Below are 72,089 nucleotides of genomic sequence, written 5' to 3'. Positions count from 1 at the left end.
AATTTCTCCATGGGCCATGAGAGTTGTTGCTAAGGCTGGTTGTGTCAGGAGCTTACCGCGAGTTGCCGTCATTCTGGTCACCGGCTGTGACGTTGGTGTTGCCGGAATCCACCACTGGTGCAGCCGCTACTTGGTTCCCTTGAGTTCGGTAAGCGTTTTGTTTGGAAGAGTCCTTTAATCGCTGCTTTATTATCATACACTAACGTTTTGCGGCGTTAATTGCTATACGATTGAGTTTCGGTTGTTGTATGTTGCGATTAGAGTTGTTGAGACTGTTATGAAAGTGGCTTGGAGCTGAGGTTTTGGTTGCCGGTGATTTCGAGTCGAGGCGAAAAGGATTATGTGACGCGTTTTGGCTATGGAATTGCGTTTTGAGGTAGGGGCGCTTTCCGAAAACTATAGTTTATTATTGGAATTATTACATATGGATACTGATGTGAGATAATGTATTTGATGATTGTATAATCCTTATGTGTTGTTGATTGTCCTGGATGAATGTAATTATTATTTGGTTTTGGTGAATGGATCGTGGTGTGGATTTGTAAAATGAAATGCTTTTGGAGTTGATTCTTTTGAAGCTTTGATATATGAGTTTAATCCGCTGAGGATTGATTTGAATTGAGTTAATTATTTTGATGATATGAAAAGTCGAATGCACTTTTGAATTCAGCATGGTTTACTTTAAATGACTTGGTCTTAGACAAATGATTTGTTATTGAGCCGTTTCTTTAAAATTTTGGAAACGAGTTAAATCGGTTGATATTGAGTTGATTTTGAAATGGTTTCCTTGAGATATGCCACTGAGACGACTGTTGGATTTAGCTTGTTTTTGAATTGATTTCTGGTTTTGAGCTGTTGAAAATGAATGAGAAACGGTTTAGTTGGGACCCGAACCGGGTGGCGAAAGTCCAAGTTTTAGGAGAGGTGCTGCCGAAATTTCTACAAAATCCTAGTCTTGTTTGAAAAGTTATTTAAAAAGGGTTGGATTTGAGAAGTTGTATTATTTGAGTTATTAAGAGAATATTTATGTTTTCAAGCTTAATTTATTTAGTGAACTTTATGCCTTGAGTTCGACTTATTTAGAAATGAACTATTTTTACCGTTTAAATTACTGAAGGAAAGAATGATGCTCTAATATTGATTTCAATATAAAAAGGAGCTTTTAGTGATTTCAAAGGAATCTAGACTTTTGATTGAGTAATTAAGTTTGAGGCATTTTGGAAGAGTTAGAAAAATGGGTTCCAAAAAGAAACCTGAAAGTGGATTGATTCAAATGAACCGGTTCCGTTTCAAATGAGTTGATTTTTAGACCGGGTTGTAACTTGTGATTTTGTATGGTTCGGTTTCATAATAAATTCAGCTTTATTTACTTGAGCCGAGAATCTATGATTTTAAGAGTTTCAATAAATCTTAAAGAATTGTATAGATTGACCTTCCTTAAAGACTTGGAACTTTATCGGAAAACTTTTGTTATAAAATCCCATTGTTGAATGGGTGATTTTGAATACTTTGAAATAAATCCTTAACTTGCCATGGTTTTGGAAGTTTTGGAAAGAGAATGCCGAGAGTGACTTTGTTTTAAAAAGAGAACTCACTTTGAGTAAATTTGGCTTATGAGCCTGAGATGATTCGAGAAATGAGATCTTTAAAGCCAAGGCTGAAAAGAGTTAAAATTTGATTTCAAAGTGATATGGCTTGAGAAAAGTGAGTTATGGCTTAAATGCCGGTTTTATGAATTTGATGATGTTGAATGATGGAAGTACTGTTTTTGTTATGAGCCAGAATGGCTGTGTGTGATATTGATTTATGGCTGATTGCCGAATGAGTTATAAGCCGTATGGCTGGTTATGAATTATGAATTTAAGCCGAAGGGCTGTATTTATTGATAAATTGGTTAGTTCTGGATTGAACCGTGAGCCGGGTGGCTGAGATGGATGGTGATCCATGATTGAATATAAATGCATGTATGCAATTGAATGATTTGTGAATTTAAGCCGAATGGCTGAGATGAAAGTTGTAAGCGAGTATGCTTGTGTTTTCTCTCTGGTTGTAAGGGTGACAGGGCACCGATACCCTCTAATGGCGACAGGGCGCAGATACCCTCTAATGGCGACAGGATGCAGATACCCTCTAATGATATTAATGTGCAACAGAGAGACTGTGCCCGAGTTAGCTACCGGACACGTCAGGTTGGCTTGATAACCGACAGATGATATCATCAGCCACTAGAGACAGGCATGCATCATATGCATCTATGTGACATTGTTTGGGTGTGCATATTGTACTTGGTTTGCCTATGTGATTACTTGAGATTACCTGCTAATTGTTCCACTTGCTGTAATTGTTTGTTTGTGCTTGAACTCCCTATCTGTGTTTGCAACTGGGACTCTGTTGGATTGTGGTGATTTGGTTGATGGTTGGATTACTTGGGCCTAGGGCCGTGGTTGGATTGAGATGGACCGACGGTTGGTTTCGGTTTTGTGTTTCTGGTTTGGAAAAATATGAAAGGCTATTTTGGTTCAGTATAGATAAACCTTTTGAAATGCTTTTGATGTTTTTGAGAATTGAACGGTTCCTCTTTTAGGAAAGATTTTCGACTTTACTTTTATTGTAAACTGTTGTTTTTTAAAAGAGGCATAAGACGGTTATTAATCACTGGTACGGTTTATTTTCATGTATCCTATTACAGTAATTCCCAAAAACCCTCTACTGAGAACCCTTTCGAGGATGATGTTCTCACCCCCTACATTTTTCCCCTTTCAGGATATGGGCGCAGAAATCACGAAGAGTTTATTTATTTGTTATTGAGATGCTCAGTATTGCTTTAGATTATTATTTTTGTACCCTCGCCTTTATCTTGATATATTTTGTAAGAGGGATAGGGATTGTATTGGGTAATGATTGTAATATTATTTATATATATGTATGTATATATATATGGATGTACTCTTTATGAGTTTCTGTAAGTTGTATGGTATGTATGGATGTACGTTGTATAGCAAAAGTATTTTTGAGATGCGGTTTTGCGGTTTAAAGTTTTAAACAGGCTCATATTTTAGTATTAAATAGTATAAGTGTCGTCGTAATGTCCGAGCTATCAGAGTCGCGCAGCCGGAAGCGTGAGCTTTAGTAGTTAGGGTGTTACAATAATAATAATAATAATAATAATAATAATAATAATAATAATAATAATAATAATAATAATAATAATAATAATAATAATAATAATAATAATAATAATAATAATAATAGAAATAAATGATTAAAATAATATTCAAAAGTAATTCATTTCGCTAATAAAAATATCTCAAAAAATATGAATGGCATATAAGTTTTTAAAAAAATTTAAAAAATAAAATAAAAATAACAAGATGTTAAATATACATTCTCAAAAAATATTTTAAAGATCATATTGGGATGTAATTTTTTTTTGTAAATATTATTAAAAATTAAGAACTTTTTTATCCTTAAAATTTAGTGATTTTACGACAAATAAAAGATTAGAGAAGAAAACGGTTTACGGTAGAGGAGGAAGAAGAATCCTTGAGATCAATGGCGAAGCCAGATACGACAAGTGGGTATTAGTACATGAAGCAGCTAGAGGCAGAGGACGGCGACGGCAGCTGCAAATCGTGGTGGTGGAAGCTTCAGTGGGTGGCGGAGGGGGTAAGTTTGCGGTGGGGCCAGGCAGGGTAGGGGGATTAGCAGTTTCGGTGAAAGATGGCGGAGAACGAGGGAGACACGTATCGATTGAACGATATTGTCCACGTTGCGGGATTTATCGACGAAGAGATCAATTATCAAATTTGTTTATAATCTATATAGTTGATGTAATTATCTTAATATAATCTATATAGTTTGTAAATTAGTTATTTGTTAATATTTTAGGCTTAAAATGCTTAAGAATGTTGTGGTTGTTGTAGGGTTATGGGTGGATTTTACTTTTAATATATGTTTTTGCTGTTATTATGCATTGTTAAGTTTGCAATTGTATGTTCTTGTTTTATCAGCCAACTCGATGTATTAGGAGCATTCGTAGGCAACAGAAGATGATAATGCATGACCATATAATATCGTACTTGAATAGTGCCGGATTACTACATATTGCAAGGCTGAATGATTATTGGTTTAAGCTTAATGAGCCACTGATTAGTGCATTTGTGGAGCAATGGCGTCTCGAGACCGACATGTTTCACATGTCTTTTGGGGAGTGCACGATAACTTTACAGGATGTGGCATATCAGTTCGGCCTCCCTGTTGATGGATTTCCAATTATTGGATGTCTCAATGACTTTGAGCAGTTGATGGAGGGAGGAAGCTTGGGTGTGGTTCGAAGAGTTGTTTGGTGAACTTCCACCTGATGATTATATCGATGAGTTCATTGTGACACTTTTCTAGTTTCAGAAGAAGTTCAAAGTCATGCCAGCTAATGCATAAGAGGGCAGAGGCCACGGTATAGGTTTATATGCGTGGCTACATTATGATTTTGTTGTCCATGATGTTTTTCGGGGACAAGTCTGGTGCTAGAGTTCATTTACGGTGGCTTTCCTATGTTGCGGACCTCAACGGACTCGGCTAATATATATAGTTAAGGTTCGGCCACTTTGTTCCCGTTGTATAGGTGTCTCTGTAGAGTTGCTAACCGGAATGTTAAGAACCTAGTTGGGTCACTAGAATTGCCGCAGTCATGCATATTTTGACGTTTCCCTATATTTAGGCCAGAGGGTTTGACACCATTCTCTGGCTGCTTGCATCTAGGTGATACGTTTCATGAATGAGGTTTATAGTGCACTAGTCATATACCTTTTTTTCTAAGTTTAATACTTATTATTATGAATCTTCCAAGTGGGGTAGGTACCTGCCATCGTCAGACGAGAAAGGTCCTCGGTTCATCGCTACTCGACATAGACTATATAGGTTGAGTGTAGATGACGTAAGCATAAGCTTCCATAACTTACTTTGAATTATACTGGTTCCTTGTTTATGTTTATGCCACAATACTTGAATTTGATTAATTGTCATGTTGCAGTTTATTTGGATGTCGTACAACGCTCTTAAGGTTATCCAAGTAGTGCATCCTGATATCCTCAGGCCTGAGCACATACTATCATGGAAGTCGACGACTGCGTTAGATTTACTTTGCGTCAATCGAGTGGTATCAGGTTGATAGACTTCTATCTCATCTTAGAGGAGTTTAGCATATCCCCTGATCTAGCCATCAACATTGATTTCTTGTTGTTGAAGGATGGTCGATGACCGACCTGATGGTTCCCTGAAGTGTTTGCCACATGGTATGAGTAATGGGACCAGAGACATCAGAGCGTGCTCAAATTTTAGTTGGTGCTAGATCCTTGACCTTCCGCTGAGTATCTTGAGTGGTGGTATAGGATAGCCCTTAGATTTCTTTCACATGATCGGGACCTAGTTGACCCTCACCAAGCTAGGATTCCTGCAGATGCTCCTGCTCAGGGTCATATTATTGTTCCAGCTAGACAACAGGGACCAAATGTCTCAAAAAATCGACGTAGGGCTATTCGTGAGCTTGTTGGCACCCGATACAACCAGTTTATGGCAAGGGGGTTGGATGAGGAATAGGACATGGATGATGATGACAATGGGAGAAGTCAGAGTCATTGAAAAGATTGGAGACACGGTGGAGGTGGGTTTTGTTGGGGTTGGGGTGGTGGTGGCTCTGGTTTGGGAGGTGGTGCGGGTGGCCTTAGGTGGGGATTAGGGAGGGGTGGAGGAGCTAGTGGTTCTCGAGGTTCTAGAGGTGGAGGAGTTAGGGACTTTGGAGGGCAGAGTGGTGGTAAAGGGGTTAAGGGTTTTGGTGTTGCTGGTGGGGATGGGGGTAGAGGTGGAGTGGTTGAGGCTTCCACGCTATTTTTGGACTTTGGTAGCTCGAACTAGATGGAGCAGGTGTTTGGTGTTGGCAGTGATTTTTTTTTGCTGAGATTGAACAATTTGCCAACCTAGGTGGTGATTGTAGGGCACATCTTGAGGGAGGTGTAGTGGACCTTAACGTGGATCTGAATGAAATGTCGACTGGTCATCCGGGAGGTCCATTTGCGATAGGTGGCACTCCAGCATCTACCTTTGGTGGACATACACATATACCATATGTTGGTAAGCCAGAACAGGTTTCAACACCTGTGGTTCAAGCACCAGATCCATATGTACCAGTCACTCAGAGGAAGAAGCGCATCATTAAGCCAGCGAAGTGTGACACTGGGTCACATATGTGTTAGTTATTGGGTTTGGATATGTGATGCAGGTTAAATACAGGTTTAGAAATTTGCAAATTTAAAACACAAGATTTGTCATAAATATAGTCTTAAACCAGCAAATGACCCTATCAAAGGTTAATAGATTGTCAAAATTCAAATCAAATACTGCGAGTTTTAATTTCCGAGTCATTCTCCCACGGAATTGCAATCGGGTGTGTGTATCACTGGCTATGAATCGGGGGGTTTTAAAGTGCAATTATGAAAATTAAAGAGACAAGAAACTAAGGAGTAAGCAATAATTATATTTCAAGAAACTAGAATCAATGGACAACTAAATGATAAGCTAAGAAAGCATGAATAAAGAGCAACAATTAAACTAATAATTATACTAAAAGACAACTAATTCAAACTAGAAATGATTAAGGAATTGAAAGTCAAATGCTTAAAGGGGTCTTAGATAGGGTTGAGAGTCAAGAGTTTCTATCCTTGTCATTAACTACAAATAGGATAATTGTGAAGAATTAATCCCACTTAGTCAATTCCTAAATATTGGATAAAGTCAAATAGGCATAATTGATCTTAATCCACAAATCCTAACCAACTCACTAATTAGGCTTAGTGAAAGGATATTGTTAGTGGAAATAAAATCAACTAACAACTCTAAATTATCACTCAATATTGGACATTAATAGCTCAAGGTTACCTAATTCCTCAACCACAATCCAAGAGATAGTAATTCTACTCCATAATCAAAGTAAATATTTCATCAAACACTTGTTGTGCAAAAAGACAAAACATGATAAATTGCAAAAATTAATAAAAACTATAGCTAACCGAGGCAAGAAATTAATATCAACAACTTAAACAAGCATGTATAAAACTCAAGGTTTAGAAAACCGGACCGGTCATCAAACCGGGTCCAACCGGTTTAACCGATGGTTCAACCGGAAAAACCGTTTTAAAATAAAATAATAAATAAATTATAAATAAACATCCTAAAATATAATTATAGTATAATATAAATATTAAAATAATTTTCAAATTTAAAAAACTACCTTAAATGTCATCAATCAAATTCATATACTCTTATTAATATACAAACTCAAGTTAAATAATATAAAAAAATATCAAATATTAAATGTCGACATAAAGATTTATCAATCAGAGAAGTGGTTAATGGAAATACAAAACAATCAGAGAAGTGGTTAATGAAAATACAAAACAATCAAAATAATGCATGCTTTTTTCTCAAGGTGTGATAGAATCTTATGGCATGGGAGAGACCTTCACCAATTATCTTACGTTCGTGGGGAGTCAAGATTCTCTTATCAAGTGATCATAGACCTGTGTATAGCATATTCTCAGCAGAAGTTGATCAAAGAAGCTCTAGTGACCAAAATATTTCAGCAAAACCAGCATTCAACATTCCAAAACCAGCAAAACCAGCAACTATAAATGACCATAAGTCTCTTTACCCAAGTCAAAATAAACAACTATATCTGAACTCAACAATCAGCCTTCAGCACCAAACATTACAAAACATTAACCAATAATCACACTAAACCTGCAACCTGCAATTACAAAACAGCAACTACAAAACAGCAACAAACATTAACAATAAAAATCAACCATGTTCTTAACCTAAAGCAAGAGTCAAACACAATGGAAACTAACAGCATATTCTTAACCACAACACAAGACCATATCTGCCTCAGGCATTCAGCCATTCAACACAAGGTAATTCTGCCTACAGCCTACAGCATTCAGCCATTCAAGTATTCAAATACAAAGCAGAATTCAGCCATTCAAATACAAGTATTCATCAACATTCTAACAAATTAGGAGTTCTTGAATCATTGAATCAGAATTCAAATACAAGTATTTATCAACATTAGGCGTTCTGGAATCACTGAATCAGAATTCAGAACCATACATTCTAACAAATTATCAAATACAAAGCATTCAGCCATTCAACAAATTAACAAATACAAAGCAGCAAAACACAAAAACATCAACATTAGGCATTCTGGAATCACTGAATCAAAACCATACAATCTACGAGAGGCCAGCAAAAAAATTAGGAGCCATCCGCAACTAGTAAGCCAGATAACAAACTAACAGAGCCATCAGTAAACTAACAGAGCAATCGAGCCATTGAGCAATTAGAAAACATTCACACTAAAACAGAGTAACAAACTAACAGAGGGAACGAGCCATCAGTAAAGAAGAAGAAGACCAAAAATTGAAAACAGTCACACTAAAAATGGAACAAAAATTGAAGAAGAAGACTGAAGAAGAACACCAAAGAATAACAATTTCAGAACTTCAAAGTTCAAACCAAGAAGAAGACCGAACAATCAGTGAAAAAAATAGTAAAATACCTAGAAGAACAGAGCTGGCAACGGAGGCATGAACAGAACTGGCGACGGAGGCAGGAACAGAGCTTGCGACGGAGGAGCAAAGTTTGCGACGGAGGAACAGAGCTACACGACAGAGGCAGGAGGCAAGCCCGGCGACTGTGCTTCCACTGCTGAGAGTCTGAGACATTAGCTGAGTGAGGGACCGAGTGAGCTTCGAAGCTCCAACCGGTGACAGCGTCAGGAGCAGTTCGGCGGCTGAACGAAAGGGAGGGATTGAGCTCGCCGGTGTTGAGAGGAACCGCCAGCTCGAGGGTAATGGGAGGGACGAGAGAGGTAGTGTGCTGCGCCGTTGGAGAATTAGAGGGAGTTAGGGTTGGTAGGGCTGGGGACTGGGGTGTTCGATTGAATGCTAAACGCCTGCGTTTTGGCGTTTTTGGGCAAAATAAGAAGACAGGCTGGGTTCCGGTTCGGTTCGACCGACCGGTTTTCGACCGGTTCAGCGGTTTGAAAACGGTTTTGATTCTGCCGGTTTTTTGTGTTGAACCAAACCGTAAAGACTACTGGTTCGCGGTTAAACCGATCGGACCGGCCGGTCCGGTCCGGTTTTCAGAACCTTGATAAAACTTAAAACATCAACTTCATTAATGAAAATCTAAAATGCATAGGTTCATAAACCAACAAAACAAACAAGATAACTACCACTAAATTCTAAGAGAATTAGGATGCAAGAACACAAAATCAAATATCAAAACTATAATTAAACAAAACTAAAACCTAAAATAAAAAGAAAATTGAGTAAACCCTAGGTATTCTAGAGAGAAATTGGAGCTTCTCTCTCTAGAATTTCACTAAAACCTAAGGAAAAATTGTAAAAATGGTTAGTGTATGAGTGTATGTTAATCCCCTTCAATATTTTCTTTCAAAATGACTTTTAGTGATTTGAAACAGGCCAAAAAAAATTCCAAAATCGCGAGTCATGTGCTTTTTTAAATGAGGCACGCAATCAGATCTTTGCGTGCGCATAAATGTGTGCTGATGACACGTCATCTTATTTTTTAGTTCTTTTTTATTTTTCTTAAATTTTAATCAAATTTTTTATGTTTTCTAATGGAATTTTATAAATAATCAACTATTTGGAGTTGGGATAGTGTTTTTATATTTTCAGAAGTTTTTGGCTAAAAAACAATTAAGAATTAAAGCTTTTTCATAAGAAAAATACAAGTACAGAAAAAATGTAGCCTAAGGAAGAAAAGCGTGCCCAAAGGGAAGGAAACTGGAGCCCAAATCACATATGCTTGGTATACATGTCCACCAGGCCCGGCATGCAAGTTTTCAGCCCTGACCTCTTCACACTCTAGCGGTCATAACTTGAGTTATCGAGATCCAAATGAAGTGGTTCCAATTGTGTTAGAAAGATAATATTCAGAGTTTCAAAACAATATACGTATATCTATAGTGGACATTTAGTTTGAGCCGAGCACTACTATCATCTTGTTGACACAAAAAAACAGCGTCTCTCCACCTTCAACATGCAGGCCCAGCGTACACACATGGACGCTCGACGGACAAGACCTACGCCTGGCGGTTGATTTCACACCTGACGGCCTCCCCAGCTTGCACCTCACCCCCAGTAGCCTCCCTTCGTGCCCAGCTGGCCTGGCTTCTTCCATTCATCCGCCGGCCATTCTCCTGTATGCAAAAACACAGCCCGCGCGTGTGACATCACTAGGAGATGGATTTTTTGGGCCTCTTGCCCAATTTTCTCTAAAACAAAGCCTGCTTAAGTGCAATTACAACTTTTGAATTCAATAATTAAGGTCGAAGCTTAATTATTCACATTATTAGAAGCCTTAATCACATCTAAAATATTGAAGGCTCTAGAAGATTAGTTATTGATTCTTTCTAGAAACATAAGAGATTCAATTGTTAGATTTAAATTTAAATTATTGTTTTGAATCTAAAATTAAAGTTAGTAAGTAGTTATCTTATCTTTTTCTCCAAAAGATATGATTAGGATGGTTTGAATTTGAATTCTATAATTTAGGATATAAATAAGTGAACCTAGTTTATAGAGAATGACATCCCGGAGGAGGATCTTCAAATCCAAAACCAGACATCCAGTCCTCCGTTCAATTTCTTCTCCTTATTTTCTTACTTTTTCATGGGTAACTAAATCTTTTTCAAAGAGTTAGGAGCTATGTTTGTGTTTTTTATGGCTTATTAATCTAAGTTTATTTTATTTTAAAGTTTTGCATTGATCTGTTTCATGATTGAGTTATTCGTCTTCATTCGAATTAGTGGTATCGAAAGGTATGCTAATCTCTTTTTGAAATTCTTTTATTCAACTTCAACCATTACAATGGAGGGAGTACGTTAAACAATTGAATTGTTTGGATGGTACAAACTAGATTACTAACTCCGATTTTTATAGTTTGAAAACTCTTTCACGTGATTCTTTGAATTCAGCTAGGAATAGTTGTTCGATTAGTGTGCGACACATACATATTTTTCAATCACTCTAATTTTGAATAAGTGTCATATAATTTGGATTAAAACAACTTTTAATAATTGTATTTTCTTTTAAGATTTAACTGGACATGACTAGCTTGAATACATGACATATAATTTGACCTAAGGACTACTTTTTTAATCTTATTTGAATCTAAATCAATTTTTATACTTAATCTCTTGATTAGTTAATTGACAACTAATTATTGCTTGAGAAACTGAGGAACTAAGGAATTGGAAATCAGTTACTAAGGATTTGTCGTGAAAGATCTTACAAATTTTAAGATAAGTAAACAAGGTTTGATTTCTCTAAAAGCATAAACATCTCCAAAGCCCTTGACTATCACCATCATTGTATTTTCTCAAACCAACATTCAAGTTCTCCGTCCGTAAGCATTCAAGCATTCAAGATTCTTAAGCTCTCAGTAAGACATAATCTTGCCCTTTTTAAATCCAGGTTTTATTAATCTAATTAGGAATTTAATCTGATATTTGCTCACTTAATCCTTTAATTCTCGTGAAAATGATATCCACTCACCGCGGTATTACTTGAGCGATCTAGTGTACTTGTTGATATCGATAAACTTTAATTTTCACTCATCAAATTTTTGGCATTATTGACAAAAATTAATTGAAATTAACAACATACATCCAGTTAAATCCTAACTAATTAATGCTTGAGAAACTGAGGAACCAAAGAATTGAAAATCATTTACTAAAGATTTGTCGTGAAAGATCTTGCAAACTTCAAAATAGGTAAACCAAGGAATTGGAAATCAGAAATGTTTATTGTCAAATGACCGTATCAGCGGCCGCCATCCCGATATTGGGTCCGTAACTCTAATTCGATCCTGTTGCACCAATCAACCATTTTCGGGTCTTCCTACCTCAAGATATCCATGTAATATTGATATCTTGTTTTGTCTTCACATATGCTACATTCACAAGAATCTTTCATGCATCCTTAGATTTAAAGTTTAGCGTGAAATTAGTAGCTATGTGTCTTGCACAAAATACACGATGTGTGGCCGGCGGGAGCCACCCATCATCTTTGGCAACCAAGGTAGTCTTGATTGCGTTGTGGTGGTCAAAGATAACTAGAATGTTGGATTGAGGAGTCACGTGCTGACAAAGGTGACTCAGGAAAAACTTCCACGAATCTGTGTTCTCGCCTGCAACTAACCCAAATGCAACTAGGAGAATGTTTGAGTTTCCATCTTGTGCAATCACCATTAGTAAAATACCTCGATAATTGCCATATAAATGAGTACCATCGACAGATATCAATGGCTTGAAATACTTGAAGGCCTCAACACACGGAGAAAACATCCAAAACAATTGATGAAAAAATACCCTCGTTCCATTGACCGTATTACCAGCCCTAACAGGTGAAGTATGCAACTAAACCTCGATGATCCACTTTAGAATCAAGCTATAAGACGTCTTCTAATCTCTATATATCTTTGCAATTGCCTTCTGCTTAGCCATCCACACCTTCCTGTAACTGGGTTTGAAACCAAATTTTGATGAGACCGCATTCTACAATACTTTTACGGAGATTGATGCATCTGCCATGACCGACGATAGAATTGACGCATTGATGACATGATAATCGAGCCGTCTATGATCGGTGAATATCTTTGTTGCAAGACATGTGCGGCCCATTGTACTTTCTAACTTCCCATTAGCCTTTCCTCTGCCGCATAGTCACACGTATTAGCCAATTACATCCATTTCTAAACCACATACGCTTTCCATGATACTTCAATTGATCATAGACAAACACTTTATACTCAATACCCCGATAATATTATAACTCTTCACTGTCAATACAGATTCTTCTTTGCTTTGGAACCGCTAGCCGATTTGAAACTCGTCTATGCCAAGCATACCAGGCCCGTCTTCATGAATAGCAGGGAGCTGTTGATTTGAAAATACAGATTGATTCATTGCCTCAAGATTACAGAAGTGTGGAGGGTACTGTTGTGTCTAAGAGCTTGATTGAGCTTGCGATCTTTTAACACATGTTGTGTCTTCCTCGCCGTCGGTATTGTCATCAATAATGGATGGTTCCAAATTCGACCCATCATTGCATATAGTCTTGGCAAGTGGATCTCTATCTCTGACCTCCGTAAATGTCGGTGCACCATCTAATACAGGTGCCACTCTCATTGTAGCTGCAAGCTCCCTGAAGGTATGCTCATCACCCAAGTCATCTGCATTATCTTCCTGAACAGGCAAATCTACTGCAATGATGGAGACAAAACATGGGCAGTAATCTCATAACCAGTTAGAATGGCATTAGAACTCCCATCTATCACGTCGGTTGGCAGATTCGGAGCAGTTTCACCAGAGCTACCCTCTACATGAACCATTATCACAAAAATTCCATAGCGCTGAAATCTGAAAATCTAGCTTGACTGTGAAATATAACTCGCATGTCATTGTCGCCTAGACTCTTATATTTTTCAAACTTAACATAACCTTGCCTGAGTGAGTAAGAATCCGAAAAAATACTTGCTTTACACTTTTTTGTCGCACTTTTCTAACTTTTGTAATATACTATTTTTTAATTCCACCAAACTCATTGATGGATTTACAAATACACCAATCTGCTTTTTACTAGAGATCGTAACATCCTACTTGTGTTTTCATCAATTTTTTTCGATGATGAACTAGCAAAAAGACACTCTCAGCCATCCCTCCCAAAACTATCAATTCATGTATAGCTCGTTATGCACCAAACTCGTTTATTGATAGGCTCATTGTCTTTATAATAAATCATCCTAGGGTCTTGAGTTTTATGTATCCGCGCATAAATCGTCATAGAGTCTTGACGGTTAGCCTCTAATGTGTAAATCGTCATAGAGTATTGTGGTTTAAGTTTGAACGTAAATTGTCTCAGGGTACTGTAGGTTAAGAGAAAAAAGCGTAAATCCTCACAAGCTAGGACGATTTACGTTCATTTTAGGAAGTTCCGTACCTGGAACGATTCATCTACATTTTTTTGAAGACTTCCATGCATAAATTATTCTAAGGTGTAGTGTTTAATATATTATTTAATACACACAATTCTGAAACGATTTATATATTAATAGGAATAAGAAATTCACGTTTTAAAAATTAGTTTAAGAAAATATGGTAATATTGTATTCTCCTTATTTTATTTAAATAAAAAACTCTCGATTTAATTAGTCATTCAACTTTTAGAACCATGCAAAAAACTATACAAATATTGCAGGTCATTTACTTTTTTCACTTATGTGTAGTAATTAATTGGAAAATATTGCTTTGAGTGGAACTAAATTTATATATGATCGAATGAAAAAGTCTACTATCTCTCTTTAAATAAATATTGAGAGTTTGAATATTATTTTAGTATGATAAAATTATAAATTTACTATTTTTATGTCCTTTTTTATGCTTAGATTTAGGGATTGCAACACAATCTAAATTTGTAAGTATCTACCTCGTTTTTATTCGATTAGGACAGATAGTTATTTGTCTCAGTATGGAGCGAATTTTTAGTTGAGTAGGGTTGGATGTAGGAAATACCCTTTCATACTGTTTCGATATATCTGTGTATAAAAAAAACTAACAAAATAATTATTTATATCATTTAATAATATTGTATTATTCTTATATTTTTAGTTTAATTTATGTTAATGTATGTGATCATAATTATATAAATTTTAAATTTAATTATATTTATTGAATTTTAATAATTATATATAAGATGAATAGAAATCTGATGGATAGAATTTAATCTTTTACTATTTGTTGATAGAAACAAAACTAATTTTATACAGATTATTGTAAAATAGAATTAGATCGAATAGGACAAAATTCATCCATTACTATCTCTACTTAGACTATTTCAAGTAGAAGAGTTGTATGATTGAAGAGTGTGAGTAAAAAAAATGGTCTTCTTTTAAATAAATATTAAGAGTTTAAATATTATTTTGGTATGATAAATTTTAAATTTCTGACTTTGCTATTTTATGTCCTTTTTTTTAGGCTTTTTAGGTGAAAGAGTTATATAATTGGAGAATTTGATTAAGTGAAAATTTTTGTCCTTTTTAAAATAAATATTAAGAGTTTGAATGCTATTTTGATATAAAAAAATTTTAAAATTCTAAGTTTACTATTTTATTATCTAATTATATTAGATATACACTAAAAATTAATCACTAAAATAATTATTTATATAAAATATAAAATATAAAATATATATTAAAAATTAAATCACTTAAACAATATATATATATATGTATATATTCATACATAAATATATAATAACTGATCGAGTAAATTAGTGGTCAAAATGTTTACAAGTGAATAAAAATTTAGTCATTATAATTGACTATGGATAATAAAATAAAAGAGTTGTATTTATTTTATAAATTTAATCAAGCACTCATAACAAATTATATAAACTTTACGTTTTTAATATAATTATTATATATTTATTAAAGAAAATTAAATTTTTTCTCTAATACTAATTTTAATAACAATCATATTATATGTATATAAAAAATCAATTATTATATCAATCAATATAAAATATAAATTAAAAATAAATTAAATAATACATATATCTATACACAATACATACATAATAATTAATTAATGATAATTAATTTTTAATATATATATATATATAATATTTTTATTTTAATAATATGTATTATTGTGGCTTAAAAACATATATTAACTAAATTATTATTTTATTTTATATGTTAGATGTCGGCAACTAGAGTCTACACTATGCAGTAGAAAATAATTAACTACTAGCTAGTGTTTTTTTTGTCAAGTATTTAATATGACCCTTACGGTGGCCAAGAGAACTTGCGAAAGCGGATAGCCGCACAAGGGGGCATGAAGATCCGCGAAATTTCCATCAAGATAGATAGAGACTTACTCAGCAAATAAATGGGGATGACGTCATGCTCCATGAGAATTTGTTAAATTTCTGTGAAGATAAATTTATTATTAAAATGTTCTTATTTATTAAGAAAAATTATATTATATTATATGTAAAAGTTATTTTTGTTTTATTATCTTTAATGTATGTTATATTAATTATATTAAAATTGTATTTGTATTGTGTTAGATTATATTAAATTATATTGAACTATACTATAGTTTTGTTTTGATTTTTTTATAAAATTTTTTAAAAGTAATATCCATGGCTATGCGCAAACATTCGTCATCTCTGCAAAAATAATAATTAAATAGAGACCTACAATAATAAAGATAAAACGAGAATAATAGACATTTTTTAATAAAAATTAAAAATTCAGATACAGTCAATTTTATATAAAATTATTAATTAAAAATCGATAAAATTTTAATCAAATTATTTAAATCACTTAATAATTTTTAATTATTAATTTTATTTAAAATTGACTACACCTAAAGTTTCACTTTATAAAAAGAGTACGGTCATTCTTCTGCCTCCAATACTCATTGTCATCTCTCTTGATATATCCGTTGTGATATTATAACTGGAACGTAACCAATATATATAGCTCAGTAAAGTATACACTATAACTCGATTATCGTAAATATTACATTACCAGATCATTCAAATCGAAGAGAACATATTTATTCATATTATTAACATACTCATAACTGCTAAATGATAACAAGACATGCACCGCTTATAAAATAACAAAGATATAAAGAATAAAGGTATAAAAAAGTATTCATTCTTCGTTATTATTTCATAAACGTTGAAATGTCTTATATGGTAAAAACTCAGGTGAAGTCGACTTTATTTGAAGTTGATATGAGAACTGTTAAATAAAAATTTAGTCATATCAATCAAATCATCTAACAACTCTCTAATATCAACTTTATTTGAAGTTGATATGAGAACTGTTAAATAAAAATTTAGTCATATCAATCAAATCATCTAACAACTCTCTAATATCAACTTCACGTAAATTCAGCTGCACTCTGAGTTTCCACCGTCTTATATATGTAAGTATTTACCATTTTTGTTTTATTACAACCGAGGTACAACTAGTTCCATCTGAAGAGGATCACTATACCCGATCGGTTAAGCCGATCCGAACCAGACACCTGTTATTATTTTGTTTTTGGATCATTCAATTGACCTACCAAGAAAATAAGAAATAGGTAAAATTTAAAAAATATAGCGAAGGCAGTTGTGGCATATTCGTGGCTAGCTACGGGCCGTGGACAATTTATTATGATACCTGAAACTTGTTCTGAAAAATCAAACAAGATTAAGACACTTTGTCTTTGCTTTATTTAGGAGTCTTTTCAATCATTGCGTTATTGTAGGTCGGTGTTTCAACTTGCATGCATTTACATTTTGGTAGACATTTTTTATTTTTTAAAAGCATTATTTTTAATATTTAAAATAATTAATTAAAATAAATGCTATAACAATAACAATAAATATAGATATTTATTAATATATAAAATTGTTCTTAGATGAATAACCTGGATGCAACTCGGTCCCTTACAGTCGATGTCGAGCTATTATCCTTCGCACCGAACTTTATGCTTGGAATCCTAACTTTTCGTCTGAAAATGTTTCACGTTGCAGTGAGAACAAAAAGAGGAGAGTGTACCTGCAAAAAATATTCCGACGTTTAAGTTAATATTGTGAATTTTTTGTCTCTTTCAAAAATATCTTACCTTCTTTATGTAAAGAGAGGTGTCTGACGGTTTCATTGGTCATAATTATTCGTGTTGAAAGGCAATCATGTTGTATTCGGCCGTTATGATGCTCGGCCAGACGTTTTGCTCTGAGCTGTACCGTTTGGACGAGTTATGACTCATTAAGCCGAATTATAACGTACAATGCCGAGTTATATCCTCGGATTGTAACAACCATGCATATAAAGAGGTAAACTTATGATCGGCAAACTGGCGACCATTATTAGTGATAATGTGCCAATGTATGCCGAATCTGTAAATAATAGTCTTCCATACGAAGGAGATCATTTGTTCTGATGTTATTTTTGCTAGAGGTTGTGCTTCTATCTATTTGGAAAAGTATTCAATTGCAGCTATAAAAAAATTTACCTGCCCCCTTGCTAATGGGAAAAGGCCGAGAATATCGAGCCCCCATTGATTAAATGGCCAACTTATCTCAGAATTGTCAAGGACGTTGGCTGGGAGGTGTGTGATTGGGCTGAACTTCTGACAATTGTCACAATATTTTACCTTTATGCGACAGTCTTGTTGCAGTGTTGGCCAAAAGAAACCAGCCCGTAGTATTTTGGACAATAAGCTACGAGCGCCGATGTGAGTTGTGCATATACCTTTGTGTGCTTTAGCGAGTGCAAGATCGGCCTCCGATCTGGAAAGACATTTAAGCAGGGGATGAGAAAAACCTCGTATATACAGAGAATTGTTATATATGGTAAAGAAAGATGCCTGTCGGCAAAATCGCTGTACATTATCAATGTTATCTGGAATCACTCCAGTTTTGAGATATTCTATATAGGATGTTCACCAATCTTCATCCTGTGTAACACTCAGAACTTCGGTTAGTTTTATGCTTGGTTTGTGTAGTACGGATTGATATAGTGTAGAACTTGGTGTCTGTGTGCTGGCGAGCTTAGATAAGATATCTGCTCGGCTATTGTCCTCACGAGGTATATGAAGAATTTCGAATTTTAAAAAATTAGAAAGAAGTTTTTTTACAATATCTAAGTATTTTGCCAATAAGGGGTCTTTCACATGAAAGAGACTATTTACCTGCTGCACAACAAGCAGAGAATCACAGTATACCTATAAATCTGATACTTTTAGTTCGGCTACAAGTTTGAGTCCTGCAATTAGAGTTTCATACTCTGTTTGATTGTTGCTTGCTTTGAAAGAAAGGTGTAAGGATTATTCTAGAACAAAGCCATTGCCGTCTTCAGGCAAGACCCCTGCGTCGCGCTCTTGGGGGTTGGATGCTCCATCCACATATAGAGTCCACTGTGTTGGATTATCCATCGAACTTGGTACAGTGAATTCGGTGATGAAATATGCGAGGTACTGAGACTTTATTGGACCTCGGCTTTGGTATCTGATGTCAAAATTGGAGAGTTCAACCGACTATTTTATTAGTCGACTAGCCAGCTCTGGTTTCTGTAGTACTTGTCGGAGTGGTTGATCAATTCGAACATGGATAACATGGCTTTGAAAGTATGGTCAAAGACGTTGAGCTGAAAATACTATGGCTAAAGCCAATTTTTCAATGTTTGGATAGCGAAGCTCGGCGTTCTACAAAGACTTGCTAGTAAAGTAGATAGGTTATTGCTGTTTTTTTTCTTTCTGTAACAAGAACAAAGCTTATTGCCCAGTTATTAACGGATAAACATAAGTAAAGTTCTTCCTCTTGAAGGGATTTTTGTAAAATAGGTGGTTTTGAAAGAGTGCTTTTTATGTTCGTAAAAGCATCTTCACATTCATTAGTCCAATTAAAATGGTTCTTCCATTTTAAAGTTTGAAAAAAGCAGCATGACTTAGATGCCAAGCAAGGTAAAAATTGAGATAGTGCAGCAAGTCTCCTTATTAACCGCTGGACCTCTTTGATGGTCTTTGGGCTTGCCATGTCTAATATAGCTCGACATTTTCCTGGGTTGACCTTTATTCCTTGATTTGTAAGGGGGAATCCGAGGAATTCGCCTCCCTGCACTCAAAAGGCATACTTCTCTGGGTTTAGTTGCATGTTATATCGTCGGACTTGTTTGAAGATCTCCAAGAGATCCTCAAGGTGGTTGTCACCGAGCTTTGTTTTTGCCACCATATCGTCGACATACACCTCTAGGTTTTTGCTGATTTGATCTGCGAATACCTTATCCATGAGGCGTTGGTAGGTAGCGCCTGCATTTTTAAGTCCGAAAGGCATAACCTTATAACAGTAATTTCTATATTCAGTGATAAATGCAGTTTTGTTTTGATAGATGGGTGCATTAGAATCTGGTTATAGCCAGAATACGCATCCATGAAGCTTAATCTCTTGTAACCTGAAGCATTATCTACTAAACAGTCAATAGATGGTAAATGATAGGAATATTTTGGGCATGCTTTGTTGAGACCGGTGAAATCAACACACATGCGCCATTTACCATTGTATTTTTTTACCATGACAACATTTACCAACCATGTTGTGAACTAAATTTCCTGTATAAAGCCAACATTAATTAATTTGTTTGTTTCTTCAGATGCTTGTTTCTTCAGATGCTTGTTTCTTTTCGAGACCTAGGTTTCACTTTTTCTGTACAATAGGTAAGACAGATGGGTCCAGTGCCAATTTGTGAGAGATTATTGAAGGATCAATTCCGGGCATGTCAGCAAGGGTCCAAGCGAAAGATCGGCATGTTGTTGTAAGAACCTCTGGAATGTATCTTTTTCTTCCGAGTTGAGTGTCATACCTACATAGGTAAATTTGTTAGGGTCATTGTTAGAATAAACCTTTTGTAACTCTTTAGTTGGTGTAGGCCGCTCAAGGAATTCGGCTCTTGAGTCGAGGTCAGCAAGTGCTGGGAGCTCGCCAAAGCTATTGACGTTATTCACTTGTGCTCCTGTAGCTTGGCTTGGTTGTTTAAGACTTATATTGTAGCATTGTCGGGCTTCACGATGATCGCGGTGAATGGTAGCGATGAATTCATCCTACATAGGGAACTTCACACAGAGATGGATTGTAGATACTATGGCGCCAAACTTATTCAATAACAGTCGGCCGAGTATTAGATTATAAGGACTAAAACAGTCAACCACTAAATACCGAACATCAGAAGTTTTAGATAAGGGATGCTCACCCAATGTGGTTTGTAACTACACAGATCCCAATACTGCGACACGTTCACCTGAGAAGCCGACCAAGTCACCTGTGGAAGGTTGGAGTATGTTGTCACTCAATTTCATTTTTTGAAAAGTGGAATAGAATAGAACATCTGCACTACTTCCAGGGTCTAGTAATACTTTGCGTACCAAGAGGTCTCCGAGCTGAATAGAGATTACCACCAGATCATCCAAATTGAAAGTTGTTGTATTAAGATCAGATGCTTGGAATGTCATTTGTGGAAAATGGGAGGATGTTTTGACGCCATTTAGATTGCCTTCTACCGATAACATAGCTCGGTATGAACGCTTGTGGCTCCTCTACCTACAAAACCTCTAGAAATACAGTTAATAACTCCTCGTGATTGTTCATGGTGGCTTGAAGTTGCTTTTTCTTTGTCACGGAAGTGTTGTCTGCGGAGGTCTTATCAGCAGAGAATGGTGTATGCCTTTGCATATGGCTACTGATATACTTGCCTAAATGACCTTGCCGAGCTAGTTGCTCTAGGAGGTCTTTAGTGATTACACACTCATCAGTGGTATGCTCATGTTTCTGGTGAAAAGTACAATATTTCTACTTATCCACATTCTTTGCATCTTGATAGTTGCCATCCTTTCGTGGTGGTTTTATCAATTTTGAGTTTAGAATCTCCTTGATGATGTCGTCCCTTTTGGTGTTAAACTGAGTATATGATTCATAACGGGGGTTAGTTTAATTTTTTTCTTACTGTCCCGAGCTTTATCCTCTTCTTTATACTAGGACTTTTCTGCTTTCCGAGCTTGTCGAAGTTCCTCGATATCCATATGACCTTTTGCCTTTTTGCGAAATTCGGCAAGGGTCTTTAGTTTGGCAACTTCAATTGCTTCTTGAAATTTTTCTGGTCGGAGTTCACTTTTGATGGCGTGCAGATGCACTTCGGGTGGAGATCTGGTATGCTCATGGCTACCTTTGTGAAACAAGTAATGTAGTCCTTCAGACTTTCATTTTGACTTTGTTTGATTGTGTTCAGATAGTCAGAGTCATGCAGGTAGATAGCAGAGGCAACAAAGTGATCCTAAAAAAGCTTCGCTAGTTCCTGAAAATGAGAAATAGAATTTGCAGGCAAAGAACAAAACCAATCAAGTGCAGGACCGTCTAAAAAGGAAGGAAAACAACGACATAAAACAGGGTCAGAGGCACAGTTTTCTATCATTATAGATCTAAACTTTTTGAGGTGCTTCTTCGGATCCCCTAACCCATCACAAGGGGTTAAGGTTGTTGGCAAAGTGAACCTCATAGGCATTTGAAAATTCATAATATCAGCCGTGAATGGCGGTATAGAGTTGTTGGGCTCAGTGTCTTCATTCTCTGGTGGAGCTTCTTCGTCCCGGGGAGGCCGAGCTTCTTCGTTCCGAGCAGTTTCGAAGACTTGTGATGGATCGGATTCGTGTTCTGCCTCCTCCGTTCGTTCATTATAATCACCATTGTTTTCAATCCGAGAGTATTAGTTATCTCGGCGATTTGGTTTGCCATCCTTTGATTTTCCTTCGCCATACATTGATTTGCTTGTTGCAGCTCAATTACCATTCGAAGAAATTCGGAAGGCATTGGTGGAGGCAAATCAACCATGGATGTTGAAGTATTGGTGCCGAGAAAAGGACAAAGGATTTATGTCTTCGTCTCATGTTGGGCGCCAATTGTTCTTGGGTGAATAACCTGGATGCAACTCGGTCCCTTGTAGTCGATGCCGAGCTATTACCCTTCGCACCGAGCTTTATGCTTGGAAGTCCGAGCTTTTCATCTGGAAATGTTTCACGTTGCGGGGAGAACAAAAAAGGGAGAGTGTACCTACAAAATGCACTCCGACGCTTAAGTTAGTATTGCGAATTTCTTGTCTCTTTCGAAATATCTTATCTTCTTTATGTAAGGAGAGGTGTCTGACGGTGCCATTGGTCATAATTATTTGTGGTGAAAGGCAATTATGTTGTATTCAACCGTTATGATGCTCGGCCAAACGTTTTACTCTGAGCTGTACCGTTTGGACGAGTTATGACTCATTTAGTCGAATTATAACGTACAATGCGAGTTATATCCACGGAAAAAATTATATTAAAATTTATAACATTGAAAAGATAAACTAATTTTAATAAATATTTTCATTAGTCGGTATTTTTAAAAACACTTTTATTTTTTTTAAATTAAAAACACAAATACAAATATATGATCATGTTAATTTATCGAACTCAAAATTAAAGAAAAATTATCAAACCAATTTTAAGGCGACAACTGATTTAAAAAAAAAAAAACATAGTCTGGTAGGGGACTGAAATTGCAGTTAATATGATTAGATATATCAAAAGAATTGCCAATATGCCATAGAGGGTTTCTTCTTTTTCCAACAAGGCACTATGGTCTATGGCACCTTGTCATGAATGCCATATTTTGATTAGGTCCGTTTTCAATAGTTCTTGTCGTTTTGTTTTTGTAGTACGTACTTGTTTGAAGAAAGTACACACACCCCACCATGCTTCACTTTAGTTAACCGAAGAAGAAACTAAGTTTTTTTTTTTTTTTTTTTTGGTAAGGAAAAAGAAAGTAAGTTTCGACACACGTTTAAAACCTTTTTTTTTCCACTACTCTCTTTATTACTGACTTTTACTTTTTTTTTCCACATTTTTTTATAATATCTTTTAATTCGACAAATTAAAAATTAATTTATTGTAAATTAAATTTCTATTTAAAAATTTGTTATTAGTCAATAAATTATTAAATACATAAAATCAATTTTAAATTTTCAATACTTCCTTAACAGACGAGTAAACTAATAACTACTCGATCAATTCAAATTGACTATTTTTCTCATATTTAATTGGCAACATTTAGTACAATTTTTACAAATACTTCCATATCTATATCATAAGGTCTTAACACATTCAACAAATCCAACTCAATTGTTGATACTCTTATGAATCATAGACTAGGACACATCAGAATATAAAAATAGCAAGGTTGAAGAATATGCTCATTTTTTTACTAACTATCATTTAAGAGATTAAAAATTTAATTTAGAGACAATGTCCGATGACTCCTGAAATTTTAAACTGCATCAATTAAGTTTTTAATTTCGTAAAATGATTAAATTAATCCTTCACTTTAAAAAATATAAATTCATATTAGTTCAAAAGTAATGCACCCAGTTAATATTGTTGATATGTGCTTTTAAGTGTCAACTTAACAATTTATTAAACGATGTCGTTCAAGGTAAATATAACGTAAATGCGAAAAAAGATAATATTTCAATCTCTCTTCAAATAAGAAAATTTCCAAAATGATCCCCCATTAGTAAACATTTTCTCCCACCAAAAATCCAACACTTTCTTCTCCTCTACATCATCTCTTCGTCTCCCCCGACTCGCAGTTATTGAACCTCACAGGTGCTCCTCCATGGCTCCCTGGCCTTCGTGTTTTTTATTATTTCAAATGAAAAACTGAAGTGCAATTACCTAGGACTATTATCACAAGATTTTTAGGAGATGCTAGAAAAATTATAAAAAGTGATGGAACAACTTAATATGTTAAGGATAAATTTGAGGTCAATAGTGAAGTTAGGTGTTAATTCACAACCTTCAAAGAATATTATTTTTGAACATTTTTATGTTTGTCTTGATAGGTGCAAGGATTTGTTAAAGATTAGTTGCAGACCCTTTATTGGTTTAGATGATATATTTTTGAAGATTGTTAATAGAGGATAGTTATTATGTGCTATGGGTTAAGATGAAAATTACCCTATTATTGCTATTGAGAATAAATTAAAGCAACATGGAAGTGATTTTTAAAACTTTTGCATGAAACCTTTGAAGACTATAGAAAACATGGCTGGTGTTTTGTATCTAGTGTTTTGGGCTTATTTAGAAGTACCATAGTTAAAATATTGGATTCTTTTGATTTAATGAGAATTATTTAGGGACTATTTTGAATTAATGAGTTTATTATTAGAGACTGTTTTGAGCATATTTATTAGAATCTCGCTAAGGAATCAATGGAGTATTTGTACAATGTATATAATAGATTATTATTTGGTCTAATATAAGTTAAAAAATGAACATCCAGGATAAAATACATTCATACTATCCAGAATAACTATCTGAGTATTAGGAATAATAAATATCTGATATCCTACTGAATTGAACATTCCTAAACCCTAATTATATATATTGTACATATATTCTATTGGCTCCCTGTATTTTCTCGTTATGTTATGTACTGAATTTTTGTGTTGATGTTTATCACTTATAGGGTCTTATATCAGCGCTGCGGCCTGCAGGAGGTTATGTCTGGTTTACAGTCTGGTGTAAGAGTAGGGACAATTATATGGCTGAATACATTGTACACAGCCCATAATTACAGAACCATTCTATGTTGAATGTCAAGTTAACACTTACCAACACACATTTAACACAATATATCTTCTCATTTATAAAATTAAAGACTCAATTAATGCGAATTTAAAATTTCAGAAACCGTCTAGAACATTATCTCATTTAATTTATGTTTATTACCCACATGTTATTGCTTATCGATCTTTACTCTCTCCTTTCTTATAAAAGGAGTTTCTTTTTAGGTTTAGAGCCATATAGGATTTCAGTTAATTTAAAACAAAGCATTTAGATGAGAGCTATATTAATTAAATTGATGGCAACCGAGGTTAGCTCAATTGGTGTAGTTAATTAGGTTTGAATTTCCCCTTCTCCCATTCTCATGTCCGACCCCTCACATGTACCAACAAATAAATAAATTGACAGATAGAGGTCTCTTCACATTATCACATGTCACAAGTTTACAACCATGAACGGTATATTAGCTTTGCCATATACCGTTTTGCATTGTGGAAGTATTCTCTTAATTCTACTTGTTAAACAATGAAGAAGACAGATTCCAAAAGGTATCTCTTTTGGTTAAAATTCAGGTGCAGTCGACTTCATGTGAAGTTGATAGCTGAGAGCTGTTAGATGATTTAACTGATTTGATTAAATTTTCATCTAACAGCTCTCATCTATCAACTTTACGTAAAATCGACTGCACCTGAGTTTTCACCGTCTCTTTATTAAAGAAATATTATTTTATACAATAATTATACACAATATCGTTACTTTTTTGTATATTTTAAACTACAAACTATACTTCAACCAATACGTTAATTTTTTCAAGTTCAAATCAATTCTACTACTAGTAATTATTATGGACAAGATTATATGTACTTCTATTGTATATGTAAAAAAAAGGGTAACTTAAAAAAGAAAAAAACTATTCTATATATGAATATTAAAAAGTATACAATTTTTTATCGTTAATTAAGAATTTTTTAAGCACTTTCTTTTTTTTTCATATACAATAATAATTGACACAATTTTTTGCTAGCAAAAATTCCCCTCATGGGTAATAACGGACATATGAACATCTGAAGTGTAAAATTTAATTTAACATTTATAAATGGCCTTACTATGTTGGATTGGATAATAAATTAGAAGTGCATAATGAGTTTAATTTAATTTTAAAAGCTAATTTAAAAAATAAATATTATCTTATACTTATATAAAGATCATATTTTTGATAAATATGAGTATCACAATGTACCGGGTATCACAATGAGAATGTGATGAAATATTTAGAAGTACATAAATTGCCACTAATTTTTATTATAGAAAAAATTTTAAAATTTATCAAAACCATTTTTTTTAGAGAATTTGAATTCGAGAATCTAATTATACATATGCAAAACAATAATAAAAATCCTAAACCTTAAAAATCTATATTAACACTGTTTTAGTCTGCAAATTTACGTGTTAACCATGTCTACACATCATTTTCTTTATTTCTTCTTCTTTTGATTTTGCATTATTATTATTATTTTGACTGATCACTTAGTATAGTTGTGATTAAATACAAAAAAAAAAAAATTAATAGCTCAATTCTCACATGACTCACTAAACAGTGTAGATTAAAATGTCGGCTAAAAATACTGATAAAAATTTTGCGAATTTAAAAATGTGAATTGTGATTTAAACGAGTTGATCCATAGATCACAACCCATATATCTAAAACATTTATAAATTGGTCTCTGTTTTTTTTTTCAATATTTGACAAATAATTTTTTTAAAAATACAAAAATAAATTAATCCTTACAAACTCTAAAAGCGCATGTAGCAAATTAATCTTTATTTCACTTTCTAAAAATAGTAGAATAGTAGAGGAATCAAATTGTTTAAAAGGATAGATAATTAACTCATTTTTATTTTTTGTTTTATTAAAATTAATTTTTTTAATATTATAAAAGAATTTAGGGACCAATATATCAAGAATCTAATTAGAAAATAATTTTTTCATATTAAAGTTGATCAGTGATCAATTTGAGCTACTACACTTATTTATTAGGATAAAGTACTATTTTAGTCCCAAACGTTCGGCCCAAATTCCAATTTGATGATCTCTAATATTTCAAATATCTTATTTCAATTTTAAAAAGTTTTAAATATATTCAATGTTGTCTTATCATTCGATTTGACTTGAATAATTAACATAAAAACACTACAAGACAAACAAATAATTGCGGCGGTTTATTTGTCGATTTGCGGCGATTTTGAACCGCCGTTAAACAAGACTCCAGTAGAACAATCACCGCAGTACATAAAGGCGGGGGATTGCATTTTGCGGTGGTTTCCAGCAACTGCTGGCATAACCGTCGAAAATCAGTAATTTTGCGTCGGTTAGATTAGCGGCGGTTTTATATTACGAAGAGAGGTTTCTTCCACGTATTTGCGACGCTCCTTAACCGCCGCAATTTGCTGCTGCGTTTTTATATAAAATTTATTTGCGGCTGTTTTAAACCGTTGCTATTTGTAGCTCCTATTTCTTTCTAAAAATACTATTTTAGTTTGTTTTCTTTTATTAACCTGGGGATATTTTTGGAGTATTTTTTATTTTAAAAATTTTATCGATCTTTTATAAAAGTCTAACTTGATGTCGAGAAGTCATGAATATTTAAAAGCGAAATAAACTAATATATTTATTTATTTTAATATCAATAGAGCATTTTAATAGTCACAAAAAAAGTAAAGTATTTGGCTAATAAAAAATGCTGCATAGTTAACTTAAACAAAACATATACTAAAAAATAAAATATCACATATATCTTAATTTTTATTTTCTACTATGTCTATCTAAAGAATTCATTCATGTAGCGATGTCTGATAGTAACTCTCCACCTTACTGTTGAGTCAGATAACTTAGCACTATTTTATCTAACCAAAATAATTCTCTATTTTGGCAGCTATTTCAGTGCACCCTGCCATCTTTAAAATTGCCTAGATAACCATTTTCAAAACACCAAGCCCTATATTGCAAGCCAGGGAAAAAATGTTTCTGACATAAACATATATAGCTAATTTATACAATTGATAATAGCTATGTGCCTTAAAAAAAACCAAAGAAAGAAAATAGTTGATGAAATCTATATGAACAATGAGAGTTATATATATATATACTAGAATGAAAATAAGCTTGAACAATAGCTTTAGGCCATTGAGCATGAACATCTTAAATGAATTCATCTATAATTGATAGATATATACTAAAAAAAATCTGATAAACATCTACTAAAAAAAATTAACTAATCAATAAATGAAAACTTTAAACAAGAAAATAAACATTTGACAAAAATATTTTACCCACAAAACAATTTTTAAGTAGTTCTTAATTGTTAATGGATCGATTTTACTTATTTACTGAAATTGAATGTTATATTGACTTTTATATATGTTAATGGTTCATGCTAAATTTAACCATAGAACAACATTAAATCTATTTAAAATTTTTTGTGATCGAAATAAAACATTTAAAACATTAAAAACTAAATTAGAATTTAATTCAAAAGTTGGAGACGAAAATAGTAGATTACCTATTCATTAAAGTGACAGAGGTGCTGCTTTTTGTGGTACGTGAAGCATCCACGAAGTCACTTTTGCATTTTGTGGACACCGAAATTGCACGTTGATGCTTTGAAATGTCGTGCCCATAGTACTATATATATAAGTTAATATTGTTGGGTACAATGGCCATAGAACTCAACACTATCAAGCCTAGTGTTTTATTTGGTTAGTGAAAGTACACTGTGTTGCATCACTGCAAATAATAATTGAAGTGTATATTGTTTCATTTCCATGGAGGGATCCATAGGCCTAAGAAAAGGTGCATGGGCTAAGGTGGAAGATGACCTTCTAAGAGCTTGTGTTGAACAATATGGAGAAGGAAAGTGGCACCTAGTTCCTTCTAGAGCGGGTAATATAATTTAATTATTTAATCTTCATCAATAATGATAAACGTCTTAAGCATATTTTTAAATTTGTAAGTGTACCGAAATTTTTTTTTAATTTCAATTTGTGTATATCACGAATGTCGATAGGATATATAAACTATATAAAAATTTTATTGATATTGATAAAAGGTAATAAGTCTCCTTCGAAGAACCCTAAGAAGAAAAAAAAATAGAAGACATGGACAGAAACAATGTGTCTAGAGACACTGAATTAGTGTATTTTGTATCCATCCTAACAGGAAAGACACGAAGACACTAATAAGGAACACAACTTATTTTTTATTTTTTCTTTTATTATTCTTGTTAATTTTTCATAATTATATTTTTTATTATTATATTTTTTATCTCAAATTTTTTGAATGAAAAAAAATAAAAATAAATTGAATTTTCATAATTTGTTCTAGTTTATCACCAAACAGAATACAAGAACACAAAATTTTGTGTCTCTGTCCATTAGTGTCTTGTTCTGTCCTGTTCTCAGTGTCTTGTCCTATCCTGTTCTTAGAAACAAATGTAGCCTAATATATATCTACTACTCTCAAAAATTTAAACTGATAAAAATAGGCATATAAATAGTTATATATGTAATACGCATCTTCAAATAAGAATTTCTTTAAATTTATTTAAATTTTTGTATAGAATAAAGATCAAACTTTAAAAATTTTGATAATAATATAAAAATTTAAATTAATAAGAACATAAAACAAATAAATAGTTATATATCCAACATGAGAAAGTTTAGGTGGCCAGCATTTTTATTAAAATTTGGCCAACACTTAATCAACAAAAAAAAGTGAATAATCCTACACTATTAGATGTAATTTCACACTATTAAAAATACTGATAATAATTAATTGATAACTATAAATCACAAAATATGTTGGCCTAGCACTCCTCTAATACAAAATAAATATAAGCACATGTTCTAAAACTTGGGAACTAGAAAACGCCGATCACTTTGAAAACTTGCTCAAGATAAAGCTTCTAGTATACTAATCTAAAAATATACCGGGGAATAATAAGTTTTTGGATGAATATGATAATTAAAAATGAAAGAGTAAATTATCATGCAAGACATACATAAACACATTGAAACGTTAAAATGCTTAGCAAATCCATATTGATGCAGTGATGATGAACCATGAAAAGAGCTTAGCAAGAAGAAAAGAAAAATATATTTTAAAATATTATTGAATGTTCATATATTTGCTAATTATTTCTCTACATATGACTTAATTCAGATATACAAGTAACGAATTATATATATCGAGATAGTGTTAGTTGGCATATATTAATAACAGTTATTGTTAAATTTGTGCATGGATGACAGGGTTGAACAGATGCCGCAAAAGTTGTAGACTGAGATGGTTGAATTATCTGAAACCAAATATAAAGCGTGGAGAGTTCTCTGAAGATGAAGTTGATCTCATGATTAGAATGCACAGACTTTTGGGAAACAGGTGGGTTCACAACCATAAATTCAACTATATATAATATATTATTTATGGTAAAAACTTAGGTGCAGTCGATTTCACATGAAGTTGATAACTGAGAGCTGTTAGATGGTTTAATTGATTTGACTAAATTTTCATTTAACGATTCTCAGCTATCAACTTCACATTAAATTCACTGTATTTGAGTTTCCACCATTATTTATACAATGATATTTTCATATATTTAATTAAATTATTTAATATAATAAAAATCTATTATTTTCACATAAAAATACTTTAAAATTTCAATAGTCTACTAATAAAACTATTATGACTAAGTAATGATTTTAACAATTATATTATATGTATATAAAAAATTAGTTACAAAATTAGTTATTTATATAAAATATATATTAAAATATAAAATATATATTAAAAATAATTAAATATATAATAGTTGGTTTTTATGTAAAGATAAATATTATATTTTTTATTTTAATGATTTGGATTCAAATGCAATACTCTTTTAGTCCGTAGATACGCATGTGGGAATCAATCCTATTTTCTATACAAACATTTTCTGTTATCCTAATTAAAAGAAAGTAGATATTTTTTTATAAAATAATATTATAAATCATTAAATAGTTTCATATGTTTAATTAAATATATTTAATTAATCATTTAAAATTTACAGTGTCATCTTCATAAAAAATATAATTATATAAATATTTTTATGTGAGAAAACACATAACATAGAACTATATTGGTAACTTATTCTTTTTCAACACATCTCTTCTCTTCTTCTTCTTTACTTCCTCCACCTTAAAGCCATTCCTCCATGCATGACTGTATACAAAATTTTGGTTGTCATACTTTTATTATTGGAATACATATCTTCCTATATATAAATATATAATTATATTAGATATACATTAGTCATTAATATAAAATATATATTAAAATATAAAATATATATTAAAAATAAATTAAATTATATATATTTATATATAAATATATAATAACTAAATTTAATGTACAGATAGTATTTTTAAAAAAGATATAATGAAATAACAACCATAAAACTAGTTACAACTTACAAGAAATATAAGATCTACTGAGATGATATAATGATTTATAAGCCACTCATACCGGCAGCGGTGATGCCTAATAAATTGGTTAAAAAATAAATTAATGGACATATTATGCCCTAATCCTAGACACGCTTATTAATCTAATTTTTCATTTATATTCTAAAGCAAAATTATTTAATAATAAAAGGTATAGTAAATAGAAAAGGAAAAAAGCACAGACTCTTTATTTTATGTTATAAATAAAAAAAATATTTTTAAAAATATCTAAAATAAATCTTTCTGAAATTTACTTGTATTTATCAAAAGAGTAATGATAAAAAAGATAATAAATCTAAAATTATTTTATTTATTATGTATATAATATTTAAAATTATATATTTATTGCATCTAACATTATGTGTTTATTTCAGAAATATTTAATAAATATAAAATAAAATAATTTTGAACTGATTTTTATTATCTCTCAAATATTTTTGTTATTAAAATTAAAATATCTAATATAAGTTCATACATTAATAGTTTTCCAAATTTACTATAATATTTATATTTATTATAATTTTTAAAATTTTAAAAATTATTTTACTAAACAAAATTATTATTACTTTTAAAAGAATAAACTAATTTCAAAAAATAAAAATTTTATCAAACCAAACCTAACTCTAATAAGTAATAAGAAAGTCCTGTAAGTGTGTAGTAACATACTCATAATAATTCTTGAGATAATATAATACAACTAATTATAACCTTTTTATAATTAAATTTTAATAATACAATTACAACCTTTTAGCTTATCATTTAATTAATTTTTTTAAAAGACTCTTCTAGTAATGGACATGAAAAATAGGTTTTTTTTTTCTTTTCATCTATATGATTTTGTTAAGGAATCAACATTTTTTAAATTAATAATTAGCTAATAAAATAATTGACGAATAAAATTAATTAAAATTAAAAAATAGTTTATTGTTGAAGAAAAAAACTGAGATATGTTTGATTTGTGTTTTTCAATTTTATTTTTATTCAATATTTTTAATGTGTACAATTTTATAAAAGAAAAAATAAAATAAAAAATTTATTATCCTTATTTTTTTTAACCAAAATTTTAAAAATTAAAAACACAATGTACACGTGATTCATCACTTATACCATTTTTTGGATGACAAGACTCATATGAAATTAATAAATAATTTAATAAATTTAATTAAATTATGGTCTAACGGTTTTTAACTATGAATTTTATATACAACTGCATTGAAGTTTTCACCTTTCTGTTATTATTGTTTTGCGCGTAGCTAAACGTGAAGTTCATCTTCATCTTCTGGTTTTAGTTTGACTAAGCAATGGTAGTTTATTTATGCACTGATGGATTAATATGAATAACAACATGTAGATGGTCCTTAATTGCTGGAAGACTTCCGGGAAGAACGCCAAACGATGTGAAGAATTACTGGAACACCTATGTTCGAAGGAATAATAAGCACACTTCATCATCATCATCAGTACCCTCTCCTTCATCAGTGGTGACGACAGTGAAACGTCATGACCATATTAATCATCAGGTAATAAAACCTCATCCCCGAACTTTCTCGAAAGCATCGCCATGGTTATTATTAAAGAAAACATCTACAAGTGGTTATCATAATAATAACAAGCAGAGGGATGGGGCCAAGGCAGAAGAAGAGTGCACCGATAATAATAATAATAATAATGATAATAATGGTTCTGGTGGTGGATGTGATGATGGGAACACGTGTCGGAACAAGAACGGTGGCAAAGGGGATGAAGAGAAGTTGAACGACGGGTGCTTACTCTCAGTCTCAGGTGCTGAGGAAGAAGAAGAAGAAGAAGACTGGAAGCTGCTTTTACCTGACTTCAATTGGGATGCTCATAATGATGATCACTTCTTGAAGGACGCTTCTGATGCTGACCACGATATGCTTATTAATGTCCATGGTCAAACTTGGAGTGATATCCTTCTTGATATCAATTTGTGGGATCCACAATAATTTTGTTTTTTTAATTGCTAATGAATTATTGCATGTATAACGATTGATAATTATTCTGATAATTATTTAAGACGACGAATAATTATTTGCTAATATAAGTTGGTTATTTGAGTAGTCATCTATATTCTGCTGAATTAAAGCTTCCTTCATGATCCTAGCGGAGATGTTCGAAACAATCTGGTGCTGTTTGGGAGCTTTTGAACTCTTTATCGACTTCATGGACTCTGTCCCATCAGGGGCATATGGCTCCGGATTGAGAATCCTTTCCTACCTCTTCCCGATTGATGAAGCTCCTTATCCACCAAAACTGAAATAAAAAATATATATATATATATAGTTATAAAATTTTTGATAATATTAAAAAAACAAAAAAACCTAAAAATAATTTTATTTAATATTTATTAATTATCATAATAATTAATAAATATTAAATAAAACAAATTAAAATTATTTTTGGCTGATTTTTTTTTTACCAAATATTTTCCCTTTACTTTACACAATGATTAACAATCTTTAGGCTTATCAACATGTGGTAATTAATTCAACCAATGGATGACATAAAATTAGAAACATTAAAAATTTTACGTTAAAAGCACATTAAAAATCAAACTAATGGTAACTAGCACGTTTCTTCCGATGATCCAATGAAAAAGCAAAGTGAATTCATATAATTGATACTTCAATTCCTATTCATCAACATTAACAACAACGATATTTTTATTTGTTTAAGAGCTTCGCCCAAACAACAATTAGGGATGGCAACAAGTCGTGTAGGGATGAGAGCACCCGCTTTCAGAAATTTTCCGTATCGACGGCGGGATAACAGGGACTGTATTCGCCATCTACTAGGATTTAGATCTCCAAAGATATTTATGTATTTAAAAAAAAAGCGAATTTGTCAAAAGCAGATTTAAATAAAATATCAACTGAGCAACTTTGATCTATCAAAGTTTTGTAAAGGTTAGCGTTTGCTAGGATCATGGTTATTACCACTAGATCATCATGCCCGGTACGTAATACGCGCTGAGTATCTTCTTTAGTGAAAGAGATGGTGGGCAGGTTGGTCAGTTGACTGTCTTCCCCGATTTGATATACTTTCTTGAGGTGTTGTGAGGATTTTTATATTCCTCCTCCTGCAAACTTGCGGGATTTAGAATTTCCACAACTTAACCGGCAAGTACACCGGATCATCCAAGTAATACTTCAGGTGAGTGAGGGTCTATCCCACAAAGATTGTCGGACTGAGCAACAATGGTTATCCAACTGACTTAGTTAGGCGAACGAAAAGAGGTTTTGATGGTTGAAATTCGCATGAAGCAATAACAAAAAGAGTAAAGAAAGCAAATAAAATGTTTGGTGTGAAACAGTGAGAGAAAATAGTTAAGGTTTCGGAGATGTTTACTTTTCTGGATTAAAAGTTCTTACAAACTATTTTAACAATGCAAGATTCATTCCATGGCAAACTGTAAATGTCTAAACCATAATCTTAGTGATTTAGCCTCTTCTAACCTTTATAAACTGCCACTTTCGTGGTCACTTAATTCCGATTAGAGGGTTAAGTTCAAAACTAGTTTGTGGTCACAAAAATCCTAAGCACCCAAAGCTAGAAGGATATATGTCACATATCCCAATTAGTTCATGTAATTAGCAAGTTAGGAGGAATTTGTTTTCAAGCTGTTGTTCAAGCGGATAACTCTCTTGAAAATCACAAGAACTCGTGTAAAATAAGGGTCGTACTCTCGTTCCATCCAGATTCATAAGATTAAGAATGAAACAATCCTTGAAATTGAATAAATACATTAATTAAAATTGAAAAGCAATAGTTTTAATCCATAGAGATAAATAGAGCTCCTAACCTTAACCAAGGAGGTTTAGTTACTCATGACCTACAGAGAAAACTAGGGTTCTGAAAAACGTGCGAAAGAGAGAAGATCCAAATCTCCCCTAAAGGGTGAATCTTTTTCCTTTTATTCTAACCTAATTTAATTTGAAACTAAAATAAAATATTCAATTCTAAAGCTAAAAGATTTTGTTTGTAAAAAAAAAACTAAAATAAGATAAAAGATAATAATTAAAAGCTAAATCCCACTAAAGATACTCCCTTGAGTGAGTTTGACCCGTATCTGGCGTTTTTCTGGCGTTTAACGCCGACAAGGGGAAAGTTCTAGCACTGGTTTTGTCTTTCTTAGGCGCTAAACGCCAAACTCGGCGTTTAGTGCCAAAATTAGCTGTGATTCCAGAAGAAAAGTATAAACTATATTATATAATGTTGGAAAGCTCTAGAAGTTGTATTTCCAACACCGTTCAAACCGCATTAATTGGACATTTCTAGCTCAAGTTATGTTCATTGGAATACAGGGAGGTTAGGGTTGATAGCATCTACTTTCTTCCTTTGTTTTTGCACAAAACTCTACCAAATTCACCCGAATTTCACCTGAAATAATAAAAATACCAAAACAACTCAAAGTTGCATCCAAAGAGAATTTTTGCACTAAAATATAATAAAACTTAATAATTTCTAACTAAAAACAACTAGAAAATGAAGGGGAAAATGGTACAAGATGCTCACGCATCACAAATCCACCATTGATGATATGTATGTGTCATTCTTGAGTGTTAGGAAGGCGTTTGGGCCATCCTCCTTCTTCGTGTCGTCTTCTCTTCCTTGGGTCGTCCGACCTGTCCGCTAGGTATTTGTCGAGTCAGCCTTCTCTGGCCAATTTTTTGATGACATTCTTTAAGTCGTAGCATTCATTAGTGAAATGCTCGTACAGCTTATGGTACTCACAATATTTAGTCCGACTTCCATCTTTCTTATGCTTAATTGGACGAGAAGGTGGAAATTTCTCTGTGTGGCATATCTCACGGTAAACATCTACTAGAAAAACCCTTAGAAGAGTGTAGTTATGGTACGTTCGGGGCTTTTCAGCACTTTGCTCCTCTTTTTTCTTAGGTTCTCTTTCTTTGTCCTGAGCTTGGTAGTAGGGCAGGTTTGTTCGCAGGAGAGGTTCTCTAAGTCGAGAATTTTCTTCCATGTTTATGTATTTCTCTGCCTTTTCTTGGACTTCATTCAAGGAAGTTGGGTGTCGTTTAGATGTTGACTGGGAGGATGATTCTTCTTTGAGGCAATTGACCAAGCCCATGATTACAGCTTCGGTTGGTAGATTTTGGATCTCCAAACAAGCTTTATTAAACCTTTCCATGTAGTCACAGTCTCACAGAGGGCTTTTCTTATGGAGAATCTAATAAGAAATTTTCTAGCCAGATCATCGAAGCAGGTTATCGATTTGGGTGACAGGTTATCAAACCACTTCATGGCCGCCTTGATCAAGGTAGTCGGAAAGGCTTTGCAATGGGTGGCGTCAAAGGCATCGATCAGGTACATTCTACTTTTAAAGTTACTGAGATAGTGGCTCGAGTCGAACGTTCCGTCATAGAGGTCCATGTCGGGTGATTTGAAGTTCCTAGGAACCTTAGCCTTCATGATCTCTTCTGTAAACGGATCTTCTCCTCCCAGGTGACTTTTGTTGCGTTCTGCCCGGTTATTCGTTCTTTGTAGATCAGCTTCCGATTTTCGGAGCTTGTCTTCTAACTCCTTCCGTCGTCTTAATTCTCTTTACAATTCCGGTTCTGCTTTCCATTGTCGTTTAGCCTCGTGTTCGAGCTGTTGCAGCCGATCCCCCTGGCCATGAACCAGGTTCTGGATCTCAGTTGTATAAGGACGGTCTTCATCCTCGGGATGGTAGACCTCGGGATGGATCCTCCTTGGTTGAGGATTTTCAGAGGTTCCTTCCCCATGAGGGCCTTGGTGTAGTGGTGGAGGAGGAAGCAAGAGGGCCTAACCTTCTGGCTGAGCTTCTTGCTCAGATTCAGATGCCGTGTGACCATCTTTATGCTCGTGGTCCGCCATTTGTCAAAGGGAGAATTCCAGGTCCCCGACAACGGCACCAATGTTCCGAGAGTTACCTGAAACGTTGAGTTGGGCCTGAACGTGAGGTCCAGATCCCTTAGTATGGTAGCGTCCAACCTCTTTGGTGTCGAGGTGCCACTTGTCCGAGTTTCTCGTGAGGAGATTGGGAGTGGTACCTATAAGAGACTTCGATGCTTAAGTTAGTAAGGGTTTTAGGCAGGTTTTTAGTAGATTAGAATGAGAGTTATACTTGGGGGTGCCAATATATTTATAGTAGGTTCAATAACTACCTTCTTTGGAGTAGTTCCACCTTTTCTGATGGATAAGCACTTTTTCTATCTTGGGGGTTTGTTAAGATCTCCCTTCTAGACGTAAAGAGAGATATCCGGAGGCAGTTACTTGTTATTTCAAGCAGAGCTGGGACTTATTGTTGATGTCCGACCTCTTTAAAGAGGCCGGGATTATTGTGAGGGGTCACTTTGTTAGTGGGTCTTTTTGTCTTTATTGGGTCTGGCTTTTATTTGTTGGGTCAAGGTATGAATAATTGTTATACCCAAATATAATTGATAAATAAAAAATAAAAAATACAAAGATCTTTTTACATGAGATATTCAAACATAGAATTATTTTTACTTTTTTAAAAGATCTTTTAAAAAAGATCACTCGAAAAATATCTTCTTTTAAAAGCTCACCCAAATATGGCCTTAGAATATCATTAGGAAGTATTAGAGGTAGGGCTCAGAGTGAGTCAAGTTAGCTCATGAGCCAGCTCGAACTCAACTCATTAATAGCTCGATAACTTGAGCTTATGAGTTAGTGAACCAAGCTTGAGTTTGGAATTGAGCTCATAAATTAAATGAGCCAAAATTAAGTTTGGATAAACTCAACTCATTAGTTCGTAAGCCAACTGAATTATATATATATATATATAATTTTATATATATTAATTTATTGATATAGAATTATAGAATATATTCTTGTTATTTGAGCTATCTCGTGAGTTTGAGGTAGATTGTGAGCCTTCGATGTGTCGAGCTTAAACTTAAAAAATAAACTCGATTGTTAATGAGTTGAACTGTTAGTCGAGCTCAATTTTCGTGAGTCAACTTTAGCTTATTGGCTTATTTCCGATTCTAATTGAAAGAGAGTGATGCTTGGGTTCGGGTGTTTTGGCCCACCGATTCGTGACAAAAAAAAAAACTCTTTATTGGAAAAAACTCTTTCACCTCAACTACGGCTTGTTTAGGCGTAATTAAATTGATAATAATTTAACCAACTTGGGTTGGTCGCTTAAGCAAGTGTCGGGGATTCGAATCTCGCCTTGTGCATGCAGCAATCCTTTGGCCAACGGCAGACCCTTAAATAGAGCTCTGATCCGCGACGGATTAGTCTTTGGTGGGGATACCGTGGGCAACCAAAAAATAAATTGATAATTATTTTAAAAAGTATTTTTTTAAAAAATTATAATTTATATTTTTTTAAAGATTTTTATTTTTTTAAATTTTTTTTACATAATAAGTGAATAAAAAAATATTTTTTATTTTATTTTGTTTAAATATAATTAATAAATAAAAAAAATCTTTTTATATAATATATCTAAATATAAAATTATTTTTAGTTTTGTAAAAGATTTTTTTAAAAAATATCATTAAAACAAAATCTTTTTTCGAGTATGGCGCCGAACCCCTACTTGACCTTGAGTGCATAAACCTTTGTGCCGTGACTGCCGTCGGACCTAGCGTTTCACTGCACTTTCCAGCAACTAGTCCTATTACATCATCCTCCATGGACGACTTCGACATGGATGCACCATCCTTCTTCGGGGAAGGTTCAAACGATGATTTCTGCTATTCCATCCTCTCTCGCTTCTCCGGTTCCACCAAGGAAAGCCACTTGCATCTCTGCGCCGTAATCGGGGCTATGTCTCAGGAGCTCAAGGAACAAAAACTCGCGTCCTTCCCTGTCGCTTACTTTGGCGCCGCATGCTCCTCCCTGGACCGCATATCAATGGAACCCAACCCTCCCAGCCACGTCATCGGCGCCCTCCTCACTGTTATATCCCTCCTCATCCCGAGAGTGCCCGCTGCGGTGCTGAAGAAGCAGAGGGAGTTCTTGTCGGAGCTGGTGGTGCGAGTTCTACGGTCGTTGGGGGAATCAGAGAGTGTCATGATTTCAGGATTGACGTGCCTTTCGCATTTGTTGATTAGAAGGGACGGTGTGAATTGGTCCGACGTGTCTCCGTTGTTCACTGTGCTGTTGGGGTTCCTTACTGATTCACGACCTCAGGTATATTACCTTCTCTGTGACTTCAAAAACCGAATGTTCAGTTTGTGAAAATCAATGGATATGGGAGTGATAATACCATGATAAAGGTTTCACATTGATGAGGATATTGTTGGCGATGTCCCCAAGTTCTTGCAACTTTTATGCTTAGTTGATCCTATTCTAATAAGAATTGTACATTACCTATGGTTGGGTCTTGCATATAGCTTTTGTTCTGCTTTTAGATTTCTTCTTCTGTTCTTGATTATTAAGGATACTGAATGCTTGCTAAACTGCGGTGCATAGTTGAATCTTGTGTATGCTAACTAAATCTTTTATCAGGTTAGAAGGAAATCTCATTTGTATCTTCGTGATGTCTTGCTAAACTTCCAAAACTCTTCCCTCTTGGCCTCCGCAAGTGAGGGAGTAAAAAAACTTCTGGAAAGTTTTTCTCTGCCGGCTCGTAGAGCAGATGCTAATGCTAGTGAAGGAACTGTGGGAGCTCAGCAGGTTCTGTATATTCTTGATGCTTTGAAAGAGAGTCTTCCCTTTGTGTCGCTGGAAGACAAGACCAGCATTCTTGAGAACTACAAAATTCTCTTGGATTTGCATGAACCTCTAGTCACAAGGCGCATAACAGATGGCTTGAGTTTTCTTTGTCTTTACCCAACATCAGAAGTTTTGCCCGACCCATTACTTGAGTTGTTGTGCTTGTTGGCTCATTCTATCTCATCAAATGAGACTTCCAGAGAGGGAATGACATTTACTGCTCGCTTGCTCGCTACTGGAATGAATAAAGTTTATTTGCTCAAAAGACAAATATGTGTGGTTAAGCTCCCTCTTGTCTTTAATGCTCTCAAAGGTAAGATATCATATCCACTTTTCCTTTTTGAATGATTTAATTATGTTGAACTTCTTAATGCTCTCTGTTTGCGTTCATGGTTTGTGCACGCATGTGTGTTCATATGTGCTTACCTGTTTCGAAAGGTACTTCCTCAAGTATTGTTTTTTTCCCTTTGAATATGCAGATATTTTGGCATCTGATCATGAAGAGGCAATATATGCAGCCACTGATGCCTTTAAGAGCATGATTAACTCTTGTATTGATGCATGTTTGATTAAGGAGGGAGTGGATCAGATCTCTTTTAGTGAGGACAGAGGATCGTGGAAGTCAGGACCAACCATTATTGAAAAAATCTGTGCAATTGTTGAGAGCTTACTTGATTATCGCTATAGTTCTGTCTGGGACAGAGTATTACAAGTTGTTTCAGCTATGTTTAATAAATTAGGTACTTTGTTTGCTGTGAGATCCCATTATTCTTTTTGCACTGACGACCTCTTTTTGTCGTTGATTAGACTAAGAGGCCAGGGAGTATTATTTCTAATTTAACAATTATAATTATGATTTAATTTGTCTAGATCATGGATGGTGTGATTAAATTGTCGATATTTATCTCACCTCTGTTTTTGAGTCAATTTTGTAATCTTGTTCTTAAAATAATGTATATACTGCAAATTACTTATATTTGGGACTTTGCTATCATCAATACAGGAAACAGTTCTCCTTATTTTATGAGAGGAATACTCAAGAACTTGGTAGATGTGCAAAAGCTGCATGAAGGAGATTTTCCCTTTAAGAAGCAGGTATCCTATTTTTGAATGGTTTTCTATTAGAGTTGACCAGGAAAGAGTTGGATATATTTTGTATTCTGTTATAATATTGAAGGTTTTTAAAGTGACTGGGTTGGTTTTAGCAACCGTTTCATTTCTAGGTTTGCCCTTGTAATTAGTATTAATAGGGACATTTGGTGCTGTCAATGCTGATGATTGCGTGCTTAGCAAATAACAGAATAGCTGCTATGTGCTGCAAACTTCTGTTGATTTATATATTTATTATGATTGTTCAAGAATTGGGAGCAAACCTTTTTTTCTCAATTCCTTTCTTAGTCTATTCGCCCATTAGTATGTTGTTAAGATTCTGGAACTATTTTTTATGTTATAGTTTTCTTTGGGCAACTGATTACTTATGTATAGTACATTCTACATCTTGTAGTTGCATGAATGCTTTGGATCAGCTCTTGCTGCAATGGGACCTGACGGATTGCTGTCCTTTATACCTCTGAATTTGGAAGCTGAAGACTTGTTGGATGCGAATATCTGGCTGTTTCCAATCCTGAAACAGTATATTATTGGTGCACGTTTAAATTATTTTAAAGAAGAAATTTTGCCCATGATTGAACGTATAAAGGAGAAGGCTCGAAAGGTGGGAAACAATTTATTATTTATTTATGAGTTGCAGTATTAGTCTCCTGCAGAGATTTTTGTTACTTTCTGTGCTGTGCAGCTTGAGAAGCAAGGTTTCAAGGTTTCATCAAGGAATGCAGATGCCCTTGCTTACACTTTGTGGTCTTTGCTGCCTTCGTTTTGCAACTTTCCTGTTGACACTGCTGAATGTTTCGGGAATCTGCAAGGACATTTATGCAGAGAGATAAAAGAGGAACCTGAGGTTCGCGGAATAATATGCAATAGCTTGCAGCTTCTGATTCAGCAAAACAAGAATGCTGTGGAAGCAAATAACACAGATTTTAATGGGCAAGATATAGACAAACAAAGTCTTGTCTGTTATTCGCAACAGGTTGCCAGGGACAATTTGAACGTGCTGAAGTCATCTGCAAAGCACTTACTAGTTGCTCTGGCAGACGTATTCCTGAAGCCTTCAAAAGATGATGGTGGTTGTTTACAGGTACTAAACTTTGTAAATTGGGAATTGTTTTTTCAGTGTTTAGCAGGTTTGCAGTAGTTATGCATCCCTAGTGGATCGCAGCATAGAAGATAATTTATAATTAGACGTAGACATTCTGCTTATGTGGTGGGTCTGTGATACTTCCCACTGCTGGCTACATGTGATATTCATCATTATCATAATTTATTTGTTCTAGAATATTCCGATTCTTTGTTTGCCATGTAATGCTCATAGGGTATCCTTATTTTGTGTAACTTGGTTTTGGCATTTATGTTCTTCTGTACAATCACTTGATATGAGTGATAGAGACTGTATGTTTATTGGAGAAATATCTGGGCTATTCAAAAGCATTAATTAATACGCTGTGTGTAGTAAAAACAACAAGGTCATGTGCCTTTGCTTTCAATTTTAAAAAATTTGGGGTGCTTTTGCAAGGATCTGTGAAAATACTTTTCGAAGCTTGCTTGTCCCTTTCAAAATTAAAGACACTAATATAAAATCCTATATGTTAATGAATATCTGGATATTTCTAACTATTTAGTGCATGTTTGGGCGCCATTATTTTGTTAAAAAAAGATCTTTTTTTTTTATTTTTTAACGTGTTTGGCAAATTTCTAGTAGTAAAAGTAAAAGCACTAGTAAAATCAAAAAAAGATCTTTTTTGAGAAGCTGTAATTTACATCTTTTTTTAAAAGATCTTTTTTCCTTAAAAAAAATATGTTTTTTATGTAATAAATAAACAAAAAGTACTTTTATATTGTTATACCCAAACATAATTGATAGATAAAAAGACCTTTTTACATGAGATATCCAAACATAAAATTACTTTTACTTCTCTATAAGATCTTTTAAAAAAAGATAACTCGAAAAAAGATCTTTTCTTAGAAGCTCACCCAAACACTATTATTATAGCATGTGCTTATTAAAGGAGACTTTTATTTTGTTTTTGTTTTACCAAATATATTTGCTACAACTTTTGAAAATCCATATTTGAGAAAACAAGAAAAATAAGCAACTTTTAAAGCAAAAACTTTACCAAACCCATCTTATGTCAGTGCCAAAGAATATGCCTCCACTAGTGTGAAAATGAAAGCATGTTTTCTGCATACTGTTATTTAATTATTTAGTCTTTCTATAGACAGGTTGTTTGGTATATGAATATTTCATGGTATGCTGTATCCATTTAGTGAGTATACTAAGTGGACATGTCTTTAGATTGTCTTTGAATTGAATGGATAATTTATTTGTTACATTTGGCTGGTGCAACAAGTTTATGAAGATGGTTTTTGTCCATGTGCAGCGTACTATTGGTGATATTGCTTCCATAGCAGATAACACAGTTGTGGGGAATTTACTCATCCACAGAATGAATGACATTGGAAAACGCCTTAAAGAGGCCGGCAGAGTAGACAATTCCCAGAATATCAGTTCTATGCAGATTGATGAAGCATCAAAAGAAATTTCTTCAGTAGTTATCAAGTATTCATAGTCATCTATATCGTGAATTGTGTATATATGGATGTACTTCGTAAAGTTGTAACATATTTCTTTCTATCCCAGGGCACAGTACATTGACTTTGCAGTTTCCCTGTTGCCTGGTTTAACAGATGAAGGGATTGATGCATTATATCATGCAATAAAGCCAGCATTAAAGGTCTGACTAAGACTAAAAGTGTATTTAACTTTGTTCTATTATAGTAGTTCCTTCATCCCCCTTTCACATTTGAAGTTAGAAGTATTATAGTTCTAATTAATTGCAGGACGCTGAAGGTGTCATGCAGAAGAAGGCATACAAAGCACTTTCAATCATTCTCAAGGTAGTCTATACAACATTTGATTTGGTTTTCTGGTTAACCAAAAAAGTCTGGTTGATGTGATTAAAGCATATTCATAAAAAAGTATTGATGTTGTATCACTGTAGCCAAATTGCTTCAATTAGTGTTGTTATTTGATGGGAATACATAATATTATTGATAGATTGGTTACCTGTCCAATGGTTAAGTTGGAGTGATTCTTACATATTTCACCACTATATGTTTTCTTTCTTGGAGCATGAGAAACTACCTTCAATTGGTGTTTTTACTGCTGAGCTATATTTCGTGTTGCAAAGATATTTTCTTTGATAGTCTCTCTGTGGACATGATACATGATAGAGCTCAATGGCGTCGTTTGATTCATGTAGCTGACCCCACCTAGTGGGACAAGCCTTTGTTGTTGTTGTTGTAGTGTTGGCTTAAACTTTCTGATTTGTGTTTTTCTTGACAGAGTTCTGATCGTTTTGTTTCTTCAAAGTTGAAGGAACTTTTTGAGCTGATGGTTGAAATTCTTCATTTATGCCATTTTTCTGCCAAACGTCACAGACTTGATTGCCTTTACTTCTTAATAATTCAGGCTTCAAAGTCAGAGGTATTAAAAAGTGTGCTTTTGCTTCCTTGTTTGTTACCTTGAGTTATTTTTGTAATGATGCATCTGATAAGCTGTAGAGTTTGTTGCATCACCTAGCATGACTGTGTGAAGCATAAATAATGTGAAAGCATGCATTGCCTGCAGGATAGTTTGGAGGACTTCTGGAGAAAAGATGTTGAAGTTTTACTTGCCGAAATAATAATTGCTGTTAAAGAGGTAATGTGGTAATTGTGGAATGTTGCAAAATGAGTTGGCATGCAATGTCTTCAACTGGTAATTTTCCCTCTAGTTCATGTAGGTATAAGCAACATTCTTCTAGAGTGTGGTGTTTTATTTGAATGCTAAATGTGAGCCGTTGTTGCAACAGTGCATTGATAAATATTATTAATCAGTTTGTATTTGGTCTTTTTCTATCATTACAAATGTTGTGGACATTGTTTTTGTTGTGTTATTGACTGTTTTTGAATAAAATCTTGTTCTTTTAATGTATTTTTTTTTCATTTTGGTCTTTGCACCTGCAAATTCAATACGTCGGTCCTACTGTTTCTTTTATAATATGTTGTGGCTGTTCTTGGATTGATCATGTCAATGAACAGTGGGGGCTTATTCTTCAATGTGTTTTTGAATATGGAGCACTTGTGAATGCTATTTGGCATGAACATCAGATTCACCCGAAAATAGCTTCTTAATTCACCTTCATAAGACTGCTGTTGTGCTAAATTTTGAAGAGTATCTTTGCAGGTTAATAAAAAAACCAGGAACAGGGCTTATGATATACTTGTCCAAATTGGTCATGTACTTGGAGATGAGGAGAGAAGTGGGAGAGAGAAATTACATGAGTTTTTTGACAAGGTAATATCTGACTTGTGCTTTTTACATCTTTCTTAGTTTCTTAATAATCACTATCACCTGCACTTCCTCTGTTTGATGTGATGTGCAGCATTTAACTCATCACTCTTTAGTCTTGAACACATCATTTATATTTCTCCCTCATTGGGTAATGATTTTGTGAGATTTTCATGAGCTCAGATTGCTAGGGGTCTGGCTGGACAAACTTCACATATGAGAAGTGCAACTGCAAAAAGTTTAGCTCGCTTGTCATATGAATTCTCTGATCTTGTTTTACCTGATTTCAACTGGCTCCAACTCCGAACAGAAAAGAGAGAGATAATTAAGGTTTGTCCTTCTCTATCTGATTGATTTCCTGCTAGTGATGATTGAAGGAAATGATATTTTGCTAAACTTCAGGACTAGGTATGTTTTTCATGTCATGCTGCAGGCAAATTTGGGTTTATTGAAGGTATTAGTAGTCAAATCACAAGCAGAAGAGTTAAAAGTGCGCCTACCGAGCATAGTGGAGGCTTTGTTGAAGTGGCAAAACAGCACCCAAAATCATTTTAAAGCAAAGGTTGCTTGGTTATTTTACGTGGTATTTTTGTGGAAAACTGCAGTTTTGTAAATATGTTATCATGGATGACTGTCGTTTTGTAGATGCTTGTTCATGCTGTAAACTGCTAAGTGCTAACACATTCAAATTCTTTGCAGGTTAAACTTCTCTTGGGAATGCTTGTCACAAAGTGTGGACTGGGTGCTGTTAAAGATGTCATACCTAAAGAACATATGAAACTTCTTACCAACATATGCAAGGTTTGGGCAAGCATTATAGTGTATTTTTCCCCCCCTTCCTTTGGAAGAGTTTTTCTGAGATTTTCAATCCATTTCGTAACAGATCCAGGAACAGAAAAAGAGAAAATGGGGTGCTAAATCTGAGGAAACTAAAACACATTTCTCAAAAGCAACCAAGTCCAGGTATCAGTCAAAGTATTTGGTTGCATTATTAGGAATAGGGAAAATAGTTTCAGCAGCAGAAACCTATGCTTGTGACTCTTGGATTTCTACCCAATGTCACATTGACGTAGTATCATTTTGCAAGTGTGTATAATTGTTGCATATATGAAAGCAAAGTGAACTTTTATGTTATGTTTAGTGACTAACTAGAACAGTTACATCCAGTATGATGCACCAATTACCATTTTAAAACAACATTTTTGTGCATTAATTTGGCATTGAAGTTGTGATTAGTCTTGTGATTTTTGTTATTATGCACAATGTTTTTTATGCGTCTGACAAATATATGTAAACTTATTTTCAGGCACAGTATGTGGAATCATACAAAAATCTTTTCAGATTTTGATGAAGAAATTGACGGGACTTATGGGGACTATCTAAATGCCAAGACAATCTCTGGCAGGGGCAGATCAGCAGCAACCTCAGTGAGGTAGGATGCATCTTCTGCTTGTCCATTCTTATTACTGGCTGGATTCTTTTGCTGATTATCTTATTTTTTTTTAAGATGTAATGATTAAATTCACATAGATCAAACATTTTGTAAGATCTAACTTAATATATTACCGCAAAATGTTTTTTGATTTGTTCTGTAACTTCAATTGGACTGTTCTCAATTTTTGGTTGTCTATAGGTCCAACATCAGGCTAAAGAAGAAACTGCCTGAGGACGAATCAGATGATGAACCACTTGATTTGCTTGATCGCAAGAAAGCATGGTCTGCTCTGAGATCATCTGAGCATCTAAAAAGGAAATCAAGGTTCGAAGATGATGAGATGGAGCTAGATCCCCATGGACGTTTGATTATCCGCCAGGAAGGGAAGCAGAGGAAGGAAAAGCCTGACGAACCCGAGTACGATGCTAGGAGTGAGCCTGATAGTCACTTGTCTGGGAGGTGTGGAACTAAAGCCCAGAAGCGAAGGAAAACATCAGACTCCGGGTGGGCTTACACGGGAAACGAATATACTAGCAAGAAAGCCAGGGGAGATGTGAAGAGGAAAGACAAGCTCGAACCATATGCATACTGGCCACTTGATAGAAAAATGATGAGTCGCCGACCACAGCAGTGTGCTGCAGCGAGAAAGGGTATGTCAAGTGTTGTAAAGATGACCAAAAAGTTTGAAGGTAAGAGCACTTCTGGTGTGCTGTCCATGAAGAGCTTGAAACTAAAGAAGAAAGGCAGCGGAAAGAAAATGTGAATAGGGTCAATGTATATTGGTATATCATTGACGAGGTAGATAACTAACCATCCGGCAGTTCTGTTTACTTATGAAAACGATTTTAGGCTGTGTTTGTTTACAGAGACAGGACACTGAGATAGGGATACAGAGACACAAAATCGTGTTTGACAGAAGAGACATGGACAAAGACACTGAATTAGTATATTTTGTGTCCATCCTGACAAGAAAAACACGGTGACACTGACAAGGGGCAACTTATTTTTCATTATTTTTTTCATTATTTTTGTTAATTTTTTATAATTATATTTTTTATTATTATATTTTTCATCTCAAATTTTTTGAATGAAAAAAAAAAGAATAAATTAGATTTTCATAATTTGTTCTAATTTATCATGAAACAGAATATAAGAACACAATTTTGTATTTCTGTCTATTAGGGTCTTGTTCTATCCTGTTTTCAATGTCTTGTCCTATCTTGTTTTAAAAAATAAATGCAGTTTATTGTTCTCTTTTGTTTTGTCCTCCGCCAAATGTGTACATCACAAAAGTTGATTCTACAGTAGGTTAGAGCCATTATGAGTAGGAGGCTTGTCTTGTGTTTGTTCTGACTAGGTTGTAGAAGCTAGATGGTGAGCTTAGGTACTCAATAAAAGCTGAAAGCGCAAGTTGGATGTTAGGCCTAGATGCCGGAAACAAGAGTTGACCAAAATAAAATCCAAAACAGAAGCAGCTAAATAAAAAAAATCCAAGAATATTTATCGGGCCACTCCAAAAAACATTTATCGGAAAAACCCCAAGAAACAAGAGGAGAGTTTATACTAAAAAAAAGAATGAAAGAAAAATAAAATAGTCGGGGTTCGAATCCTGCCTTGTAGCAACCCATTGGCTAGCGACAAACTCTTAAATGAAACTCAATATTGTGATGGATTAGTCCTTGACCTATCGGGTTGAGGGAAACTGTAGAAAACCAAAAAAAAAAATAATGAAAGAAAAATAAAATAACAATAAAATAAAAAATTAAGCAAATGAAAATTTAGCTAGCATCATAAATCATAAAACCATGTCACCATCTAGATGCTTACTTGCCATTTGCTTTTGCTCGCTACTAGCTGTAAGCTCAAGTTCAACATGTGAAAATTAAGTCCCTTTTATTATTTGACTCGTTAATAATTAAGTTTATTTATAAAATTTAATTTTAATTTATAAAAAATTAAAAAATTATCTTAAATTCATAACTCAAATAACATAAATATGATAGGAAGAAATTTCAAATTATATATGTTGTTCATATATATATATATATATATTGAAAGATTAATTGAAATATGTACATTTTTTTTATAAATTAAAAATATAAAATATACACAAATATTGTTAATGTTGCAAGTATGAGAAGTATTGAAATTAGTCACACATCAAAAAAAGTAAAAAAAAATGAGAAGTCTTCTCATATTCTCTCACTTGATTATAACGACCTATAAAAATGTTATTGTATAATGATAGACAAATTAAAATCTCCTAGATTCTATAAATTAAAAACTTAGTTTCAAAATTTTAGAAATTAAAATTGGACCATTTTGCAATTTTAAATATAGTTGTTATTGATATATATATATATATATATATATATATATATATATATATATAAGGCCATATTTGTCACTCCATTTTGTATAATGATAGACAAATTAAAATCTCCTAGATTCTATAAATTAAAAACTTAGTTTCAAAATTTTAGAAATTAAAATTGGACCATTTTGCAATTTTAAATATAGTTGTTATTGATATATATATAAGGTCATATTTGTCATTCCATTGCAACCAATAATATGTCATGCAATTCATTTTAAAAAAATATGAAAAAATATATATATTCCCTTCCTTTTTTACCATTTCATTTTCATTCTCCGTTTCTTGCAAAGCATCATTGCTCACAATCTTTGTATCGGTTTGATTCAGCCAAATCAAATCATGCATTCATTTTGCTCGCATCATTCACCAACCACTTTGATTCGTGAAACATGTTACAATATAATAAATTTGTAATTAATGAATAAGAGAAAATTGGATTCCGCTAGGGAGACAATGGACTACTATTGAGTTATGAAATGAATCGAGTACAAGGGATAATAAACATCTTCTCGAAAAATTAGTTTAATTTTTGGGTTCATCAGGTATCGAACTCTTGACTTTTCGGATCTAGCATTTTAATACCATGTCATGATACCACTCATCCCAAAAGCTTCAGCTGATGAGAAAATGTAACACTAATAATTATATCTCTAATACTTCATAAACCTCCATTGTATACATTGTATAAATATTTTATTGGCTCCTCATACTTTCCCGAAAAAATTTCATTCTTTTTTGTTGAGAGATATTAAAATGATATTTCTCTTCTCTTTATTTGTAAAATATACATTCTCTTCTCATATAACTTTTAAAAAATCTTATATTTAATCCATTTAAAATTTTTTGTGTTAACTAACACTAACTTTACCCACTTTTTTTTAAAAAAATATTTTTTACAAAAATATCATTTAATAAAAATTTATTTTTTATTAAATTTTGTTTACTAAAATATCCTTTATTAAATTATTTTTTACTAATTAAATTATATTTTTTTACCAAAATATTCTTTTAAAAATTTTTTGATAATTAAATTATTTTTTTAAGATAACTTTCAATAATTTTTTAATTATTAAATTATAATTTTGCCAAAACTTTCATTAACAATTATTTGTAATTTACTATTAATTTTTTTATTTCATTGTATATTATTTTAACGTTAAATTAAAAAAATATTACCACTGTTAATATGTATAATAATTAATATTAATAAATAATTTATTTTCATAGAACTATTGAAAATTATTAATAACTTTATCAAAATTTAAAAACAAATCGAAATGGATAAATTCAAAATTTAAAAAATTAACATCTCATTGTTTTACATTTTTACAAATCAAGTTCCTTAATAATTAAAAAAATTATTAAAGGGTATCTTAAGAAAATATAATTTAATCATTAAAAATTTTTTTAAAAAATATTTTGAAAAAAAAATACAATTTAATCAATATAAAGATAATTTGTTAAAGCATATTTTGATAAACAAAATTTTATCACAAAAAAAAAATAAAATTTTGTTAAAGAGTATTTTTGTAAAAATAATTTATTTTTTTTTGAAAAATAGGTAAAGTTAATGGTAGTTAACATAAAAATTTTAAATGGATTAAAGAAGAAGTTTTTTAAAAGTTATAAGGAAAGAAAGTGTATATTTTACAAATAGAGGAGAGGGAAGTATCATTTTAGCATTTTTCAGGAGAGGAGAATAATTTTTTTTTCTATTTTTTAACTCAACGGTTAAGGATTAATTCGACTTAAGTAGATGAGTAATTTGACCACTCAACTACTATATTTGATTTATATATTTTTAAATAAAATAATTAACCTTTTTCTATATCTAATCGAATGAGGTTTGAAGCCTCATTATTTGGTTAAAGAAGAATAAATTTCTCCTACTCAACCACACCTTCGAATGATTTTTTAATTTAAATAAATAAATATAAAATTTATAGAAATATATAAAATACAGAATAATTACTTAAATATACAATGCACTCAGGATATGTTTTACGTCGAAAAAAAGGTATCAAGCACTTGAGATGCGTTCAAAAGATGATTAGGGTCTTAGTACCCGAGATACAGTTAAATACGAAAACTGGATCATAGTAAGAGACCAATTAAGATTATAGTACCCGAGATACGCGTATTATGGTCTAAGTGTCTCTGCACCCTAGATATCTTGCAGAAAAACTCTATATATATTCTCCTATCCTCAACCATATCCTCACACTTCATTCTTTTTCTCTTCTCTCTCTTTTTATCCTTCAACTTTGTTCGCATAGATAATAATCAGTTCTTTTTTTATTGTAATTTATCCCATGAGATATTAAGAAACAGTGATAAAGGAGTGATTTTTGAGTCTAATTCAACTGTGATGTTACGCACTAACCATGCTGATACCGTACATGCGCTAAAGATTATCATATTGAGTAACATGGGAGAATAGGTTCTAAGAAGGTTGCGTGGGTTGCATATAGATTTTTGCATGCGCTTCTGAGTTGTAGATTTACTGACAGGTTATTCTGGTTTGAAGGGGATCAATATGCAAAAGTAATATTCGACATACATGTAAGGCTAATGCCACAACATGTGATGAAGTGGTATGCTTTGCGGTTCGTGACGTGGTTGGTGGTGGTGAGTCGTCCTCTTCGAATCCTTAAGTAGTCCTGCTAGATGCAAGACCAATCAACTTCGCCCAACCTCGTGATAGTGACGAAGAAGACGACAGCGAGGGCGATTCAGATTATGTTGCCGAATCTGGGTCGTCGAACGAAACTTTTTCTCTTGCGAGTATGTGCCAGAGACTCCCACCAGTGGTGGTGTTCAGTTTCTCCTGCCTCCTCTTTTGTCCATTCCTCAATTGTCAGAAGTTCCAAGTCATTATCACACTTTAAATTTGGACGCAATGCAACTGGATGATCCTTTCAATACTGGCTAAGGGGAGGGTTACAACACCGATAGTTAGTTGGAATTCCAAGATGGTCATAGGTTCAGAAACCGTGATGCTGTTCTAATGGCGGTGAAAAACTACAGTATTCAAAGAAATGCAGAGTACAGAGTTCTGGAGTCAGATAGACTTATATACCATTGTCGTTAGAAGCAATTCACCAACAGTTGTCCATGGAGTCTGGGTGTGGCACTACCTCAGAATTACATTTGTTGATAAATTTTGATTAGAATTGAGTGGATTTCATCATATAAACCCACATTTATTCTCTTAAAAAGTATGCTTTTGTGTTTTCTCCCTAAATTGTACCTAATTATGAAAATATGTTTTTTTGTGCTTAATTTAATCAATTTTATTCTATTTGTATCTCATTCGATGCCTTGATATTTTTGGTGAGTGATTTCAGGTGTAATAGGTAGGAATGGATTGATAAAAATGGAAGAGAAACATGCAAGAGGGAAGAAATATGAAGAAATAAAGGAGAAAAGTATTTCGAAGTATGCGTGCACACAACTACTTGTGCGTACGCACAAGCTAAGAATTGGCTAGTGTGCGTACGCATAAGTACCAATGCGTGACTTCATTAAAAAGTCACGTGACTCGCAAATTGAAGGTTTTGGAGGCCCAAATATGATGGCCTAGAGCTCATAAGGAAGGGGCAAACTAGAAGGAACCATAGAAGATCATTATAGTAGAGTTAGATAGTTTTAGGAAGTTTTAGGTTTAGTTTTCTCTTAATTTTTTTCTCTCAACTTTCTTAGGTTTTTTTATTAGGGTTTATATTACAAGTGGAATGTTCATTTTGATCTTGGATTCTAATTTGCCTCCATTGTAAGTATCTGTTAATTTTCTTTTAATTACTACGCTTGAGCTACATTTTCTTATAGTTAAAAATTTTATTAATATATACATATTTTTGTATTTTTGACTTCTAGTTGATGAATTGGATGATTATTGGTTATTATATGTTTGTTTGAGTTATTAGTGTTGATTTTGATTATCAGTGGTTCATAGTTTTTATCTTTTTTTCAATTTTGCCATGTTTTGTGGCTATACCCACCAAGTGTTTGTGAAAATGTCAATCTTGATTATGAAGTAAATTTTCACTTCTTGACTTAGGAGAAATGAGCATATGGGATACTAGAGTTGAAATGTCCGATATTTAGTGATAATTCTTGAGTTGTTAGTTGTCCTTGTTTCTACTAACGCTAGATTTTTACTAAGTTAATTAGTACATTAGCTAGGATTTATGGATTAAGAATAATTATGTTCACTTGACTTACTCTTCGATGTTAAAGGTTGACTAGGTGAGATTAATCCATTATAATTATCATAGTTGTAATTATGACAAGGAAGGGATTCTCTAACTCATCCCAAGCCAAAGTTCTATTTATGTTTTGAACCACAATCCAATCATTTTGAGCTTTACTTATTCTTGCTACATTGATAGTTATTTTATTCCTTTATTAGTTTATTAATTGTAATTTTGATTGTTCTTTTATTCTTTTAATTGTTTGCTTCATCATTAAAACCTCTTCATTTTCACAACTAAATTTATGCATTGTGGTCACTAGTTTCTAGAGAAGACGACCCGGGAGTAGGGTTAAATTAGTTTGAATTATGACACTTTAATTCTAAACTTCAGTCACGGGTCGCTTTGTCGGTTGGAACTATACATGCAACGTTAAATTTCACTTCCCTTGAGGGAGATATTTTCTAACCGACGATCCGGCTCGTACTAACTACTGGTATATTTTTTTGTTAATTTTGATGAAATTAAAGGCTATTATGTTAAAAATATCTCTGAGACCCTAATAAGCTTTTGAATGCATCTCGCATGCTTAATACCCATTTTTCAACGTAAAACATATTCTGGGTGCATTTAGGATACGTCAGACTTTCGTTGCTTCATAGCCCAGAGTCTCAGTACTCAGAATAATACGCCCATAATTAGATTCTTTCAGAGTACTCGAGAATGGTACATTGTGTATTTAAGTAATTATTCTATATTTATTTAATTTAAATAAAAAAAATTCTACTTTCGAGTTGTTTGTTATTTTACTTTGATGAATTTAATTTAACTTTTAATGTGGATTTTTTAATATAAATTATGAAAAATATTTATTTTTTTAAATCCATTTCTGAGCTTTATTTACTGAAATGCACTTTTTTTTTGTATTTAGACAAGTTCGCCGTACCTCCGACGAACTCTATGAAAATTAGCAAGTTTGCCTTACTTTCCGGCGAACTCCACTTCAAATATATTAAATTGAGTTTGAAAAGTTAACAATGGTAAGTATTATCATCGTCTCCAAAGTACATAAGAATATAGAAGAGTACACAGGAATAAGTCGTATTTTATTTTTGGGAAATAGTTATTTTTTAATTTATAATTAAAAAATCTTTGTTAAATAAGTCCCTAACGTTTCAAAATCGTCTCAATTTTGTCCCGCCGTCAGTTCCGTTAACAGATCCCTAACGGCATGACAACATTGAGTCAATTTTGAAGCGTTAGGGACACGATTTAAACGTTAGGGACAACTTTGAGACTTACCGCAAACGTTTGGGAAAAAAAACAATACTTTACTCTAATAATAATAATAATAATAATAATAATAATAATAATAATAATAATAATAATAATAATAATACATGAATAACAAAAAATTTATAATAAATTGAATATATTATAAACAAAATTTTAAATATAATAATAAAATAATAATACTACTATAGCACATTGTGTGATTTAAATTAGATTGGATTGATTTAGAGAAGAATCACTTTAGAGAAGTAGATCTAAAGATCCGATCTAATCTATGTGATTGTTTGTCAAAATTTGAATCCATTAAATCTAATTTAATGCGATTTTAATAGGTTTTCGGTTTAAATTAGATTGAATAAACGGTTTAATTTAAATTGGTTTGAATTTAAACATCTCTAATGCAAATATTATGTATTTATTAAAATAATAACTTTAAATTTTTTTACTAATAATAATCTTAACTTATGCATTAAAAACATGAATTAACTAAACCCAAATGAAAAATATGAATGTGTAAATTTTAAAAAATAAATGATTTCTAAATGTTTTAAATTTAATTTTTTTTAAAGTCAAAATATAAAATTTAGATAGAATATATACCAATCTAATTCGATATAAATCTTAATATATTATATCAATTTTTTAGTTTAAATCGATTCAAATTGTACTAAAAATTTTTAAATTTTACTCATAGATCGTAATAAAAAAAAGTTATAACTAATGAAATACAAATCCAAAATTTTTAGGTGAGAAGAGAAAGACTATACTATTTGAACTATAATTTACTAGTCATTTTTTTTTTTCGTTTAAAACCCAAGATATTCCCACGACTTATACATGTATAGCTCATGTTAACTTCTTGCATGTCCATGATTTTGGGTTGCACTTAAATCGTGGTGCTTTGGCGTGTTATAGGGTTAGAATCCTAAACTCTATGGCTCAGGATTCGGTGGTCCCAAAACGTTTGGACCATTAAATGGTCCCATAACAAAATATGTTTTTTAAGTTTTTTTAACAACTGCTACATAGTCTTTTAATTAATTTTAATTACAAATTGACCCCATATATTTTATTTAATTATAAAAACAGTTTTTTATTTTATATATTATTATTTTATCAATAATCTATCATGTTTATTAACAATCAAAAACAAAAATAATAACGACTTAGATCTTCCATTGATCGTAATAAAGCTTTTGGCCATTCCAATGGATTAAAAGTTTATATTTGATTGGTGATGTTCGTGATGAACTGTAAAATCGTATTTCATTGAAAACCAATCGATTGAATTATAACTCAATCGATTAAATTACAGTTTATCACAAAACAATCGATTGAAAATTGCAAGGCAGCATGTTTTCGCATAAATCAATCGATTGGTTATATGACCTAATCGATTGAACGATGAATAAAAATTGGTTTTTTGTAATTCAATCGATTGTTTATACCCTCCAATCGATTGAATGCTTGAAAACAACCTGGAGTCTCACCAAAACAATCGATTGCTTGAGTATCCAAGTGGTTAGATAATTAAAATAAAAGTTAACAAGAAAAAAAAAAGACTAAGAAAACCTCCTAATTAGTTGTAAATGGATTATTTTGGTTTCTTGTCTTTCATTTTTCTTTCATCTTTTTTATTATTTAAAATTTTCCCCTTTAGCTTTTAAAAAAAATTATAAATCTTATCTTTTGTGCTATATTCTAATTTAGTCCTCTGATCACTTACTCTTAGAATTTGTCAATGCAAGGTTAAGTGCTACTGGGATCTGCAGGAGCTGAAAAGCTACAAGGCTGATTCGGTTTTATCCTTTAACTAAATGAGAAACTTATTTGGGTTCTGTTATTTTGAGGTGAATGAAACAGTGATTCTTAATGGGTAAATACCAAATATAGTGGCTGGACTTGGAGAATCTAATATATTTGAGGAAGTATAATTTAGTTAACAGAATGAACACAACTTAATTTTAATCTGCACAGAAGTGATGCAGACATAGAGGCATAGACCACCATCAATCTACCATTAAAGAATTTCTCTGTAAGTCAGTTAAAGAATTTCTAATTCCTAGACTTGTGGATGTGCAATAGATATAAGAGCATATTTGTATGGGACCTTTAGATGCTATCCTCGGTAATAGATTGACATTGTGGCTGTTTATGTGATATCTATCCTTCTCTCAATTTAATCATTTGAATGTATATTAATTTAGTATTTTTATTCTAATCTTTTTGTGGTAAATTAGCAAATATTACAGAAACATCTTTGAAGCATGGAGAGTTTTACATGAAAATATTTGTACCCTTGTTATAAAAAATATCAATCTAATAGATTCAATCTTTACAAGTTAACACCTAATAAATTGTTAAACTAATCTGTGCCTCGTATTTAGAAAAGATAACCAATGACCTTGGCAGATATATAGTTAGAGTACTATTAAACAGCTATAGAATGTCAATTCTACTAACATATAGCCTGCATAATCCAAAGTTTTTACTGCTATATGGCCAATCTAGTCTATCAATATATAGTCTGCATAGTCCATGGTCCAATGTTTTTCTAAATGATATATAAAAGAATTTCATCTAAACTTGTTTGATTTAGCACTTCCCCGTGCATAGCACTATGCGCAGGCACATATACTAGTAAGATAACAATTTTAATTTAACAAAGCAATGATGAGGCGAAACAAAATTTTGATGTCTATGATGAGAATAAAGAAGGGTTGATTGATGCCAAGGAGTTGCAGAGAGTTCTATGCATTTTGCTACTTAAGGAAGCAAGAGTTGCATCTTGGATGTGGTGGTAAAAATAATAAATTTTCACTTTTTTCAGGTGTCATTGTTGAATATACACATCTTGGAGGCAGGTTTCAGGTTTGAATTATATTGCTTTTGGAGAGGCATCCAATGCAATGTAATACTTTGCCCAACATCAAAGTTTATCATCAATAACAACAAAAACTCAACAACGTAGCAACAAATTCAACAAAACAGCAACAAAGACACAGCAAATTGATTGATTGAATTATAAACAATCGATTGAATTACAAAAATCCAATTTTTATTCATTGTTCAATCGATTGGGTCATATAACTAATCGATTGATTTATGCGAAAACATGCTGCCTTGCAATTTTCAATCGATTGTTTTGTGATAAACTGTAATCCAATCGATTGAGTTATAATTCAATCGATTGTTTTGAAATTCCAATCGATTGGTTTTCAATGAAACACGATTTTACGGTTCATCACGAACGTCACCGATCAAATATAAACTTTTAATCCATTGGAATGGCCAAAAGCTTTATTACGATCAATGGAAGATCTAATTCGTTATTGTTTTTGTTTTTAATTGTTAATAAACATAATAGATGATTGATAAAATAATAATATATAAAATAAAAAACTGTTTTTATAATTAAATAAAATATATGGGGTCAATTTATAATTAAAATTAGTTAAAAGACTATGTAGCAGTTGTTAAAAAGACTTTAAAAACATGTTTTGTTACGGGACCATTTAATAGTCCAAACGTTCTGGGACTATTGAATCCGGTGCCAACTCTATGATACTTCTAAGTTCTAACTATACAACGATCTATTTAATTTTTTTAGCACATAAGTCATGGTAATCTCATATGTTTTACATTATATTTTAAAATTTGGTGAGAACGATTTATATAAAAGGTGGGAGAATAAAATTGTAGTGAATTAAATTTTAGGACAATCTGATAGAGTTGTTACTCATTTAGATTAAATAAGTAGATTGAATTCAACATAAAGTTCGCATTGTTTCATAGCAAACAAAATCAAGGGCCAAATTGTCCCCCCTCTGTCGAAAATCATCTTCAAGAAAATTGAATCTTTGCTCTATAATTGCCGGCCTTAAATGCAATATCCTTAATATAACAAGTATGCTGATCGGTTAAGGAGCACTCCCAAATCCCAAGAATGCTGACTGATCAGTTATAATTTTGGACATCTCGAAAAACTATTAGAAAATGATCACGTATATCAATTGAGAAAAGTGAAATACGATATTCATGGTACGAAAAATTAGTAAAATTGTTATTTGTCAATTGTTATGTAATGAGGGTTGAAAACTTGAAATGATGAAAATAACTTTAATTATAGAGGTAAAATGTCATAAATAGATAGTTTAAAATAAGGACGTGGCTCAGCGATTAAGGACGACTATATATTCGTTTAATTTTTTTTAGGCCATTTACTATTTTAACTGTTGTTTACTTCTTTTTTTTTTTAATTGTTGTTTACTTAGCCATGGTACTTATTTAGATTTTAATAAACAAAACCTTAAAAGTGAATTGACATGACTTAGAACATATTTAACAATTAAAAATAGGTTTAATTACTCTCTTGGTCTCTATAGTTTTACTAAATTTTTAATTTAGATCCTTATGTTTTTTTTCCTTTTAATTAGGTCCCTGCACTACTTTTATTTTGTAATTATATCCTCCTCATGTTAAAAATGTTAAAATTAACATAATATTTTTATCAAAATATATGCAATAAAAAATTTAATTAAGTTTTTAATTATAAATACCTTCAATTTACGAAGAAATATTCAATTAACTCTAATATTTTTTACGCTAGGAAGGATGTAATTACAAAATTAGAGCAGTGTAAGGACCCAATTAAAAGGAAAAAAAGTATAGGGATCTAATTAAAAAATTGGTGAAACTATAGAGATCAACAGAGTAATTATACCTTAAAAATATTTGAGAGTACTAGTTTAAAAATAAAGAGTCATATTTTTTATTTTTTATTTTTTAATTATTACTAAAATAAATAAATAATCTTAGATATAATAAACATATAATTATAGATATTGCATATATAAAATTATAAATATTAAGTTAAATAATATAACTTTACCTTATTGTCTTAATATTACTCTTAATAATCAGTAGAATTTATCTTAACGAATTATAAGTTATGTCTTAAATATAATTTATTATTTATATAAAATATTCATTTAAAATAAATAGAATGCTAAACCAAAAGTCGTGATTACAGAAAAAAAGAAAAAATGACATCAATACAAAAATAACATATAAATTTTAACCGTAGATTGACATCTTATTTTAAAAAAAATAAACTTAGAAATACGTAATTGTTCACTTCAAAATTTTTATTTGATTATAATTTTATTTTTGTATAAAGTATCTACAGTTTTTTTATTATTGACTTTTTACATTATATCTTGTACAAAAATAAAATTGAAAAGATTGAAAAAAAATTGTGAACGGACAAAAATTACCTAAGCATTGTGTGTAAAATATCTTTAACATTTTGTTACTTATATTTGAGCTTTAATATAGGACAATTATTTAAAGGTGAAAATAAAAAAACTAATTAAAATGGTTTATATTTTAGTTTTTTATACAAATTTTAGTATTTACTAAGACCGAAAATTGATTTCTAGATAAAATATGAAAAATAAACTTAAACTAATGCATTAATATTGACCATTGGTGCATAATTTTTGTCTTTAGTGATAACAACTTTTTACAATTTGTAAAATGCATGAAGAACTAATAAGAAGTTTTTTTGCCATCTACTACTAATATTTGTTACAGAAAATTTAATAATACCTCAATTTTAATTTTGAACCAGATATAATTTAAATTTTAAAATATATCTGTCAAAAGAATAATTTTTTTTTAAAGCCCACGGTATTTCCTAACCCGACAGGATAAGGACTAATCCGTCGCGGATCGGAGCTCCATTTAAGGGTCTGCTGTTGGCCAATGGGTTGCTGCATGCACAAGGAAGGATTTGAACCCTGACACTTGCTTAAACGGACGAGTGAGCTGACCACTCGACCAATCCAAATTGATTAAAACCATTGAATTAAAACCATTGAATTAGACTTAAAAAAAATTTTCCATATTCATTCCAAATATAACTTTTCAATATGAATTGAGCATAGGTTTGGTTTCAAAAAAAAAAATTCTTCCGCTCAATTGTCTATTTCTTCAAATTTTATTTATACAATTTTTAAAATCACCTCAATCAAATGGCAGTTTCATATAAATATGTCAATTTCATAATTCATTAGCTAAAGGACAACTATGATATTTTGAGAATTTTTTGAAACATTGATTTGGATCTGGATATGAAGTCTAATGTCTTTGTGAGGCAGCATCTGACTTGTTCTTATGGCGAAGCATTGCCGTTCGGGTTTCTCATGAGGAAGTGGAGGTGGTACCTACAAGAAATTCCGATGTTTAAATTAGCAAGAATTTTTTGCAAGCTTTTACTAGGTTAGAACGTAAATATACCTGAGGGTATCAGTATATTTATAGTAGAGCCAATAACCACTTTTTTTTAGAGTAGTTCCACCTTTTTAGGTGGATGACTGTTCCCTTTATTTTTGAGAGATATGTTAGGATCTATGTTTTAATGGAGATAGAGATAGTAGGAGAGATCGAGAGAGGCCGTTACTTATTTGGATAAGTAAGACTGGTTCCTTATGCCGTGTCCGACCTCTTTAAAGAGGTCGGGTATGTGGTAGGGGGCTAGGGGCCACCTTTTTTGGGTGAATCTTTTATTCTTATTGGACATGACTCTATGTTTTGAGTTAGGGTATGAACACATGGTATCTTAGAGTTAGCAGGGATATTTTCTTTTTTACCATTAATGATATTCTGCCTAATAACTCTATTATTTTTGTTTCTGCGTGAGTAGCCGGCTCCAAGGTATAGTTCGTCTTACTCAGAGTTTGAACTTGCTTTTTCTTCGACAGAATGAAGTGTACGTCGATTTTTCTAAAAACAATGCCAATGGACACTTACAAAAGTACTCTAACGCTCAAATTAGAAAAGGTATAATATGATGGAGATAATATTTAGAATGAATAGTGTATGGTCAAAATCATACATACATAATGTATAATAAATAAATAAATACAAATTTCATATTCATGGAGATCTACTTAATTTAACCATAGGCTCACCTAAGTTTTCTTTTCCTAAAAAAAATTAATTTAACTGTATTTTGTATAATTCAATTCTTATATTTTATTTTTTGAAATATAGTATATTGTTTATTTTTTAATAAAAAATCATCCTATTACAGGTTCATTTGACAATGATTTTTTCCTTCAATTAGCATAATTTTTTTATTGAGAAGTACTACAAAATTATTAGAATTTATTATTTTTAGTTATCAGTTAGTTATCAATATTTAAATAGAATAAAATATATTATTAAATTATTAAACTAAAGAAATTGAATTAATGATTAAATGATAACTAAAAATAAATTCTGATGACTTCCTAATATTTTTTTATCTTATTCGTTGATTGCTGAAAATTATTTTCTTCAATTATTTGAAAAATAATATATATAACTAGGCCTATTTTTAAGAAAGACATCCGTAAACAAGGGCTAACAAATTTCCAGTTCGGCTATGTACATGAAAAATGGCTTCGCTAAAAGCTAAAACACACCTTTACAGACCAAGCGTTCGGAGCATATGGACAGAGGAAACAATGTATGAGTTTAAATACTTGCCAACTACTTACCCGGTCTGAAGCTCACGATGAGCTCCTAGTCGTCATGTACATTGAAAGCAAGCTACCAAAATCTTGACCATTCACACTATTTATATTATATCTCAATGAGTTGAAATGAATGAAATATCATACTCTATCCCATATATTGACATATGAGAACCACTTCCAAAACTATTATTATAAACATAAAATTGAACAGATAACATAACCTCCATTCCCTCAAGATATTATCACCGCTAGTGACCGAACCTCTACTACTTTTTCTTTCCCCTCTCCAAAGTCCAAACTCTTCTTTTATAAGGATAAAATAACTTTTTAAATTTTTAGCATATAAATTATTTTAATTTCAATTTAGTTATTATATATATCTATAGATTTGATTTCCAAGTCAAATCATTTCAACTCCAATCATTCCATACATGTCCATAGAGATTTGATTTATAACCTCCGTCCAAAGAATTTATTTTTAATAATGAGGAAACACATGAGGTTTAAGCAACTCACTACAACACCCACTCAAATTAGATGGTAATAATATACCCTACATAGGAAAAAAACACAAGGCAAACAGAACATTCAGTGATCAAAATCAATTGACTCGCCATACTAATGATAACAAAAAGGAACAGAGAAGAAAAGAGACACTCCAAAATGGGTAGGTGAAGATGGTATGACCAGGTCTCTATATGGCTTCCAGAGCCTGCAGGATATCATCCTTCAAATCTTCAAAGTCTTCGACTCCAAAGCTGAACCGAACCAAGTTGTCATGAATCCCATACTTAGCCCTTTCAGATTGAGGAAGATCCCTGTTTGCAAGATACATTATACGGACCAAAATCCAAACATAAATCATAATTGAGGCAATAAATCAAATAGTAGGACCACTAAAGATGCTTGCACCAAAGTGGTCACATCCATGTAGGACCCAACCCCCCATTATGGGTAGTAGTTTTATATCATGCTCATGACAAGGAATTAGAGCAAATACCAGTAAGACATGATAGCAGGTTGATCCACAATGCTCTCACAGCCACCGAAGGATGGAGCTATATATGGAATTTTCAGCGAATCAACAAACTTTATGGTGGTCATTAGGTCCCCATCAATCTGCATAATTTTCACAAAACCATCCGAAATGAGCAAATAATAATGTCAAAAACAGTGTATTAAAGACAAAAGTGATTGCTAGTAGGCAGTAGCAACCACATACTGGAATTAAAAACCCACCTCAAAACTGACAACACCACCAAATCCAGTCATCTGCCTTTTAGCAAGCTCGTGTTCGGGATGACTTGGCAAGCCTGGATAGTAGACACGCTTCACCTGCCCATTGTGTGGTGAGAGATTAGAATTTAAAGCCAGTTCACACAAGATCACAGGCTCGGTACTTTTATCATTTATCCATCATACTACAAACATGTACAACATACAGAAAATGTCATCATGAACAACATACAGAAAACATAAATGTAACTTTGATGGATAGGGAAAAACAAAAGTTTGATAGTATAGTTCGACCATGGATGTGCTAAAAATCTCAAGCACAGACTAATTTAGAAAATCTAAATACTTGTTCGCCAAAAGCAGATTATAAATACAAGCAAGTCGCAGGTAGCAAGTACCTTGGGATGTGCCTCTAAAATTTTGGCCATCCTCAACCCTGTTGAATTCTGTTGCTGTACACGAAGATGCAGCGTTTTCATGCCTCTAATGATTAGGTATGCAGCATTCTGTACATTGAAAACATGTTGCATTAAGATTACAACACAATCTAGTAATATAACCTTCCACGCAGACAAAATTGCATAACATAAACCAGCAGAGTTAAGAAAGAGGTTTGTAGTAGTAGAATGACTCACCGGATTAAGAGTACCACCCAAAACATGATGCAAATTACGAATTTGTGAAACCAACTTATCTGGACCACTTATGCAACCACCAAGGACCTAAATCAACACACCAAGATATTCCTTTAATGCTCCACTATGAATAAATAAACTATGGATTGTATAATCTGCAACTTCCTTTAAGTGTTTTTTGTAAGAAAAAGGAAGGAAGAATGGAGAGAAAAGGTGGTGGGAGGGAAGGGGCTTCAAACAATGTTTTAAATATAAGGCTGATTTACATCATTATGTCCAGCAATGTACTTAGTTGCAGAGTGCACCACAAGATCAGCTCCAAGGGCAAGGGCCTTCTGGTTCAACGGTGTGGCAAACGTACCATCAATGCAGACCAGAGCACCTTTTTTGTGGCAGAGCTCTGAAACCAACTTAATATCAACACATCTGAGGAATGGATTTGTAGGAGACTCGGTGAAGAACAATGAAACCTGCACATTCATATAATACCTTCTAAACTCAATACTGCCTATCAATCACAAAGATATCTCTTAAATGGAAGCAAAATACTCTCTTCACCACTCACATTGTGCTGTTCCAATGCAGATTCCAAGGCACCAACATCAGCAGGATCAATTATGGTAGCCTGCTCAATCAGAAACCAATGATAGTTTCATTCTCAATTCATATTTCAAAGTCAGAACTCTATGCATTTCCCCTCAAAGAAAAAGTTCGGGAAAAGAATATAGTGTGAATTATGAAGGCAGCATAGAACTTTGCATAAAGGGAAGTGAAACACTAATTTCCCCCTCAAGTTGTTCAACAAATCTTTAGCAATTTTCAATAACAAGAAACCATTCCCAATACAAACAGAACCCATAAAACAACCAAATAAACCAATCACTTACAGAAATTCCCATCTTTGGAAGGATGGTTTCAATGAAAATCCTAGTCTTCCTGTAGCAATCTGTGGTGGTCACCAGATGTCCACCAGCCGGCACCAGTGCCATCAGCAGGACTGTGCTGGCACACATGCCTGATGCCATGATCAAAGTTGATTCAGCACCTTCCAGTGCACTGGTTGAAAGAAGGCATCAAGAAACCCCATTAGATCCTCGTCACAATTAAAAAACCAGATGATAGGAATAGAGTGAAATTCTTATACTACTTGAGCAACAGAAACCTCTTGTTCTGTGACATCTATTATGTTAAGCACCAGCCCTTGCTCTAACAAAATTCTACGGTATAGTTGATGTGTTTCACATTCAATGTTAACAAATTTACGAAAACAAGAATCTCTGTCAACACAAATCAAATACAAACCTTATCTTCTCCTCCAAAACCACAGTAGTTGGGTTTCCATAGCGTCCATATTCAAAACTAACTTGGCGTTTTTCCTAAAAGACAAGATGAAATGACCACCAATCATATATATAGAAATATAACATAAATTGATTCAATCACGAAATATACAACTCTACAGACATACATATAAGATTATAAGGTATGAATAACAAAATCTGAAAATCCACACGATAATTTTGCATCATTTACAAACTTCCCATGTTCATAGGATCAGATAAAACCAAACTTTATTTAATGCTTCAAAAGAAAGATTTAGTACCTTGAAATCAATGAGATCAGCGGTTTTCTTAAAGAAGTATGCAGAAGTGTTCACTACAGGGGTCGTAATAGCATCAGTCACAATGCCCCGACCTAACCTTTCAGCTGGAAAACAAAAAAATAATAAATGAAACACCTTTTGGTAATTAACTAAAATAACAACATTAATTAAGAATATCAAATCATTAATTAATTCATTAATCTTGGATTCTTGGGGGGAAAAAAGAAAAGAAGGATAAGGTACCGGCATGAATGGTTTTGCTTGCATCTGTTAACGAAGAATAAGAAAAAGTGTCAACGGAACCCTTAAACTGTACAGTCCCGTTTCCATCTTCCTCCTCCTCGGCGGCGGCAACGACGACAACGTCCTCGTCGCCGGCGACCTCGGCGGGGGAGAGGGAGATCGGGGTGGCGGAGGCAGCGGCATCAACGACGGAGGCTGCCGGTGACGCCGGAGCTCCGGCGGTGGAGGAGGAGGAGGGAGAGTTGTTGGACCACGACGCAGCGACGATCTGAGCGACGCCGATGTTGCTGCAGTTGCGGCGGGCCTTGGTGCTGAGCTGGCGCTGGAAATTTGGCGGGAAACGGAAGATGAGTGAAGGGGAAAGGGAGAGGGAGAGAGACCGAAACGACGCCGTTTCGAGGCGGCATCGTGAGCGAAGGTTCTCGAACCTCGGCGGAGGAGCAGAGAAATCGGGATCCGAACGGCATTCAAACGAGGCAGAAGAGAAAACCTTGCTGCAACTCGAAACGGCCATTTTCGATGTCGTTTAGGGTTTCTTCTCTTTTCTTTTTTTTTTTTCTTTTTTTTCCCTCTTCCCCTCTCTTCTTCTCTTCTCAGTTCACTCTTGGGTGTGAGAATTTGAGGGGAGGAACGAAATTTAAAAATGAACGAATGAATTATGAATGAATGGGTTATGGCCTTATGGGTTTTGTTTGGTGGGGTTGCAAAATGGATTTTTGCTTTTATTACTATCACACACGCAACTGACGCAAGTGGGGGTTTTCTATTTTTGTTAAAAAATTAGTTTTGTACTTTTGTTTGCTTCTGCGAGTTTTAAACGCTGCTTTTTCTGTCGTTTCGATGTTAACTGTTTTTTTTTTTTTCGTAACTTTGTGTGGTTTAACAGGGGGCGCGGCGGAGGTGACAGCTATTTCCACTAGTACAATTTTGACCACGCGGGTTTAAAAAGAAATTTGACAATGATCAATTTGCAAATTTACCTGCCAGTTTTTATCCAATATTCAATAATCAATTTCGTTCATATTTTTTTTTATTTTAGCCCAGAGTAAGTATTTAATTCCATACGAGGGTATTAACAAAACGGTTTTTTTATACAATTAAGTATTTTCGTCAATTAAATATAATTAAATTGTTCCCTAGCGAAATTCTTATTTATATTCTTTTTTTTACATGTATTTTTTTATTGTCATTTTTTATTAATACCACTCTTACTGTTGTTAAATAAAAAAAATGATGATAATGACGATAACGATGATGATGAAAAAGAAAAGAAAAAGAGAATTTTAAATTATGCATAATTTATTAAAAATAGCATTGAAATTGTTTAACTATGACACAAAAAAATTTATAATTTTCATGTCGAAATTTCTTAATTATAATACAGATTTTTATTAAGAGGATAAAATAAGAATAATTATGAGAAAGTGAAACAAAGGAAATTTTAAATTGTGTATAATTTTTAGAAAAATAACATCCAAATTTTTTAGCTGTGACGGAGAAAGTTTCTTAATTTTGATACCGAAATTTTTTAACGGTGACACAAATTTTTTTTAACTAACTTTTCTTATCATTAAACTAATTGAGTGGTATTAAACTTGTATTTAAGAGGTTTAGTCATTTCTGTGTTATTTGTAATAAATTGGTGTCATTTTTGTTCCAAAATACATTTGAATGTATTTTGTTGATTGATGAGTTAAAATTTTGAATTTGTGGTTCTTTAAAAATTTTTTATGTCATTTATAAAAAATTTCAGTATCATTTTTAACAGATTTCTTATATTATTAACAAAAAAGTTATGTGTTATTTTTGTTATTTTTAATTATTTGTGTGATATTGAACTAAAAAGAAGAAGATGAAGATGATGATGATAATAATAAAAGAGAAAGAAGAGAGAAAATAATAAGGAGAATGAATCAAATGAAAATAAAAAAATGAAAAAAGAGGAAAAGGAGAAAGAGAAAGAGAAGTAGGGAAAGGAAGAGACAGTGACGATGATAATGAAGGTGGAAGAAGAGGGAGACGAAGAAGAAAAGAAATGCGCATTTTTATAAATTCGACTTGATTAGACTTAATTAAAAAAATTGAGTAATCCAACATTTTTATTAACAAAATATATTATTCAACCTATGTTATTCATTTGTTTGTTTTTCTTGATATACATAAAAAAATAATTATTTTTATTCACAGTGATTAATAATGACAAAATTATTCAAAAAAAAACTAAATTAAAATATAAATTTTGGTAACAAAACTATTATTAAATTTTTATTGGCCATTTTAAAATATTAACTAATATCACTAAATTACTCCCTTTTTCTATCTTTAACATCGAATATTATAATAATTTATTTTCTTCTAAACACCAAATTTTTATATCCCTCTATCACTATTATCTTACTCACCTGCAACACCATCATACCATCACCACTATCAGCACCACTAAAAAAACTTAGCCAAATCCTAAGGAGCAGCGAGAGGAAAGAGAACCATAACAACAACATCGATGGTGTCACAATTGGTAGGTAGAAAGTGAAAAAATCTAAGAGAGTCAGATTGAATTGGATTTTAAGAATTGACGAAGGTGGCGATGACAGTAACACTGATACTAGAAATGAAGAGGAAGAGAAGTACAGCGGTAACGACAAAGGGTGACGTCAAAAATTTTATTTTGAAAATTCTAAAAGCCGTATGAAATATCAGAGTCCTGTGAATTAGATGGAGAATTTTGGGGTTGATGGAAACAAGAAGTTCTTCAAAGATAGGGATAATTATAATCATCAAGATGGAATTGAACTATCTGCGCCTCATATATTAATGGAAATGATTGGAGAGGGGCCAGTTTTTATAGGAATGAGAATGAGAATGAAAATGGTGGGAGGACAAAGTTTGGTGAAGATGGTGTTAGAATTTGGCTAAATGGGTTAGGATTGGGTCTAAGAAGACAAGAGAGGGAGGCGCCTAGTACCTGCGAACCAATGCCTAGCGCCCAACATCAACCGGGCACCTAACGCCTAGGAGTCAAATTCTGTTATTTCTGTTACAAGAAAAGGAGAGTCAATTGGAAGCTAGTTACTTGTTAATGTGTATGTGTATATATATACATACAGTAGTGTCCTTCACAATAGGACAAAAGGGTTAGCATATTAATACTAGAGTATTTTTATATGAGAAACATAGTAGCATTCTCTCCATTTTTCGCATCTTCTTCCTAATTCTCTTCTATTCATCTTTTTCAACATTTATTCTTTCATAAACTTTATATGGTATCTATAGTTTAGGTTGATTCATGGCTGAAATCATTTTTGTCTCCACCATTGCATCAACCAACAAACATTTTCACTTTATACCAATTCTTGACAAACTTGACAAGAAGTCCTATCGAATATAGCAACAATTGGCCCTTCACACAATTGGGATAAATTCTCTTGAAGATCATCTGGTACAAGAAAAAATTTCTCCAAGATTTAATACAAAAGCAGAAAAAGAAAGCAGATACAGAATCTTCAACATATATATAAAGAATAGACGATTAAAGATCCTTAATTAATGACATAGTTACTCTCATCTATGGATGTTTCGTAAAAACTCAAATGCTAAGATGCAAGTTTACATATCAGATTTGGCAAAAGATTCAAAAATTTTTTCACAAACCTCCAAAATTCAAATCAAACAACTAAAATCTAAAGTGAAGACTATCAAAAAAGCATGATTCTCAATTACTGAATATCTTAAGCAAATTCAGGATGTAGTAGATTCTTTGGCCGCATTAGGTCATGTGCTGATAATGGAAGAACACATTAAATATGTATTATTTTTGTAATATATATTGTCAAAATCTGATTCTCTTACACTCTTAGAAGTAGAATCTCTCCTTCTTAGTCATGAGAACATGATAAAGTGATTTAAAAAAATATAACATGATTTAATCCAGTCAAATTTCATACAAGCAAATATTGAAAGAGACTTTGGTAGAGGTCTTCAAGGTAGAGGAGTTGGAAGAGGATTTAGCCGAGGTGGAAGGTTTGAAAATTCTTTCGGTTTCAGACCTTAAGGTCAGATTTATAGAAGGTTTGGACATACTGCAATCACATACTTTCACAAATTTAATCAACAATTTCCAACTCAGTCCAACTCATCTACAAATTTAGCTAGTTCTTCATCTATGACAGCTCCACTACCATCCAATTTTTACAATCTAAAATCATTCATGGTCACTACTTCTAATATCTCTAAAAATTCTTAGTTCTTTGATATAAAGCATCACATTACATTACTCGTGGCCAATCACATTTGCTCATTGCATCAGAATTTTCTGGACCAAATCAAGTCTTGCTATGTAATAAAACAAGTACCAAAATTATTCATATAGGTCATGAAAACTTAATTTCTCTTGATAATAGTGTTAAAAATGTCTAAATATTTAATTAATGTTAAAAAATTTAAGAAACTTTATTCATGCTCTAAAAATGTCTAAATATTTAATTAGTGTTAAAAAAATTTGCTGAAGATAATCACTATTTTTTTTATTTCATGCTAACCCTTGTTTTGCGAAATCTAATGGCACTCATTTGATTTTCCTTTAAAGAGTGCATAAGCATAGAGTCTATCAATTCCAGCATATTAATATAGCTTCCCCTCCGTTATTTCATCTTGATCCTGTGAATTTTATTGATATTTCTGATTCTAAAAACAATATTCTTTGAATTGTTCCTAGTGTTTTACACAATTCTAATTATATTCTTCATGAGTAAAATTCTGCTTCCTTTGATTCAAGAGTCTATGCTATTAAATGCTCTTTTTTTATTGTTTGACATAATAGATTAGGTCATGTTTTATCTAAAATTATAAAATAAATATTGAGCTATTGTAATATTTTTTGTTCACCTACAATAAAATGAGACTTTTTTTGCAAATTCTGATGTATGAAAAAATATATAAATTGCCTTATATAAGAGATTATTTTTAGTTTTATAAACCTTTTGATATGATCCATACTAATATATAGGGTCCCTCACTAATTCTATCATTTCATGGATTCACTTACTATGTTTCTTTTATAAATGCCTTTACTAGATATACATTTATTTTTTTGTCACATTCTAAATTACAGCTAAGTAGACTTTTGTTCAATTTAAACAGCAAATTGAGGACTTTACTAGTTTTATAATCAAAGTTTTATAGTCTGATAATGGAAGGGAATATCTCTCTCATCAATTTATAAATTTTTTACTTGATAATATTATACATAGATTTTCTTGCCCATATTCATATCAACAAAATGGAAGGGCTAAACTAAAATATAAAAACATTATTGAAATGGGTTTGTTGATGTTAGTTAGAGCATCCATCCTTGTTGTACATTAGGATAATATTTTTCTTTCATTCACTTACCTTATAAATAGACTTCCCTATTCAAACACTCAACATAAATTTCATTTTGTATTTTTGCATAACAAAAGTCTAAATTATTCTTTTTTTAAAGGTGTATAATTATGGTTATTTTTCCTATTTGAAACCATACAATGACAAGAAAGTTTCTTTCAAATACGATCTTGTTGTTTTTATTGGATATGCACCTAATCACAAGGGGATATG

General features: G+C 32.6%; 3 protein-coding genes across 6 annotated transcripts; 2 read left to right on the top strand and 1 right to left on the bottom strand.

Annotated features, from left to right (window-relative positions):
- Nucleotides 1–28,983: 28,983 nt before the first annotated feature.
- Nucleotides 28,984–33,911, top strand: LOC112716419 (transcription factor MYB90). Of its 2 annotated transcripts, XM_025768328.2 has the most exons (4): nt 29,001–29,225; nt 30,593–30,722; nt 33,174–33,342; nt 33,439–33,911. In XM_025768328.2, the coding sequence occupies exons 1-4, from the start codon at nt 29,108–29,110 to the stop codon at nt 33,787–33,789; spliced, it is 768 nt and encodes a 255-aa protein (XP_025624113.1). In that variant the 5' UTR covers nt 29,001–29,107; the 3' UTR covers nt 33,790–33,911. The 2 variants fall into 2 exon arrangements, with proteins under 2 accessions (XP_025624112.1, XP_025624113.1); XM_025768327.2 differs by having other exon boundaries at nt 28,984–29,225; nt 33,174–33,911.
- Nucleotides 33,912–39,335: 5,424 nt separating this feature from the next.
- On the top strand, nt 39,336–48,588 carry LOC112716418 (uncharacterized). Of its 2 annotated transcripts, none has more exons than XM_072205403.1 (18): nt 39,336–39,985; nt 40,304–40,823; nt 40,990–41,250; nt 41,514–41,605; nt 42,015–42,224; nt 42,306–42,704; nt 44,005–44,183; nt 44,265–44,358; nt 44,465–44,521; nt 44,997–45,110; nt 45,255–45,326; nt 45,852–45,962; nt 46,140–46,286; nt 46,390–46,518; nt 46,656–46,757; nt 46,840–46,919; nt 47,263–47,388; nt 47,590–48,588. In XM_072205403.1, exons 1-18 carry the CDS (start codon nt 39,485–39,487, stop codon nt 48,152–48,154), a joined length of 3,759 nt encoding a protein of 1,252 aa, XP_072061504.1. In that variant the 5' UTR covers nt 39,336–39,484; the 3' UTR covers nt 48,155–48,588. The 2 variants fall into 2 exon arrangements, with proteins under 2 accessions (XP_072061504.1, XP_025624111.1); XM_025768326.3 differs by having other exon boundaries at nt 39,365–39,985; nt 44,970–45,110.
- Nucleotides 48,589–63,221: 14,633 nt separating this feature from the next.
- Nucleotides 63,222–67,282, bottom strand: LOC112716416 (cystathionine gamma-synthase 1, chloroplastic). 2 transcript variants are annotated; one of them, XR_011866908.1, is made up of 11 exons: nt 66,495–67,280; nt 66,252–66,355; nt 65,951–66,024; nt 65,536–65,704; nt 65,214–65,273; nt 64,915–65,118; nt 64,649–64,735; nt 64,412–64,519; nt 64,017–64,198; nt 63,778–63,896; nt 63,222–63,595 (listed from the first exon to the last, which is right to left on the bottom strand). XR_011866908.1 is itself a non-coding variant. In XM_025768322.3 (11 exons), the coding sequence occupies exons 1-11, from the start codon at nt 67,006–67,008 to the stop codon at nt 63,472–63,474; spliced, it is 1,659 nt and encodes a 552-aa protein (XP_025624107.1). In that variant the 5' UTR covers nt 67,009–67,282; the 3' UTR covers nt 63,222–63,471. The 2 variants fall into 2 exon arrangements, 1 of the variants encoding a protein (XP_025624107.1); XM_025768322.3 differs by having other exon boundaries at nt 64,017–64,112; nt 66,495–67,282.
- Between the last annotated feature and the right edge of the window lie 4,807 nt (nt 67,283–72,089).

The sequence above is a fragment of the Arachis hypogaea genome, chromosome 10 (genome assembly GCF_003086295.3).
Source record: "Arachis hypogaea cultivar Tifrunner chromosome 10, arahy.Tifrunner.gnm2.J5K5, whole genome shotgun sequence".
NCBI classification, from domain to species: domain Eukaryota; kingdom Viridiplantae; phylum Streptophyta; class Magnoliopsida; order Fabales; family Fabaceae; genus Arachis; species Arachis hypogaea.
This window is presented reverse-complemented; position numbering and strand designations above follow the sequence as displayed.

What these genes read in the sequence shown, in the direction of transcription:
- LOC112716419 (XM_025768327.2), top strand. Translation starts at nt 29,108, where the DNA reads ATGGAGGGATCCATAGGCCTAAGAAAAGGTGCATGGGCTAAGGTGGAA. An exon ending in CCTAGTTCCTTCTAGAGCGG is followed by an intron (nt 29,226 to 30,592) that starts GTAATATAATTT and finishes CATGGATGACAG; the next exon opens with GGTTGAACAGATGCCGCAAA. An exon ending in CACAGACTTTTGGGAAACAG is followed by an intron (nt 30,723 to 33,173) that starts GTGGGTTCACAA and finishes AACAACATGTAG; the next exon opens with ATGGTCCTTAATTGCTGGAA.
- LOC112716418 (XM_025768326.3), top strand. Translation starts at nt 39,485, where the DNA reads ATGGACGACTTCGACATGGATGCACCATCCTTCTTCGGGGAAGGTTCA. An exon ending in ATTTTCCCTTTAAGAAGCAG is followed by an intron (nt 41,606 to 42,014) that starts GTATCCTATTTT and finishes TACATCTTGTAG; the next exon opens with TTGCATGAATGCTTTGGATC. An exon ending in TCAAAAGCAACCAAGTCCAG is followed by an intron (nt 46,920 to 47,262) that starts GTATCAGTCAAA and finishes ACTTATTTTCAG; the next exon opens with GCACAGTATGTGGAATCATA.
- LOC112716416 (XM_025768322.3), bottom strand. Translation starts at nt 67,008, where the DNA reads ATGGCCGTTTCGAGTTGCAGCAAGGTTTTCTCTTCTGCCTCGTTTGAA. An exon ending in AAGCAAAACCATTCATGCCG is followed by an intron (nt 66,356 to 66,494) that starts GTACCTTATCCT and finishes TTTGTTTTCCAG; the next exon opens with CTGAAAGGTTAGGTCGGGGC. An exon ending in TGGGTGGTACTCTTAATCCG is followed by an intron (nt 64,520 to 64,648) that starts GTGAGTCATTCT and finishes TTCAATGTACAG; the next exon opens with AATGCTGCATACCTAATCAT.